This window comes from Chiloscyllium punctatum, chromosome 6 (assembly GCF_047496795.1).
Source record: "Chiloscyllium punctatum isolate Juve2018m chromosome 6, sChiPun1.3, whole genome shotgun sequence".
Classification (NCBI taxonomy): Eukaryota; Metazoa; Chordata; class Chondrichthyes; order Orectolobiformes; family Hemiscylliidae; genus Chiloscyllium; species Chiloscyllium punctatum.
Window position 1 is genome coordinate 47,236,897 of NC_092744.1, and position 72,089 is coordinate 47,308,985.

The 72,089-nt window shown below is 39.1% G+C and overlaps 3 protein-coding genes across 3 annotated transcripts; 1 reads left to right on the plus strand and 2 right to left on the minus strand.

The window, feature by feature from the left end:
- Positions 1-3,052: 3,052 nt before the first annotated feature.
- ndufb5 (NADH:ubiquinone oxidoreductase subunit B5) lies at positions 3,053-17,174 on the minus strand. The gene is made up of 6 exons (XM_072572574.1): positions 16,985-17,174; positions 11,882-11,967; positions 9,704-9,770; positions 8,745-8,806; positions 3,945-4,051; positions 3,053-3,255 (listed from the first exon to the last, which is right to left on the minus strand). The coding sequence occupies exons 1-6, from the start codon at positions 17,157-17,159 to the stop codon at positions 3,135-3,137; spliced, it is 618 nt and encodes a 205-aa protein (XP_072428675.1). The 5' UTR covers positions 17,160-17,174; the 3' UTR covers positions 3,053-3,134.
- A 384-nt stretch (positions 17,175-17,558) lies between these two features.
- On the plus strand, positions 17,559-27,148 carry mrpl47 (mitochondrial ribosomal protein L47). The gene is made up of 7 exons (XM_072572573.1): positions 17,559-17,663; positions 21,655-21,800; positions 22,145-22,205; positions 22,413-22,509; positions 22,797-22,927; positions 25,484-25,579; positions 26,992-27,148. The coding sequence occupies exons 1-7, from the start codon at positions 17,605-17,607 to the stop codon at positions 27,098-27,100; spliced, it is 699 nt and encodes a 232-aa protein (XP_072428674.1). The 5' UTR covers positions 17,559-17,604; the 3' UTR covers positions 27,101-27,148.
- A 77-nt stretch (positions 27,149-27,225) lies between these two features.
- Positions 27,226-49,980, minus strand: actl6a (actin-like 6A). The gene is made up of 14 exons (XM_072572572.1): positions 49,807-49,980; positions 46,428-46,504; positions 45,131-45,305; positions 41,971-42,071; positions 40,859-40,956; positions 38,900-38,994; positions 38,436-38,542; positions 35,045-35,134; positions 33,658-33,719; positions 33,425-33,539; positions 31,206-31,286; positions 29,951-30,046; positions 28,741-28,827; positions 27,226-27,773 (listed from the first exon to the last, which is right to left on the minus strand). Exons 1-14 carry the CDS (start codon positions 49,829-49,831, stop codon positions 27,693-27,695), a joined length of 1,290 nt encoding a protein of 429 aa, XP_072428673.1. The 5' UTR covers positions 49,832-49,980; the 3' UTR covers positions 27,226-27,692.
- Between the last annotated feature and the right edge of the window lie 22,109 nt (positions 49,981-72,089).

The following is a 72,089-nucleotide window of genomic DNA, read 5'->3' on the forward strand; positions in this document are numbered from 1 at the left end:
AGGGTGTGCCATCGTCATTTCTAACATCGCTGTCAATGCAAGGTGCTGCAAATTTTATTCATATTTGACACTATGATATGATACAATTGAGTAACTTGCCAGCCATTTCAGAGGGCATTTGGAGTCACATAAACCAGGCCAGGTAAAGATGGAAAATTCCTTTCCCAAAAGGATATCAGTGGACCAATTATTTTTTCCACAACAACTGGTAGTCTCGTGTTCACCATTTCGGAGAACAACGTTTGTTTCCCAGATTCAGCTATTACTTAAATTTACATTTCTGCATTTGAACTTCTGGATGTAGAGCATTAATTGGAGCATCATGTCCAGTAATATTTCCAGTATGTAAATATGGGCTCTCTTGGGTTGAATGAAGCTATGGATATTATAAATTAATACTCTCAATCTGGCAGTAAAAACTGAAAATTAGAAACAAAACGGATTACACACGGCAACTTTCAAAGAAGCAGTGCAAGATAAGAAGTACAATCATAGAAATAATGGCCACATTCTTAAGTTGTCAAAAAGATCCACTTAAGTTGTCAAAAAGATCCACTTAAGTTGAAAATGGTCAAGTTGATTGGCAGTGATGATCAGGAATGTACAGAAAACCACTATGCCAGCAAAATAGGCTCAATGAAAGACATCAGCTTCTACTTCTGATAACGTACTGGACAGGATGATATGCATTGCCTTGGTAAAGTGAAAAAAAAATCAACAATTTACAGAGATTGTCTTTTAAAGTAAAAATGCTTCAGAGAGGCCAAAATCTAGGATATTTACAGCAATTTATTATTTCTGGGTTTCAAACTTAGATTTCTGATCAAATTGCTGTAGAATTCCTGGTCACATTATGTTTCCAACTGGTCATAAATATAAACTTGTCAAAGGAATAAAAATATCTTATGTATTTGTAGCGTAGCAACTATTACAGTAGGGGGCAGTAAAATACACAATCAACTGCAAAGTAGCAAACATTCATGATGGACATCCTTGTCTCCATTATTCTGAATCTTTTCAAACAAATGTCCAAAGATACATAAAAAATAAATTCAATTTAATTGAAAATTTAATGGATATTGGAGGACAAACAATACATATTGATCAAGTAAAAATACAGCTTTGATAATATACAAAATTATTTTGTAAAGACTTTAGAATTGGAGGTTACATTTATGTAATGATTCCATTATTTGAAAAAATGTTTTTCTTCATGTTTAATCTTATTCGATAGCTAAATTAAAACTAGTCAGTAAAACCCCATTACTAACAATATAATCAAATTTAATTTGACATGTAAGAGCAAAACACTGAATTCTAGAAATCAAATAACAACAGAAAATGCTGGAAGTACTCAGTAGATCTGGCAGCATGTGTGCAGACACACAGAGCTAACTTTTCAGATCATGACCTTTTATCAGAAATGGGAAATGTTAAAAGTATATTAGGTTTTAAGGAAATGAAATGAGGGTGTGTAAGGGAAAAACAAAATGAAAAAGAGAAATATACAGTAGGAGATAGGAGACATTAAACAAGTTAGCAAAATTTGACATTGCCCAGTTTGATCACGTCCACAGAAAACAGGGACAGCTGAATGACAATCATGATTGCAGACCCCAGTAAATTTCTTCTCCAAAATCTGTTGTTAAGTACAGATTGACCCCAGTTGCAATATAATTACCACAAGAACTCAAGAATTCAGCACACCAGCACTGAGCACACAATTTTTCATAAGCTATTTACTAAATTTTCTTCCACATCTTACTGTCCCTTCTCAATTTAGAAGAAAATTCATTCTCTGGATTCAAGGGTAAGTATCAAGACTAGCATTTAATTAAAGCTAAATACTGCTGATGCTGGAAATCCAAAATGAAAGTAGAAAATGCTGGAGAAATGCAGGTAGTCAGGAAGCATTTGTGAAGAGAGAAAGAGTTAATGTTGAATCCAAAGATTCTTCATTGAAAGCAACATTTAATCCATATTTCCAGTCGCCATCATTATTTGTCACAACCAAGTGAGATGTTGGGCTACTTCGAATGGAGTTAAATGTGAAATAATCAGGCATGGAAGTGGAGTTAGATACTAAACCATGATGTAGGAATTTCCCCATTAAAATTACACGAGTATAATCCTTTGAGATTTTACAATTATCCAATAATTTCATGATAATTTTTATTAAAGTCTAGCTTTTATTCCAGATCTTTATAGAACTGCCTTAATACTTACAGCAAATAAATGTTTCATTTGTTCCTACAAGTTCATGCTATATTCAAACCTCCTCGCATACTTCTTCATCTAACTGCATAGAACCTTATTTTCCTATCTTTATGTGATTATCTAGCTTCGCCTTAAATATATCTTTACAAGTGGCATCAACTCCTCCATGAGAGAGCAATTTCCATATTTTAGTCACTCCCTGGATAAAGTACATTTTTCTGAATTCCCTATTTTATCAGGTTGTAAGTTTGCTCTCCGAGCTGGAAGATTTGTTCTGAGATGTTTCACAAATCCCTATTGTATGTTTTAGTGATTATTTAATATTTTATTCCAAATTCTCATTTGTCCATAAGTGGAAACAGTTTTATTACATTCATCCTATGAAACCCTTTGATAATGTCAACATCTATCAAGTCATCCCTTGATTTCTCTTTTCTAACAAGCCCAGCTTGTTAAATCTTTCCAATTAAATTAAGTTCATAGTTCTGATACAACTTCAGCATTTTTTTTCATCTTGTCCAGTGCCAATTATTTTTATAAAGTGGATTCCAGAAATGTTTGCCCCATAAAGACAGGAAATGCTTAAAATGATCATTAAGAGGAGGAAAAAAAAAAGCAAATCTTAGAAAGCATTTTTAATTATCCTATCATTGCAAGACAACACTTCATCATTAAATATATCACTCATGACCTAGCTAAAACCAGGAACTCACTGTGTAGACAATTGCAGGAGAGAATGTCAATGACTTAATAGTCTATGAATTGTACAATTTAAAAAAAGAGAACTTTGATTGAAGTAATATTTCAATTAAAACAAGACACTGTCAAAAGAATATTGACATGATATAATTTATTAAAGAACTTGTTTTCACATACTTTGTGTTAATAATTAGCACTTCCCAGCAATCTTTGTCTTCCTAATAATCTGGGTTTGATTTGTGAGTATTATCGATCAAGTTTTTGTCCAGAGTTTCATATTGATACCAAGCACCATCACCTCGCTCCCTCATCAGACGACGAACCTCAAGTTGTTTCAGCCTATAATTTAGGAAGCAAAACTAAAATTAGCAATGCAAGCAGTTTAAACAATTCTGGAACTAGAAAGTATATCTAAAAATAGTAATCCATTCCTAGTCTGCCAATAATTTTTAATCCCCAATCTTCAGAGTCATATTTTCACCTAGGCTATGAGTAGAATGTTTTCTTTGAGGCCTCTGTCAACATTAATTTTGCTCAACCGGCAACTGATATGCAAGCCTATTTTGGGATAACTTCTACTAGCTGTCTTTTTGGATTACCCAAGAGTTAAAACGATCTGGTATATAACAACTTTTGATGAGCCGGATTTCATAAAACTGCCTCTTGATAATAGCACTTTCTCACTCATGATTTTTCCACACCTAAACTAATATAAAAGATGCAAACTGAAAGACAATGTGCTATGCTAAATAAATCACAGTTGATAAGCATAGGAGATTTAAATGAGACCTCAGCCGTACCAGTTGTTTTCAATTCTACAAACTGTCAGCATTAGTCACTTTTTAAAGTTACATTTGCCCCATCTTTGAAAAGGTCTGTGATTCATAAAGGTGAATACTTAGCAAAGTGACACCAACATCCTTTTACACATGACAATTTCCAGTTCAGTGTACATTTTGAACTACAAAGCTTTTAACAGCATTGTTCGGATTGCTTTATTATATATATTTAAATTTACTACAACGTACCTCAGGTCTGCTTTCTCTTCTTCAATAGAAATAAGGGCCATCATTTTCTCATAACCCTTCTCAGGTGGGTCATAAAGATATCTTGCAATCCACCTTGTTATGGGATGCTGCAAGTAGAAAATAATATAACTGGACATGAGATTACTAACAAAAAAGGTGCCTAGCACTTACAGCTTGCACCTTCCCCAGAGTTTACAAAGCATGAAGGAAGAAATCATTTGGATGTAGGTTTGCTCGCTGAGCTGGAAGGTTTGTTTTCAGACGTTTCTTCACCATACTAGGTAACATCAGTGAGCCTCTGGAGCACACAAGTCATGGTGGCATTTGAATTTTCAACTTCTTAAACTCAGAGACAAAGATGTTACCAGAACTTTACCACAGCTTTAACAAAAACATCCCTAATTCATCAATGAAATTCTACAGAGCTATGACTTCCAAATTAGTTGAGTGATAGTAAACAGGGAGTAATAGTCAATGGATATTTTCAGGCTGGAGGAAGGTTTGTAATGTTCCCCCGGGGTCTGTATTAGAACCCTAAATCATAGAATCCTAAGTGTGGAAAGAGTCCATTCGGCACAGAGTCTGAACCAACCCTCTGAAGAACATCCCATCCAGACCCAGAACCAGAACGATACCCCCCAGCCCTACTCCTGTAACCATGGCTAACCTACCTAATCTGAACATTCCTGGACACTACAGGGCAATTTAGAATGGCCAATTCACCTAAAAGGCACAGCTTTGGGCAGTGAGAGTAAACCAGCAAACCTGGAGGAAACTCATGCAGACACAGGGAGAACATGCAAACTCCACACAGAGCCACCTGTGGTTGGAATCGAACCTAGAACCTTGGCGCTGTGAGGCAGCAGTGCTAACCACTGAGCCATCATGCTAGTCGTACAAGGGGCAATATAAAAGTTCACAGATGATACAAAACTTGGAAGAATCATAAACTGTGAGGGAGATAGTATAGAACTCCAGAGACAGATAGGTTCGTGGAGTGAGCACACTGGTGGCACATGTTTCAATAGAGTGTGATGTGATGCATTTTAAGAGGAAGAGCAATGAAAAACAATATAAAATCGGGTGTACAATTCTAAAGGAGGAGGGGGGCTGTTGCAGGAGCCAGGGACCTGGGTATGAACGTGTAAAGTGAGACGATTCTATGGTTTTAACAGGTGCATCTTGTCCATTTTTTATTATAATTTATTATACTGTTACGGTTCCCAAGAGTTAAAGCTTCTTTTGTTTGTATATTAACTGTAGGGCAAGAATAAAAGTGTGTCATGCTTAAAACTTAGTAATGTAACCAACTGAATTCCATCTAGAACTCAGTACCTTCCACTTGCCTTTAAATAAGATAAAATTTAGGCTCTCGGCCATTTCCTTGATATATTTGAAGGGGGTGTGGTGCGGTCCATAACAATAAAAGTGACAGGACAGATAGACAGCAGTAAATAAAGCACAAACCAACCTCAACTTTATTAATAGAGGCATAGAGTACAAGAGCAAAGAGGCGACATTTATGATGTTGAACTTGTACAAGACATTTGTTGGACCTCAGCAGGACTATTGAGTACGTTTGTGGGTGCCATATTAAAGGAAGACCGCAAATGCATTGAAGACAGTGTAGAAGAGGTTTACAAGAATGGTTCTAGGGATGAAAAACTTCTGTTATAAGGATAGATTGAAGAGGTTGGGACTGTTCTGAAGTGAAAATCATGAGTCAACTGAATAGAGCAGATGGGGAGAAAATGATCCTGCTCATAAAAAGGAACAGGAACACTGAGGTGCTAATTTCAAATAATCTGCAAAAGAAATAAGAGTGAAGTGAGGAAAACCTTTTCTCAGTGAGTCCTTCAGGTGTGGAATGCACTGCCTAAACGTGTGGTGGAGTCAGGTTCAATTGAGACATTCAAGAGGGCATTGGATGATTATTTTGCTAAAGATAATGTGAAAAGGGTATGGAACAAAAGCAGGAGATTGGCATGCGGTACAGATGCCCATTTAATGAGCTGGTGCAGCACAATCAACTAAATGGCCTCCTTCTGCATCATAATACTTCGGTGATTCTGTTAAATTCCAAATTTTGTTTTCAAATCACAAGTATGCCATTCAGTCATGAATATTTGTTATGAAAATTAATCTTTACTTATTTCTCTCTTTCAGATTAGATTAGATTACATACAAGAAATATCAACTTCCTGATATTTCTTATCGTTTTCATGCAATGTTTTCAGCTCTCAATATCTCAAAGACTTCATTTGCCTTTCTTCTTCAATATTATTTATTTCAGTTAAGACCATTTGTTTCTATTGCAAAAGCTTCTCCTTCTATAGCTGCAAATACAGACTTCCTAACCTCATACCACACTGGTTTAAACACTTTCCCCACCACTTTACTTAACCTCGACTAACTGAGGAAAAAGGATGCATACATAAGGTGACTGAAGACAGATGAAGCCTTGGAAGAATATCAGCAATGTAGGACCGATCTGAAACGAGGAATTAGAGGGCCAAAAGGGGTCATAAGATATCCTTAGTGAGCAGGGTTAAGGAAAACACCAAAGTCTTTTATTCATATGTATTAAGCAAGAGGGTAACTAGGGAAAGGATTCACCCACTCAAGGACAAAGGAGGAAAGATATGCGTAGAGCCAGAGAAAATGATTGAGAGTCTTAATGAGTACTTTATCAGTATTCACTGAGGAGAGGGACGGCAAATGTTGAGGTAAGGGATAAATCTTTAATTATTCTAGGTCAAGTCAGCATAAGGAGAGATCAAGTGTTGTGCATTCTAAAAGGCATTAAAGGTGGACAGGTCCCCAGGTCCGGATGGGATCTATCCTAGGTTACTGAGGGAAGCGAGAGAACAAATAGCTGGGGTTTTAACAGATACCTTTGCAGCATCCTTGAACACGGGGAAGGTCCCAGAGTTCTGGAGAATTGCTAATGTTGCCCCCCTTGTTTAAGAAGGGTAGCAGGGATAATCCAGGTAATTATAGACTTGTGAGCCTGACGTCGGTGGCAAGGAAGCTACTGGAGAAGATACTAAGGGATAGGATATAAGCCCATCTTCTTCCAAATGGGTAGATCAGTGATAGATTAGAGTGGTGCTGGAAAAGCACAGCAGGTCAGGCATCATCTGAGGAGCAGAAAAACCAACGTTTTGGGCAAAAGCCCTTCATCAAGAATGCTCATTCCTGATGAAAGGCTTTTGCCCAAAATGTCGATATTTCTGCTCCTTGGCTGCTGCCCGACCTGCTGTGCTTTTCCAACACCACTCTAATCTTGACTCTAATCTCCAGCATCTGCAGTACGCATGTCCGCCTTATCAGTGATAGGCAGTATGGTTTTATGCAGGGAAGGTCACGTCTTACAAACCGATTAGAATTCTTTGAAGAGGTGACAAAGTTGATTGGTGAGGGAAGGGATGTTGATGTCATACACATGGACTTTAGTAAGGCATTTGATAAAGTTCCCCATGGTAGGCTGATGAAGAAGGTGAAGTTACATGGGGTCCAGGGTGTTCTAGCTAGATGGATAGAGAACTGGTTGGGCAATTGAGGACAAATAGTAGTAGTGGAATGGAGCTTCTCAAAATGGAGACCTGTGACCAATAATGCCCCACAGGGATACATGCTGGGACCACTGTTGTTTGTGATATACATAAATGATTTGGAGGAAGGTGTTGTTTGACTCATTAGTTTGCAGATAACACTAAGATTGGTGGAGTAGCAGATAGTGAAGGGGACTATTAGAGAATACTGCAGAACATAGATTGGAGAGTTGATCAGAGAAGTGGCAGATGGAGCTCAATCTGGACAAATGTGAGGTGATGCATTTTGGAAGATGCAATTTAAGAGCAAATACAGTAAATAGAAAAGTCCTGGGGAAAATTGATGCGCAGAGAGATCTACGTGTTCAGGTCCATTGTTCCCTGAAGGTGTTAGTAGAGTGGTCAAGACGACAAATGGCATGCTTTTCTTCATCAGATGGGGTGTCAAGTACAACAGTTGGCTGGTCATGTTATCGTTGTATAAGACTTTGGTTCGGCCACATTTGGAATACTGCGTACAGTTTGGTCGCCACATTACCAAAAGTATGTGGATGCTTTGGAGAGGGTGCAGAGGAGGTTCACCAGGATGTTGCCTGGTATGGAGGGTGCTAGCTATGAGGATAGGTTGAGTAGATTAGGATCATTTTCATTGGAAAGGAGGTGGTTGAAGGGGGACCTGATTGAGGCCTATAAGATCATGAGAGGCATAGACAGGGTGGATAGCAAAAAACCTTTTCCCAAGAGTAGAGGACTCAATTACTAGGGGTCACAAGTTCAAAGTGAGAGGGGAAAAGTTTAGGGGAGATATGCGGGGAAAGTTCTTCACGCAGTGGGTGGTGGGTCCTGGAATGCGCTGCCAGTGGAGGTGGTATGGGCGGGAATGATAGCATCATTGAAGAGGTTTCTAGACAGATACATGAATGGGCAGGGAGCAAAGGGATACAGATCCTTAGAAAATGGGTGGAAGATTTAGATAGAGGATCTCGATCGGTACAGGCTTGGAGGGCCAAAGGGCCTGTTCCTATGCTGTAAGGTTCTTTGTTCTTTCCAGATGTTATTTTATTTCAGGTACAAATAGTTGCTAGTCCTCTATACACAAGTTAACAAAGAGTTTATCTTTAAAGGAATCCTAATTGCAACTCTCAATGAATTAATCTGTATCTAAAATGGTGCTGAGGAAATATTGCAAATTACAGTTGACACCCAGTGCATTAGTTTAATATGATTACAAAGAGGCTTACTGTACCTTGTGGTATTCCCAATGTTCTGGCACATAATCTTCAGGAATCTCTGCAAGTTCTGCCTCACCTGAGAAATGCAAAACCAGAGATATGTTTTTAGAAAAGCAGTTTATTTTCTTCCAAGAACAATTGATCATTGTTTCCATTCTGTGCAAAATATGTGATTATTTATCTACATTGCATGCCCTGCACTGGTCATCATTGTGTGTTAAATTCCTAGTTTGATAACATTTATACTTGAATTGAGTATAATGCTTTAAGAGCCAGATTTATTGGGGTAAATTGAATTTATCTCACAAAGTAAATGTAATCACAAACTGATCACTTGAATGCAGAGTTAAAATTTACAGAACATGTCTCCTTATTTGTTCATGTTTTGCATGCATTGCGGTCAAGGCCAGCATTTATGGTCTATGCCTAATTCTCCTCAAAATTAGTGAACACCTTGAATTACAGCTTCTAAGATTCAGAAACATCCTCAGGCTGTGACGCAGGGAGTTTTACTCAACACTAGTTAAGAAACTAAGATATATTTCCCAGTTGTATATAGATATTGCCTGAGTCTATTGGACAGCTCTCCCAATTCTAGCATAAGATCCCAGCTATCAGCAAGGACCACTTTGCAGGATTGGCTGGGTTGGGTGTAGCGGATTCCTTTGTCAATGTCAGCTGATATATTTAGTTTTATTCTTAATAGTCATTCTCAGAGAAATTTGACACAGCTGATTAGATTTCTGGTTATTTCAGAGGGCAATTAAGTGTCAATCATGTTGTTTTGGGTCTGGGGTTACACCAGATAGTCAAAGACAGTATATATCTTTCTCTGAAGGACATTAATGAATAAGACAGGTTTTAACTCATAATGCAGTAATTTTAGCTCATTTTATTTTCAATGTCAATTGACTTACACTATTCATTTAAAAATAATCTTAGCATCATTTATAACCACCACTAAAATACTTACCAATAAAAATATTCACAAAAGTGACGAAAACAGCCACTGGTATTCCAGTTAATAAAGTGTAGAATGTCTGCAGGAAGAATTGAAAATTCTTCAAATTTATCAATGCAACTATCAATGTGTGTTTAAAATTGTATACATGTAAAAATTAAGACCATTTGTCTTAAATGCCACTGAAGTAAATCAATAGGTGAAAAGGTATGTGGAATGACAATGATGCAAAGTAAATTCAAGGATGGTTTTCATTTGAACAGCATACTTCAGACAAATGAAGTTGATGAGCTGAATGCCATTTTGAATTCTCAACAGTTATTTCCCTATTCGAGCAGCAAAAGGGAAGATCTCCACTGAATCATATTTCACATTTGTCATTCTCTGGCAAAACATAATATAACAATTTGCAGATGGCAAAGTAATTAAAGAAGCAATGACTGTGGCTAATGACTTTATTCAAAGACATTTAAAACAAAGAATAGTAACAGAAATCCAAAGCACGTCACTTAATGCTTCCATGCTAGCATGGCAAATTTCAACAACTGCAGCACGACCTGAAGGACTATGTATGCTTTTCATTGCATTTAGACGAAGCCAATAAATATGACTGACACAGCCCAACTGATTACACTTGTGTTCACAAACATTTTAAGGACATAGCAATTAAAGAGGAATGTCCCACATTTTTGCCTCAGAGAGAAGTAAAAGGGAGGATATCTGCAAAAATTTCAAAAGATATATACGAGAAAAAAAACATTCCAATCAAGATGCTGGTTTCCTCCACAACTGATCTTGTACTAGCCATGCTTGGTTCAAATGCTGGTTTTGTTGCATTTGCAGATATTATCTTGATTTTGCTTTTTTTGTTAATTACCACTGAAATAAAGCAAGCATTAACAAACAAAGTTATGGATTTCTCTCACATAATAGAAATTAAGTTTGTAAACTCAATTTGAGCAGAGCCCCACGACAAACTGATCATGCTAATGTGAGATGGAAGTTCAGGGAAAGTCCCGCAAAGATTGTTTGATCTGATGCCCGAAACCGTCACTTTCCTGAAATCAAGGAACAAAGTGTGCCATGAACTCACTGATGAAATGGTGGCTGTCTATAAAGGAGCCCGAAGTCAAGCAATGTCAAAACTGAACAAGCTGAACTGTTAACTGCAGGGAAACGACAGACACTTTTCATGTAAGTGCTGTACGTGTATTCAAATTGAAACTGGGTCTACGGTCCTCCCACTTAAAGAATAAAACGTAGCAACATCTTGAATCTTAAAATTCTAGAAAAATAAATAAAAAATATAAAGAAAAATGGTTTACCCATAAAATATTTGTGCATATCTAAAGAAGTTGGCAGAGGAATTCAAGAGGTGATTTTAGGAATTCGCAACAAATTTGTGATGCAACAAATCATCAAGTTTGTCTCAATTCCATCCCCTTAAATAGATATTGGTGTCTTGACTACCAAATTCCATGAGGTGTTTCCATTTATACAGCAGTGGAATTGATATGAAGATATTTACTATGCAAATGATGTTGAGCTGAAAGTTAGTTCAAGGGAAAGTGATTTTTGCAGACTTGATAAAGAGAGAAAAATACCCATTCTTATGATCCTGTGCTTTTAAAATTAAGGCTTACCTTTACTCCACATAGCTCTGAGAGACAGTGGTCTCTCAAATTATGAGAACCAAGCCTAAATATTGCACTCGACTGTATATGACTAGCAGTACCAAACTACAACTCAGACTTCAAGGCACTTGCAGATAATATGCCATCACAGGTGACACACAGATGTAGTGAGTAGAGAACAAATGAATAATTATATATATTGGGTTTCAGGTTTATATAGCACTAAAAATAAACTGTATGCTCTATATTTTTTCTTTGGGGTTGAAAGGTCAATAATGCTTTTTCATTAAATATTTCTAAAGCTTTACATCAAAGACAACAAATTTTCTCAATACATATGTTCTTCTTTGCACAGTATAATTGGGCATACACTATGTCCACACATTCCAATCGAATAGATAACCAGAATTAAGAAGTTATAATTTATCAATGCTGATTACTAACCAATGGCTTTATATTTGAATTACATAATTTATTCCATTCAATCTCAGGCAGAATATCTTTTCTATGTTTGTGGATTCATTCACCTGACTTTGGATGCAACTTTGATACATACCAAAAGACGCAGAAAGCGAGTATCATAATATTGACTGGACTTGACAACAAAGATCTGTTTTCCATGACTACCATGACGAACTGCAACTAGAATAAAACAAAACCACAAAAACTTTGTCAGTTAATAGAAAATAAATAAATGTACATTAGGTTCAACACCACTACCTTTCTTCATGACTCCTTTGTTGATAAATTATCAGAATGCGCTTCTGACATGCAATACTGGATGAGCAGGAATTTGTTCAAAATTAAATATTGGGAAAACTGAAGTCACTGCTATTGGATTCTTCTCCAAACTCAATTCCTCAACTACTGACTCCATTCCTCTCCTTGGCAATAAGCCCAAGATTAAGCCAGTTTGTTTGTAACCTTGGTGTTACATCGGACCCTGAGATGAGCTTCTAACCGCATTTTAATGCCACCACAAAGACCAGCTGTTAGCTAGCATCATTACATTACATGTCAAACTCAGGTCTTCTGCTACTTAAGCTTCAAAAATCCCTGGCATCACTTTTTCTATGCTCAAGCATTCCATGCATCCTGGTTTGTTTCCCATATTCCATAACTTTAAATCATCCAAGCCTTGGCAGCCTGCTTGCTAACTTGCAGCAAATCCTGATCCACTATCATTCCTGTGTTCGCTACATTGGCTCCCAAATAAGGGACATCTTGATTTTAAAGTTTTTAAGTAACTTTCAAATTCCTGTATGAATTCACCCTTCCCAAATCTGTAACCTCATCCAGCCCTTTCACCCTCTGAAATATATTTACTTCTGAAATTTGGCCTTTTGTACACACGCCCAACTTTAATTACTCCACCACTAGTGGCCATGCTCCACACTCTGGAATACTTATCAACATCTCTCTACTTTACTATCCTCCTTTAAAATCCTATTTCTGACCCAAGCTTCTGATCAGACCTCTTATGGTAGTAACTTGCTGGCGAGACAGTCATTATGCCAGCATTGATAGGAGATGTGCAGGGGATCCTGAAGAACCTCCATCATAGCAGACTTAGAAGGAATTGCCCAGCAATTTAAATATTCCTTTGAGCAAATCCTCTTTGCCTGGCACCCTTGGAAAGTCTCTGTAAAAATTGGAGACTGAACAGTTCTGGAAAAGTTAGACAAATAAATACATCTAACTCTAGAGAGTAACTATTAAACTGAGCTGGGAATTTGTGTTGCAGACGTTTCATCCCCTGTCTAGGTGACATCCTCAGTGCTTGGGAGCCTCCTGTGAAGCGCTTCTGTGATCTTTCCTCCGGCATTTGTAGTGGTTTGAATCTGTCGCTTCCGGTTGTCAGTTCCAGCTGTCCGCTGCAGTGGCTGGTATATTGGGTCCAGATCGATGTGCTTATTGATTGAATCTGTGGATGAGTGCCATGCCTCTAGGAATTCCCTGGCTGTTCTCTATTTGGCTTGTCCTATAATAGTAGTGTTGTCCCAGTTGAATTCATGTTGCTTGTCATCTGCATGTGTGGCTACTAAGGATAGCTGGTCGTGTCGTTTCGTGGCTAGTTGGTGTTCATGGATGCAGATCGTTAGCTGTCTTCCTGTTTGTCCTATGGCACTCATCCACAGATTCAATCAATAAGCACATCGATCTGGACCCAATATACTGGCCACTGCAACGGACAGCTGGAACTGACAACCGGAAGCGACAGAGACAAACCACTACAAATGCCGGAGGAAAGATCACAGAAGCGCTTCACAGGAGGCTCCCAAGCACTGAAGATGTCACCTAGACAGGGGATGAAACGTCTGCAACACAAATTCCCAGCTCGGCGAACAGAACCACAACAAGGAGCACCCGAGCTACAAATCTTCTTGTAAACTATTAAACTGACCCATATCTATTTCACACACCCTTAACTACACCACCTCCAGACCACCTACACTCCCAGACCTTGTCCTCATACCCACAGAGACTGGACAACCACCCACCACTCTCTGGGATCAGATGCTCAGGGATCTGCCAATCCAACCCAACCCACACCATGAGCCAACCCACTCCCTCTGCCAAACTCGGAATCTCTTATAAATACAGACGTCCCTGCTTTCCTACAGGAGAAAGTGTGAGATGCCAAATCCGTCTCAGTATCTCAAGAATTACAATGCTCCTGTTAAGCATCTTGGGACATTTCATTATGTGAGAAACACTATATAATTAAAGTTGGTGCTGCAGATATAAACTGTATAATTTAACATTAAATGCTTAAGAAGAGAGAACTTTAAATATATCTTAACTTCAATAAACAATATTGCTACTCAGATTTTATCAGATTCATTTTCCAATGCAAATTATATTTTCCCATGTAACTGTGCGATATCAAAATTGTTGTCCAAATCTGGACTATTGTATGATTTGGGAGTCAAGCTGAATGTAAAATAATGTATTTTTGTTTAAAACAATAGAAACCACAATTACAAAACTACACATCTAGCATAAAGCTTTTTGACTTGACTATTACCTATTTTATGGACTTTCAATTAAAACAACTTTGAAGAGGTTATAAAAGGAAATGGGGCAGATTTTCTAATATGATTCCAGTTTATATTCCAATGAGTCAAAACAAGACTGTGTTAAGGGCACTACCTACACTCAATGACAGATTTATCATAATTCCACAACAGATTTATCATAATTACACAGATTTTCAATTTAATAGTGTACTAATGTCGACATCTATTTTATTCAGATAAGATTATGAAACAGTGGGAGACAGGCTAATGTGCCATGACTGCTATAACATGTATTAGCCTAATTTAAAAACAAGACCCATCAAAAAAAAATGAAGGTGCATTGCAAATAACACCAAAATAAAAGGGTTAAATATAAATGTGGATAAAAATCCTGCACAATACGCCTCTTCCCAATTTTCCAATCAGGTTCCCTCAAATGAGGCTAGAGGATGTGGAGGAGGCTGGTATAATTGCATCATTTAAAAGACATCTGGATGAATATATAAATAGAAAGGGTTTACAGGGACATGGGCCAAGTGCTGGCAAACGGGACTAGATTAGTTTGGGATATCTGGTCAGCATGGACGAGTTGGACCGAAGGGTCTGTTTCCGTGCTGTACATCTCTATGACTCTGTAACTTGTGGATTAATTCTTAACAGCTCAGAAAAGTACACTTCCACAATGTCTGCTACACAAGTTAAAACAAAGTTGGCTTTCATCTGGTGTTAGAGGCATTCTGGAGACGTACACATGGGCAGAACTCAGGGATTGACCATGGAGAGAATCATGCAGTTCTAAATATCGTAGGTTCATAGAACATAGATTCTCTACAGTGTGGCAGCAAGACATTGGGCCCATACTCCACACTGACCATCTGTCCATCCAATAACACTGCATTCCCAATGGCTAATCCACCTAACCTACACATCCGTGGACACCATGAGCACCCAAAGGAATCCCACGCAGACACAGGAAGAGTGTGCAAACTCCACACAGACATCCACCTGAGGGTGGAATCAAACCCAGGTCTCTGGCGCTGTGAAGCAGGAGTGCTGACTACTGACCCACTGTGCTGCCTTAAATTAAGAAATAGCAAGACAGCTTTTACAAAAAAAAGTCAGAATGGACAGCAAGGAAAAGTATTTAAAACACAGACTCTTAGCAAAAACAGAATTTATTTAAACAGTCATGCAAAAACCAAAGTTCTCCCTTATCACAAAGTGCCATGTAATGCCCCTGCATATATGAGAAAAAAAGGGTCCTTTTGGTACACTGGTAATGTCCTACCTCTGAGCTAGAAGACCTGAGCTCAAATCCAACCCACTCCATACTGTATGATAACAAACCTGAACAGGTTGATTTTTCTAAAAAAAATGGAGTTCGAGGTTCAAGTTCCAGCTGCGCCCAAGGTATGTCATAACTCATCTGAACAAATGATTAAACATATCTACATGCAAAAATCTTTAGAAATATACATTCTTAATAAAAGTGAGCTGCTCCCTTTGCACATGTCCATGATTTATTAAATACTCTTTCTTATTTTGCTCCACAGGACTTAACTGCTGTCACCATGCAAACACTTAAGTTTAAACTTTCCCTGAGTTTTGCTCAAAATTTTTTTTCCAGAGCTTTGATTGTCAGCTCATTTTATTCTGATCATTCATGAGATAATATTGCATTTGTTGCTTGATTGAACACAATCAAGCAGGGCTTTCCTGAAGAAGGGCTCATGCCCAAAACGTCGATTCTCCTGCTCCTTGGATGCTGCCTGACCTGCCACGCTTCTCCAGCAACACATTTTCAGCTGTGTTCAGCTATTCTCAATTACTGCTATTTCTTCTTTAATAATAGACTCTAGCAGTTTTCTAATGACAGGTATTAGGCTAACTAGCATATACATCCTCCATCCTTTTCAACAGGGGCATCACATCAGTTATTTTCCAATCTGTTGGAACCCTCACAAGTTACAAGTGCTGACTGTTCAGTTCTGAAGAAGGGTCACTAAAGTTGAAACATTAATCCCATTTGTGTCTCCACAAATGCTGCCAGACCTACTAAGTTTCTCCAACAACATCTGAATGTATTGACTGTTACTTGTCTGGTCAGCCTCACACACACCCTGTGAACTTCAGTCAAGTAAAAACTCTTCTGCTTCTGTCTCAACTCACTCCAGACCTTATTCACCATCACCAATTACATTCATACACTTAAGACAACTTCCAATTACATCTCAATTTTAAAATCCATCCAATGACATCTTCCAATCCCAGAACCTTCTGAGATGTCTGTATTCCTCTAACTCTAGCCTCTTGAGTTATTCCTTCTACATTCATGGCTGTACTTTTAAATGCTCATGTCCTGAAATCTGAGAGGTCCATCTTACCTCCATTTTCGTACATCGCTCCTTCTCCACCTTAGAGACACTGATTAAAACAAACTCTGAATACAGCTTCTGGCCACTTGCACTAAAGCAGTACCCACTAATGGACTGAGCGTCAAAGTTGGCCTTAATGAACCATTTGTTCGCCAAGTAAATGCAAGTTTTTTTTTGTTGTGACCTGCTGCACTTTACAAGGTCAATCGATTCCCTGACGCAGACAGCCAAACTGAACCAAGAGTCGGTTAGGGCCAGCCGTACCTTTAGAAGCTGCAGGAAAAGCCTTGAGTAAGGAATTTCCAGCCAGATGCTGCAGTTTGTGAGAAGGTCGCCGCGCCACAAGAGCAGCCGCAGCTCTCAGCACACTTAACACCACCATCTTTGATACTCCTCGGTGACTCCAGTGGTCACAGGGACGGAAATCGGCAGGCGCCATGTTTGATACTCTCCAGGTCGCCTGAGCAATTCCATGAAGTGTAAACCAACAGGCGCCATATTTGACCATGGCAAGGATTCAGAGTCATTTCTCACTGCAACGCATTGTGCAAAGAAAAGCCAACAAATTTTCAAATTAGATTATCTATCATTTTTCTGTAAATATGCTCTAGCGCTTTGTGAAAGGGTAAAATGAATGTTGATGCAAATAGCATATTTTCTGTTTCAATTTTTTAGATTGAAACATCCGCACAGTGTATTATTGTTTTACTGACTTTGAGAGATTGCTGCCCTGGTTGTATAAAGGAGATTATTTACTTCAGATAGTATTATTTTTAATGTAGACTTTTTCCCTAATGGGAGCACATTGGGTGAATATTGGCCAATGAGATGCTCTGGCGGCCGGTTGCCGGGAGACTGGTGACGTAGTGCATTCTGGGAGTAAGATGGCGGCGCGGGTCGTGAGCTGGTGTCTACAGCTGAGCAGGAGTTTCAGGATCTGCCCGTGAGTAACAGAGAGAGAGAGGGCCCCGGCCCACTAAAGAGGAATATATTGATTAGGGATAGTCAACATGGTTTTGTGATGGGTAGTTCGTGCTTCACAAACCTTATTGAGTTCTTTGAGAAGGTGACCAAACAGGTGGATGAGGGTAAAGTGGTTGATGTGGTGTATATGGATTTCAGTAACATCCCCCACGGTAGGCTGTTGCACAAAACACAGAATCGTGGGACTGAGGGTGATATAGTGGTTTGGATCAGTAACTGAAAGAAAACAGAGGGTCATGGTTGATGGGAAATGTTCATCCTGGAATTCAGTTACTAGTGGAGTACCGCAAGGATCTGTTTTGGGGCCACTGCTGTTTGTCATTTTTATAAATGACCTGGATGAGAGCATAGAAGGGTGGGTTAGTAAATTTGCAGGTGAAGCTCAGGTCGGTGGAGTTATGGATAGCACAGGAGGATGTTGCAGACTACAGAGGGACATAGATAAGTTGCAGAGCTGGGCTGCGAGGTGGTACATGGAGTTTAATGTGGAAATGTGTGAGGTGATTTACTTCAGAAGGAGCAACAGGAATAAAGAGTACTGGGTTAATGGTAAGATTCTTGGTAGTGTAGATGAGCAGAGAGAACTTGGTATCCATGTACATCAACCTCTGAAAGTTGCCACCCAGGTCTTTTCCACCTATCCACTCCACCCTCTCCTCCTTGACCTATCACCTTCATCCCCTCCCCGACTCACCCATTGTACTCTATGCTGCTTTCTCCCCACCCCCACCCTCCTCTAGCTTATCTCTCCACACTTCAGGCTCACTGCCTTTATTCCTGATGAAGGGCTTTTGCCCGAAACGTCAATTTCGAAGCTACTTGGATGCTGCTGTGTTCTTCCAGCACCACTAATCCAGAATCTGGTATCCAGAATCTGGTTTCCAGCATCTGCAGTCATTGTTTTTACCAGAGTTGTTAAGAAGGCATGCAGCTTTTATTGGTAGAGGGATTGAGTTTCAGAACCACGAGGTCAAGCTGCAGCTTTACAAAACTCTGGTGCGGCTGCACTTGGAGTATTGCGTACAGTTCTGGTCACCGCATTTTAGGGAGGCTGTGAAAGTTTTGGAAAGGGTTCAGAAGAGATTTACTAGGATGTTGCCTGGTATGGAGGGAAGGTCTTATGAGGAAAGGCTGAGGGAATTGAGGTTGTTTTCGTGAGAGAGAAGGTTGAGAAGTGACTTAATTGAGACATTAGATAACCAGAGGGTTAGATAGTGTGGACAGTGAGAGCTTTTTCTCAGGTGGTGATGGCTAGCACGAGGGGACATAGCTTTAAATTGAGGGGTGATCGATATAGGACAGATGTCAGAGGGAGTTTCTTTACTCAGAGTAGTAGGTTGCATGGAACGCCCTTCTTGCAACAGTAATAGACTTGCCAAGTTTAAGGGCATTTAAATGGTCATTGAATAGGAATGAGGATGAGAATGGAATAGTGTAGGTTAGATGGGCTTCAGATTGGTTCTCCAGTTGGTGCAACATCGAGGGCTGAAGGACCTGTGCTGCACTGTTGTTCTATTCTGAGGGGGTATCTAATTGAAACATACAGAATACTGAATGGCCTGGACAGAGTGGCTGTTGGGAAAATTTTTGTTCTGGAAAGATTAGGCCCAAAGGACACACCCTTACAGTAAAAGGAAGAATAGGGTGAAGGAGAAACATCTTCAGCCAGAGAGTGGTGAATCTATGGAATTGATTGCCGCAGAAGGCTGTGGAGCCCAAATTACTGAGTGTGTTTATGACTGTGAGTGTGTTCTTGAGTGTGAAGGAGATCAAGGCTTACGAGGAGAAAGTGGGAGAATGGGGTTGAGAAATTTATCAGCCATGACTGAATGGCCTAATTTTCTGTTCCTACATCTTATGGTCTTAAGATCATCATAGCAACAATCAACACTGGTAGCAATGTGCAAGGGACATATACATGCCAAAAAACCAAGTAAAGGTTAACCATCGCAAGACCCAGAAAGATTGTCAAACCACCTACACGTTATACAGACTCTTAGACGCATAAATAGAAACAAGAATTGTAAAACTTAACTACTTTTGAAACAATGTAATGCACCCAGTGTATGGAATTTTAGCTTGGACTTTGGGATGATGGGAATGTTGTGTTTCAGCTCAGTATAGTAATGGGCCAAGGACAGCTTGACCACATGACCAGCCATGAGGACTCCAGGCAGCAGCATGCTAGACTAAGGATGCCTACATATGTTGCTTAACTGCAATTAGATTTTCTGCTATGTAACCCTGTGAGATTGTAATCAGAACCTGTGTTTCTTACCAATCCAAGAGTGGTAATTCTGTATTAAGAAACACATCAGAATATTAGATATACTTGAAGAAGAAACAAGTTGAAGTACTATAGCATAAAACGGGGACATGGGACTAATTTAATTTTTTCATATCCTGTTTATGTATATGTCGAAACGTTACTTATTTTTATGGTTTAGCGATCCTGTAAAGGGTGAGTTTTGAGAAGATTTGTAGCTCAGTCTGAGGTTTGGATGTAGGTTTGCTTGCTGAGCTGGAAGATTCAATTTCAGATGTACATCATTAATTTTACATCAACTAGCCACAAAGACACATGACCCTCTCTCACTAGCATCCTTACATACAGATGAGGAAGGATACCGCTTCGACTGGGACAACACATGCATCTTAGGACAAGCCAAACAGAGACACGCATGAGAATTCCTAGAAGTATAGCATCAACAAACACATTGGCTTGGATCCCATTTACAAACCCCTGAGAAAAAGAACAGGAAATAATGTCACCACCAGAAATGGGATCACCAATCCAAGGAAACCTAAACACATAAATAGAAAGTGTGCCATGCCTCCAGTGCTTCTTCTGGAGGCTCACTGAAGATGTTGCTTAGTTTGGTGATGAAACGTCTGAAAAACAAACCTTCCAGCTCAGCGAGCAGACCTACATCCAGATCCTGTAAATCATTTGGTTGCAGATGTTCTAGAAATAAATACTCAGATTTCTTGAGATTTCAGGAACAATAAAAAGTTGTATTTACAATTTTGTGCTTTGTAAGGCATCTATGAAGGGATTCTTTCTGTTAAAACTGCTATGTAACTATAACTTGTCTATTATTTACACCTGTAATTAGTCAAGTTCCCCTTGATATTGATGCATTGCAAGGTTTGCACTTCACATTTGTAATGTCATTACATACATTGTATCATGATGTCATTGTTGTGACATACCCACACCCCAGACCTTGACAATCGAGTAAATCTTAGATGGGAGGTTAAGTTCTTTGAGAAAGTTTAAATAATTATGTATGGCAACCATAACTGACCTATAAGACCTGAAAAAAAGAGGCAAGTGTGAGCAAATTTAATAACCTTAAAATAAACCATCTTTAATTTGCATAATCCATTAAAATGTAAAGTTTCAAGATAAACGAAGTAAGCATTCATGACTTACAGTGGAGTAAAATCCAGAAAGAAATGAAACTATTCATTAAGACACATGTCCATTAGAAGCTTTCATAATCTGGAATGATAGCCACTTTAGAAGGTGGTAGTGAACCACCTTTTTGAATTGTGAATCCTTAGGGTGCAAGTACACCTACGGTGCTGTTGGAATGGAGTTCTGGGATTTTTACCTCATGACTGTATACAGCTTAGGAGCTGTACTCACCCAGGCAAGTAGAGGTTATTGTCAAGAGTGTGGTGCTGGAAAAGCACAGCAGATCAAGCAGCATCTGAGGAGGATAATCAACATTTCAGACATAAGCCTTTCATCAGGAATTCATGATGAAACATCGATTCTCATGCTCCTTGGATGCTGTCCTGCTGTGCTTTTCCAGCACCACACTCTTGACTCTGATCTCCAGTCCTCACTTTCTCCAAGTAGTGATTATTCCATTCTTATGAAACTTATGTGGCAAAGTGAAGCGGGCTTTCCATAACTTGTCAAAATGTTCCTGCTATTAAAGGAAAAACTTGGACAAGTTTCAGAAGATTAAACTAGGATCAAGCCTGACTGCACAGCATAGATCTCTGCATACTTCTGCTTCCTGTCAAGGGTTGAATGAGTTCTTTGATGACTCTAAGAATTGGGGAGAACCGACAGTAAAATCCGGTGAGTTGCCTTTTGCAAATTCCTGAAATGACACTTTCCAGCACTTTTGTGATCTTTTAACTATTTTCCTACTGCAGATAGTTTTCTTTCAAATGAAACATTAAATAAAGACAAACAGTGCACTTCTTAGCAGCTGGATGGGGTTCTATCAATAAGAAGGGTTAGAAAGATGTGGACCAAATGGAACTATGTCAAATTGAGATGTCTGATTGTCTTGGATGAGTTGGATCGAGAGGTCTGTATTCATGCTGTACAACTCTATGACCCCACTTTTTCTCCTATCCAAAATCTGATAGTTTGACCTTGATTAAAGTGTAAATAATGATTTTGAATTTGCTTTTTAGGTGCACCTTGGACAGCAAAACAACTACGATTAAAAAGCAATGAAGATTTACACAAGCTCTGGTATCATTTTCAGACTTCAGTTGCATGCTTTAATCTGATATTTAAAATAATTTTCTTGTGGAAACTGATTTGCTGACCAAATAGCTTCCTCCTGTACTCTAACTGTTCAAGAATACTGCAGTTATGCTCTACATTTGTGAGAAAAACTTTCTTGACCCCGAACTTTCACTTTTTTGTATTTCATAAGATTAACTGTTGCTTTTGCAGGTACATCCTTCTCAAAGAAAAGAACATGCTTTTGACTTTGGAACAAGAAGCAAAGCGACAACGATTACCAATGCCAAGTCCAGAGCGCTTAAAGAAAGTAAGGAATAAACTGCAAGCCTGTTCTGGTCCTAACATTTTCTGTGTGATTCGTGTTGATAATGTGAAAAATGTACTTTCTGATCAAGAATTCAAGAGCAGTAGCATAAATTTAGTTTAGATATCGTTCTTTGCTGTCCGACCATCTTATTTTGATCAGTTTGAATAATTACAGTAAGTAATAGCATCTTCAGTAAGCATCCCAGTTGATTAGTATTGTGCACATAGTAACAGATGTACACTACACACTTCAAATAGAGAAACCAGTATCTGAATTTTTCATAACAGATGGAACGATCTATGGCTAGACTTGACTCCGTTGTTCAAGAACGTGAAGATGCTCTGAGGTTGCTGCAGACTGGGCAAGAGAAAGGCCGACCTGGTGCTTGGAGGAAGGACATCTTTGGGCGAAACTTTTGGTAAGAAAGATTTGTTTATGACGATGAAATACATTCTAACAGATATAAATCTTTCATAAAAGTTGGTTCGTAATGCTTGGTATTTTTTTTCCGATTTGGAGTTCTTTATCATAGTTTGTGTTAGAAATGAACTATTTTCTTCTGTTGTACTGTTATTTCATCAACCTATGTATTGTTTTAAGTTAGAAATGACATTTCTTTCTTTAATTCAGAAGCAAAATCTCTTTAGATCTGGTGCATATGTAATTAATACATAAATAAACAAGTGTTATGGTCGATTCATGTAAGAATTATAAAAACAAATAGACTTCCTGACATTGTTCAAAGAGTTCTGGAGTGAGGCCAAAACCCACAACCTTCTGGTCTAGAGTACTACAACTAAGGCAAATGCAGAATAAAATGGTGTTAAGGTAGTGTCATTCAATGAATCAAATATTGGTGTAATATTAAATAATATTACGCAGGGTGCTAATTCTTCACTATTAAAAAAGTGATAGTAAGTCTTCTATTGATAGTTGAAGTATCTAAAATTATATAATTCCACAAAATTAAGTTTGTGTAATGATATTCTGGTTTTGATGAAATTTTAGTTGTGTCTTAACCCTCAAAGCCTCAGTGGCTTGGATTTGATATTTCATTTGCAGCTGTGGTTTGTACACTATAATCTGCCTAACTGCCACTAAAACAAAGTGAGAACTGCAGGTGCTGGAGAACAGAGTCAAGAGTGTGGTGCTGGAAGAGCACAGCACATCAGGCAGCATCCAAGGAGCAGGACAATTAATGTTTCAGGTATTTCTCCACTTCCTTAGATACTGCCTGACCTGCTGTGCTTTTCCAGAACTACACTCTTGACTAAGTGCCATTAGACCCAATTTTCCCAAGTGCATTTTATAATTGTGTACTTTTCTTTAGCTTAGTGTACATGAAATTAATATATACATAAACAGTTTGAAGTTAATATCTAAATACAAGTTGGGCAGTCATTTATTATTACAATGCATTATGCACAACTATCCATTTAATGCACAATGTTTGATTGCAGAAAATCCCCTTTTGTTCAGATCACTTAGGCCTCAGCAGATCTTTAAGTCAGATTGTTTTCAGTCAATCAGGAGTTAGGGAAAGAACCAAGAAACTGTCATTCTTTTGGGTATGTTTGGGATCAGGCTAAAAGCATGAATGTAAAGGAGCACTGGGGAGTTCAACACCCAGCAACAAGTAATGACTAATGTTGGAGGAAAGCCTCAAAGCCATTTAAACAGAGTAAGAGTAGAGTAGAAAGACCAGTGTAGTTTGGATATTGTGTTAAGCCAACTGAGAACCAAGTGGTGCAAGTAAAAATGGTAGAAGGGAAGGTGAGACCTGGGAGGTTAAAACAAAGAATCAGTTGGCCAAATGTGATCAGCAGACAAAAACGATGGCTGAAGACTAGACACTGCAGGAGGATAAGATATGAAACTAAGCAATTTAAAATTAAATTACTGTCATTCTTTTGGGTATGTTTGGGATCAGGCTAAAAGCATGAATGTAAAGGAGCACTGGGGAGGAAATTGGGTGACTTGTGACACTAATATAGGGTAGACAAAAGTAGCTTTCAGATGTTGCACTAACTTCTCGAAAGCATGATAATTAGAATTTAAGCTGCAATACAATGAGGAATTCAACATGCTGCCAAACAAAAACCCTCAGTGAAATTCGAAGGCTGTAAATCCATGTAAACCAAACAGTTTTTAAAATGAGTTCTAGTGTCACAAGCTGATTGAAAGCCATATGAAAAGTATTAACATGTAAAGTTTGCCAGTTGCAACTTGGGTTCTCATCACAGCATCTCAACAGTTTACTGTTCAGCTGAATTTTGCATTGTTTGATATATTACTGTCTATCCATCTAACCAACTAAGCTACCTACCCTGATATTCACAACCATGCTTGAGGAATATTTGCACACTATTGTTATTCTAGAATGGAGACAATTAAATATTGCACTTCATTTCCAAACCAATGAATGAAAACTTAACGATAAAGGATAAAAGCTATTGCAACTATAAAGGTAGATACTTCATTGTTATAACACCAGGATTTGCATTTGGCAGTCATTATATTGAGAAGTTGAGGTGAACTTGCCATGTTGGAGGAAGACATGAAAAGATTGAGAAATTTTATTTCTAGTTACATTAAAATACCAGAGTTTGATAAAAAGTCTCCTATCCAAAAATATGATTAGGAATAGAAGATAATTTTAATGCCTACATGTGTTTTTGATTTCTAATAGAAAATAATTGATATTTGTCAAATCATTGACAAAATGTGGAACAGTTTGAAATGGAGAGTTTAACTTGACACTATATAATTTCTCTATCCAAAATTATACTCTGCCACACACATTTTCCAATTATTTAAATACAAGTGAATTCACTCATGCAAGTCATACTTATGTAATCCAGTGCATTGCAGTTTATTCAAGGTAGCATTCCAATAAATATTGTCTGATTTTATGATGCTATAAAAGTTTACTAAATCAGGGTTAAGCCTTCTACTTCAGATTTTTCTTTTCTAGGTACAAATTTAAGGAATGGCCTATTCCTTGGTACCTAAACAAGATATACAGAAGAAAACGATTTTACACGCCACCATTTGTGGATATTTTTGTTAGGTAAGGAATCATTATCTCAACACTTTACTGTTCAGCTGAATTTATAATGTTTGCAGTTATATCATCCATTATTTTCTTCAACCTTTTATTTATGGTATTTTATTAGTGTTGGTTCAAGTATTTTCTATATTGAATGATTGTAACACTATGTTAAACTGCTGAAATATTGAAGTATTGTCTTTAATGCATGTGAGGACATCTTAATTGCAGCAAGAGTCACTATTTGCATGCTTTTAGCGGAGGTGATGGCCTACTGCTATTATTGCTAGACTATTGATCGAGACCCTGGTAATGTTCTAGGGACCCCCGTTTGAATCCTGCCATGGTAGATGGTGGAACTAGGAGTCACATGATGACCCTGAAACGATTGTAGATGGTTAGAAAAAGCCATTGGTGCCCTTTTTAGGGAAAGAAAATCACCTGGTTTGGCTTACATAGAAAGCTACACTCCGTACTATAGGTGACATTTAACTGCCCTCTGGGGATTTCGGGATGGATAAGTGCTGGTGTGGATAGTGACAACCCACATCCTATGAATGAATTTATTTTTAAAGCATGCTTTCTTTTGTAGGATTGGAAAAGTTTGGTTCTTGGTTTATAGCCATCTTTTGCTCCAGCTTCATTTTCTGTAAAATTTGTTTAAAAACTATTGCTGAGTTAGCATCTATTACTGTATTGGTAAAGGTTGTTAAGTCTTATATAAAAACAAAAAAGGAAAACCAAGAAACTGATGTTCTTAGTTGGGAATAAGAAATGTTATTTGTGTGGCCTGTGCTGTTTTACACTGCCTAAAGTATTTTATTGAAGGCTTAAAAAATTTAAAAAGAATGAATAGTCATTAAAGGTATAAAATCTGAATCTCCACTAATGCAGACTTGTTTAAATCTTGTTAGTTAGGCTGGTTAGAAGGTTCTATCCTTGTATAGCCGGTGCAAATAAACAATCATACTACTTGCCCATCAACACTCATTATCACCAGTTGAAATGGAAGAAGAACTGGTTTAGACTCTGCACTTATTTCATACAGCTAACTAGCTCATTAATCAACAATGAAGCTTGAGCATAAAGGAAGGAAGTTAGATATCCAACACTATAGAATTTTATGCCAAGCACATGGCAATGTTAATGCAAGTGAAGAAAAAAAAAACTTGGTTAGAGGTAGATTTTAAAGGAGCACTTTTGAGGGATGAAAGATTTAGTCATGGAGAAATTGATGCGCAATGTTAGCATTGAAGACCTTGACAACAATGAAGTTGAAAACAATTTAAGAGGCTGTGTTAACTTGGAGACAATGTAGGACAGCACATAAATGGTTAAATATGTTTGGGTGCAAGGATGGACACTGGCAGAGTTTGACAGAATCAGGTGAAGCTGAGTATGAATTAACTGCCAATTTTTTTGATTTCTGCTAGGCGACGTATTGAGAAGCACCTACGTAAAATCAACAATGCAAGAAAGGCAAAAATGGAAGAAGAGAAAGTACTAAAGGAAAAATTCCAACATCGGTCTGCATCAAGTTAATCTTGCACTGAAAAAAACTTGTAAATAAAAAATTAAATTGTTACACAACTGACTCAATTTAAATATTAAGTCCATATGAGTATGATGTGAAGTGCACAGGGAATTGAAAAATCTTTAAACAGCAGTTAGGGGTAATTAAGGACTATCACAAGTATGTTTATTCTGCCATACCTCCAGATTTGCTTTCAGCTGACATGTAAACAACTGCTATCATTTAAAGGCACAAGATAAACAGTTCATTTATACTGTGTAAAAAACATAACCAACTACAAAAATATCACTAGCGTAATAATATTTGGTGTTACCTGAACATGGTGTAATCTGAATCTAATACAAATAATAACTTGGAAGTTTGTAAACAGGTCTTTGGGGGTCTGGTTGGTCAGTAAAATTGGCTGAACAATTTTTAAAAACATTTATAAAATATACATTATCTAGCCGCTATACAAAGAAGCCCATGGAGGGGGTAGAAGAAAAGTGTTTGTACAAGAGGTTCAGCACTGTTCCTGAGAACCCGAGTTAGGGTGACAAAAAAAAGGTAAAGACTGGTGTAAAATCTTCACAGGTGATATTTCCATAATATTGGTTCATTTTAAGGACATTTTCTTTCAACACATTGCTTTCCTCCTTCTTCATATTCCTGCTTAGAGATCCACATTTGTTGGAATGTACCCTTCAAAACAAAAGTGTAGCTGTTAGTGAAATATTGTAATTTACAATTATTTCACACATCTTAGCAATAAAAATCTTCAGATCCAGAAAGTATACAGGGGTGCACAACTTTCTTGCACTGCAACCTCATTTTTGTTAATAAAAATCTAGACATGGCAGAATTTAAATGACAGGTTTGTTATGCAAAGATAGACTGTTGAGGATATGGACAAACCAATGTCAGAGATAATAGTTGTCGTCAATTGAGGGAAAGTGTGAAGTAGAACATTTAGGGCTAATTGGGAGCAGAAACAAATTATTCAAAAAAGGAGCAGATACAAACAATGCCAAAATCCATAATCTTCAAAGGTTAGGTATGCAGGTAGAAAATATCACAATGGAATTCCAGTTATGCATGACAGTGGTGGAGACTTTGCTGATAAAGCCACCATGAATTTTCCATCCACTGGTGCCCTCAAAAGTATGGCAGAAGGAGCAGTAAGTCTCCAACTGGAAAAGCTTTGTTTTAACCAGAAAAACCAATAAAAATCTTTCATAAGGTTAGTCACAGAGGATGTACTTATAAACCATATAGCCAATGGAGAATGGTAGTCTCTTCCAAAGTAAGTTGCACCAAACAAAGTCCAATAAGCAGCTCAGATAAATAATGTTGACTGAGGGCTGCCATATCCATGCAGCAGTCAAAATACATCTGTGTAGACACCGCTTAAGAAATGCACCTCTATACATGGGAGACGAAGAGAGGAGCGGTTGCTCCAAGCACAGGCTGTTTGTCCTTGCTTCTGTTAGGCTCATGAGAAACCTATCATCAGCAAGCATACAGGATAAACACCAAGCAATTGGGAAGGGAAATGGCAGTATTAAAAGACAGACAAGCTGTCTAGTGGTTTGGAAGGTGAAAAAAAAAAGTATTTCACATATTTTTAAAAACTATTTAAGACAAGCAAGAGCCAACAATCTTTACTCACCAAAGAAGCTAGAATAGACCCACCAATCCAGGAGCTAAATCTTCGTTCCACTGTGGTGTTATTGGCCATTAACTTCAGCCGCATGCTCTGAAAAAGTAAAATTAATGTCTCAAATTTTAGGTTTAAAAAAAAAAGTGACAGATTACCAACAGTCACCATTAAGTGAAAATCATCCAGCAACTTAGTGATCATATGAGAAAATTAGATTAGATTCCCTAGTGTGGAAACAGGCCCTTTGGCCCAACAAGTCCACACCGACCCTCTGAAAAGTAACTCACCCAGACCTATTTCCCTCTTACTAATGCCCCTAACACTTTGGGCAACTTAGCATGGTCAATTCACCTGACCTGCACATCTTCGTATTGTGGGAAGAAACCAGAGCACTCCGAGGAAACCCACGCAGACGCGGGGAGAACGTGCAAACTCCACACAGGCAGTTGCCGGAGGCTGGAATCGAATCTGGTGCTGTAAGGCAGCAGTGCTAACTGCTGTGCCGCTCATAGTGACATACTGACTTGGAAATTAGTAATTTGCTCATCCAGGAGCTACTCGACACCAATATTTCACCAAGTGATTTAGCACTTAAACATATTTAAGGGACTAAAGGTTGCAATAACTACATATCTTCTAAGTACTCCAAAACAAGTTAGACAGGTCTGAACCATTATCAGTCTCTCCGGCAGTGAAATCTAACTTTGCCAAGTCTGGAAATTAATTCCAACAGAATTCAACTTGTTGGATGTTTCTTAATAATTAAAAAAACTATCCCTATAATTACCCTTAAGTCAATCTTTCATTCTCCACTATTTATTTTCTATAGACAGATTTACGATGAATTTACTTGCCTAACATCCTGGTTCAAACTATACCCTTCACTAAGGATTTTTCAATCTAATTGAAAAAGGCAAGCAAATATATCAGGACCACACACAGATCCTGTTGAGGCTTTTGCACAGAAATTATTTTGTAAATCATAGCATGTACTGTAACAAAAACCTTTAGGAAATTGGAGGAAAATATAAGTGTAATGAATTGCTGGCAACTTAGTTCACTGCTGACTAAGTTCAGACATATTTTTTAAAAATACTACTAGTTTGTATCTCTCAGTCCAGTTGCATCAAGGAAAATCCATACTAATAACTCTTAAATAGAAGTTAGGCAAGAAACTAATAGGTTAACTTTGGAGACTTTCTTTGAAATGGATACTCACAGGTGGAGTTTTCTGGGAGAGCTCCCTGTTCAAGCGGTCTGTGAAGCTCTGTATTAATGTGTTTCCACCTGCTGCAATCACACTGCCATATAAACCCTGAGAAAAACACCCGAAACAGTAATTAGTAACAAGTATTAGGAATAAACCCAAATCCAATATCAGTCGCTGGTTGGTAGAATGTTCTATTATCCACTCAGTTAGAGCTGTTGTCCAATTTGACTGAAGACCTGGGTCTAATGTCTGTCCTGTCCTAGACTTAATCAGTGGAGGTAGATGTCCTTTATTTAGCCTCACTGTTTTGTTTAAAACTTCAACAAAATATCCCCTTACTCTTTAAAATTCCAGGAATACCCTGATCTCGCCAAAAACTTAACCCTTAATATCGAGGAATCAGGCTAGTAAGTCTGAGTTGCATTCAATGCATGGCCAATATATCCTTTGCAAGGGCTGGTGCCCAGAACTGCTCACAATACACAGAGTTCATCTAACCATTGCTTTGCAACATGTATTTTAATCTTCCAGATATAAAAACCAACACTGTATTGACCTTCCTGGATTCTTTTTCCCTGTACCTGTCCATGACACTTTATGATCACTGGGCCTCAAATTAGGTCTCTAATTAATCACTGGGTCTCTTTGGGCCTTTGGTGTTTCTAGCTTTTTGCCATTTAATTGCAAGAATTATAAACTTACTCCTGTTGTAACATTTTAATGATTATTCTAACTATATTCTAGATCAATTCAGGCACAAATTTAATCGTCTAATTATAATTGATAAATGCAAATTAGGTTATATCAAAAGAATAGACGTTTCAAACATAAAGCAGGTCAATCACCATCACTGAGAAAAAGTGAGGACTGCAGATGCTGGAGATCAGAGTCGAAGAGTGTGGTGCTGGAAAAACAGAGCCAGTCAGGCAGCAGAGAAGCAGGAAAATCAACAATTTTGGGAATATTCCCTATGAATGGCTTATGCCCGAAATGTCTATTTTCCTGTTCCTCGGATGCTGCCTGACCAGCTGTGCTTTTCTAGCGCCACATTCTTCGACCCATCACCATCCTTTGAAGGGTAAAAAAAGACATTTGTTTAGAAAACCTAAAAGTTCCTTTTTCCTTTTCAGATGAGAATGAAATTTGTTTTCAGATAGTCTGTTTTAAATTTCTGACACTCTGATTTAGAAGAGACTTTTTCAGAAAGCAAAAAAGACATTTAGACAAGCCCTACAACTTTGTCACTATAGGTTCAAATTCTTACCGGTCTAATATCAATGTCACACATTCCAACACTTGTGGTCACTACGTGGCTGACACCCAGCATTGTGTTTCCAGATAAACCCTAAAAGGACAGGAATACATCAATTATAAGTGAAGAGGAACAGCTGTTCCTAATTCAGTTGGACAGTATCTCACTGATGCCAATTTTGTAGGGTGCCCTCCTGTGGCATGATGGTACCCTTGGGCTGAGAGATCCTGGTTCATGTCCCACCTGCTCCAGAGCTGTGCAATGTCATCCCTGAACAGGTTGGCTAGAAAAACAGGTTATATTTTAATAAAGCAATGCTGTTTAGCAGCTTAAGAAAAACACCAAAAAATTCATGGTGATTTTGTGTTGCAAAAGTCACTCCGTTTACATGATACTTCTGGGTATACATAAAGAAAAATGAAACAATGCTGCAAGGACTCTTGTGGATTAACGGTTGTGTCCCTGACTCTGAATCAGAAAACCTAAATTTAAGTCCCACCTGCTCCAGGGACATATCATAACATCTCTGAACAGGCCAATTACAAAATATATTACAAAGAAAATCCGTGGTGGAGCAGGACATTGGTCTTGGAAGCCGGAATTCGCCTGCTGAATCAACTAGCCATGAAAATGGATGGCGCTGGAGCAACAGGCCTGTACCTGGCTGTTGCTTGTGGCACTGTGGAATCAGTGTTTAGATTGATTGTGAGCATTTGCACACACTTAAGTTATTTGAAAAACCTTTTGTTACATTTTTGAGCCCTACATTCCTGATCTTTGGGCATCTGGTTTGCAAGGGTGTGGGCAGATTGGAGGACCCCCTTGTGCAGCTGCTCCAGGGCCTGGCTAAGCTGGCTACAAACAGATCCAGACAGCGCAATATGGACAGGATCACAACTGCCAACTATCTGTCCCTCTTCTGTAGTAATGTGTGTGTCCAGGTGTCCTTGGAGAGGGAGCACTCAGTACCCATCAATGCCTGTGGAGAGGGGTGGCACTGCACAGGTTACAGTGTTTTATTTCTCCATCTAACTCCATTTTGACTTACTCCCTTCTTGTTCTCCCTACATCTCCCTCACTTTGACAGATTGTGTTGCCATTATGGGCTTTGCATTTAAACTTCTAATTGGCTCTGCATGGATGGTTGGTGGTGGTGGTTAATAGTCAAAAGCAAAGTAAATCACGGTGATTTGGTGATGAGAAAATTGTATACTTGTGTGATAACATTTTCAGATACAAGAGGGAAAAAAAAGCAACACTGCCAGGGCTCTGTGGTAGTAGAGCAGTAGTAATGTCCCTCCGTGAAAAGGTCATTCAAGAGATATTTAGCAGGAGGTCAACATGAGCTACACATTCCAGATGAATAATTTCAGTGAGGTCTTAAAATGTCTTTGGGGATGTGACTGCTCAAAAGGGACCCAAGGTTCAATTCCAGCCTTGGGCGACTGTGTGGAGTTTGCACATTCTCTCAGTGTCTGTGTGGGTTTCCTCCAGATGCTCCGGTTTCCTCCCACAATCCAGAGATGTGTCGGGAGAATGAACTGGCCATGCTAAATTGCTCATAGTGTTCAGGGGTGTGTAGGTTAGGTGCATTGATCAGGGGTAAATCTAGAGTAATAGCGTGGGGGAATGGGTCAGAGGGGTTAATCTTCAGACGGTCAGTGTGGATTGGTTGGGCCAACTAGCCCGTTTCCACACTATAGGGATTCTGATATATCTATGGTTTCAAAGACTCAGTATGTAAAGAGTGGTGCTCACAGTCCTTTGTCTATATCAAACTGCTTAGAGAAATGCTGATAATGGACCCTTGAAACTAACTCAAATTGTCACCATCATGGGCCAACAGCCAGATTGGACACTTAGACCTCTTGCCCCTACTTGCTTTCTGAATACAAACCTGTGACTTTTGCTACAAGGAGACATGCAGAAACTAGTTACAATTGCAGTATTTGGTTAGAATTATAGGTTTGACTGAGAATAAGTGTAACTAATTAAAAAGAGAAAGACACAATTAAAAAGAGAAGTATTTATGGAGTTTGCAATTGAAGATTGCATCATGGCTAACAGGCAAGGCCAGTTCCTTACCCACAACCGATTTTAAAACATTCAATTCTAGAATCAAACTAATCCACTAAAAGTATATTTTAAATTACTGTGGTTTTGTCTAATCAAATTAAATCCACTGAAGCTCTTCACAAAAGGTTTCTTTCTCTTTCCACTCAGTTCAGTACCTTGACATTGGAAGGATCAAACAAGCCTTCTGGAATTCTTAGTCGTTCAGCACCAAAATCACAGTTATAGCCATTAGGAAATTCATAATGAACGCTGGGCATTTGGGCAGCCACTCTGTGGAGACAAAAAAAAAGGGAGAGAATACCATACTTTCACCACACAAAAGAAACCCAAATTACAGTACTGAAATCCTGAAGGAATTGACTTAATTGTTTAGCTTTCTGCCACTTACTGTTCATCATATGAAGAATCAGACACCTGAAGCACTGAAGCTTGGAAATCCTGAATCACTTCCTGCAAATTTATAATCCCATAAATAATTATGCAAAACTATTTAAAAAGTTACAGGAACTGAAAAAAAATTTACACATTTACTGTCATGACTAGCCTTACCTTTTCAATTTCATTCCTCAATTCTAATGTGGGAATTGGTTGCCAACCTTCGATTGGCAACATTATTCTCCGTCTTCAAATCCTTCTTAGGATGGGTCTCTAACCTGATGTGGAATGCTCCCCATCCCTTTCCCACAACGGCTACGTCCTGCCAGTGGGTAACTGGGCCCAAATGCAACTTTCAGGCACCTTAATCAGAACCCATACCCACTGCCAAAAGCCTCAACTTGAGCATTTGCAGGATGTATTGGAAGACTTTCCTCCGCATTGATTTGGGAGAAATTGGAGAGAGGTATCACTGCCACTGCATCCAAGAGTGTTATCAATGGTGCACTTACATTTGTAAGACTCTACGGATCATTGCTAGGAAATCACTCAAGAATTATCACATTCCTCTCCACTACCAGAGCCAAACTCAACCCTCTGGTCGTGAGTCAAAGACCTTGCACCATTGTTGATGTCTGAAGGAAATCCATTCTTTAGTATATGATAATCCTGAACTCATTTTCATTCCTTCAACCCAAGTGATTCCCACCCTCTTCACTCTTTTATCCAAAGACAATGGTTAGGATAAATAGACAAAGCCTTTTCCCTGGGGTGAGGGAGTCCAGAACGAGAGGGCATAGGTTTAGGGTGAGGGGGAAAGATATAACAGATCCAAGGGGCAATGTATTCACGCAGAGGGTGGTACATGTATGGAATGAGCTGCTGGAGGAAATGGTGGAGGCTAGTACAATTACAACATTTAAGGGGCATCTGGAAGGGTATATGAATAGGAAGGGTTTGGAGGGATGTGGGCTGGCTGCTGGCAGGTGGGACTAGATTGCGTTGGAATATCTGGCCGGCATATAGGTTGGACTGAAGGGTCTGTTTCCATGCTGTACATCTCTATGACTCGATGACAAGCTTCCAAAAATGCAGAAATACCCTCAGGATTATCAATCACAAGGTCACTCAACTTCAACTACTGGTGCTCGCAAGTCTAACACCAACCTACAAATTTTTCTACTCTTATTTTGGACATTAATATCACAAAAATAAATGTTATTCATGAAACTAAATGGATGTTTCATACAAGACAGCAGGTAGTCCAACTCATTGAGTGAACATGACAGGATGATTGCTTATATTTAAATCAATTGAATTCAAAATTCAATACTTTGGAGATAACTTAAGAAAATGTTTCTCATTTGCTACATTCTATGGACATGGTTGTTATTACTTACATTGCACATGTAGTTGTGCCAGGATCGTGTGACCTGAGGTAGTTTCTCTTTCTTCTTCCAATTAGGAGGTGATCCCTCACGCACTGATTCCTAAGAGAACAGTAATAGAAAATTAAATATTACTTATTTCTATTTTTCACTGCAGTTTCAATTTTAGATGCATAATAAAAATAAAAGAAAATCTCAAGCCAATAAGATGATCACTGATGATTTCTTTTTAAAATACACACTGCTTACATTTGGGAGAATGCATGCATTCGTCACATAACTAGAAATGTGTAGTAATACTCCAATGCTTGTTCAGGAAAAAGCTTTCCCTAGTTTAATACAAGTTTATGACTGAGAAAATACAACATTTCATTTCCTTGCTGCACTGTTCTCAATTGATGCAGCAATTTAGTGACTGGAGTACACTTCAGTAACATAGACAAAGATACTTAAAGTCATCCAGGATTCCCACTCTTGGTGTCATTTACTGATCTTTGCTGCAAGTTGTACATTTAGGACTAGACCATGGACCAGCTATCATTTGTTAACATTATCTTCAGAAAATAAAAAGGAGAAAATTGGAAAACAGTGATCTATGGAGTTACAAAGTGGTGCACAAATCAGATATGCTGCAGGAAATATACATAATACACACAATTTCACCACAAAGATGACCTTACTTCTTAATTAATTTAGTTCTGCATACCACATAAAACCAGTATAGGTCTATGGACAAATAATTTCATTCTGCCATGGTTTTGAGAACCAAAGTATTGACTCAAAATGTAGGAATACTAATTTTATATTTACTAAGGCACAAATTTTTAAAAACAAATCACTAATAATATAGCTAATTAAAGTTGACCAAATAAAATCTAGTGTGGGCATGTTCAATTTTCCATATTGCTGTTTTGAGGAATAAAGTAAGTATCTGAATTGGAATTGCATACAAACTTCTGACTGCTGTAGTGGAAGATCAATTTTGAAACCATAGAACAAAAATAGCTTGTTCATTTATAATCAAGTAAAAAGGCAAGACTCCTTATGCAAAATCTGTAATTGATCTTTTTTTAGATAACAGAAGAAATAAGATACCTTTAGGAAGTTCCTTTAAGCAGGTGAAAAGCAGAATTAGGTACTATATGTCATTTACATTAAGGCATTTAAAATGCTTTGGCAAAAAGGAAATCTATGCTCAGCCTGTAAAATGTCTGTATTTGTTCTCTACCCCACGAGAAGTCCATTAAAAAGCTTCAAACATTGCTAATAACCTTTAATTTATTCTAGACATGGATATCTTGAGGTCATATTACTCAATCACTTGGCCACAAAAACAGCAAAACAAAAGACTTTTGGCAGGTCAGCATTGTGAAGAGGTGCATTAGTAGACTATTTTGCCCCTCGAGATTGCTTGGTCATTCGCTTAGAACAAAGCTGACCTTCCAGCGTTATGTTCCTGTACTTTCACTACATTCCTCAATTTTGTGACATGAAAGGATATGGGAATAGAACAGGAAAATGACGCTGAAGTAGAAGATCAACAATGGGCTCGCTGAGTGATGGAGATTAATGAATTAATAAGTCTACAGTTGATTCAGACTGTACAAAAGAAAAAATTAAGAATAATTTCTCTGTAGTAAAGCTTCTGATTCTAACCTTCAATGAAAAAAAATGAAAGACATTAGTTTTTAATACAACCAACAGAGGCAGTTTCAGCCACAGGAAAGACAGACAACAGAAAACACTGTCAATCAACCAACAAGGAAAGGGCTTCAGACCAGGAAGAATGTAATAATGAAAGAGGAATTGGGGAAAACAGGCTTAAGGGGATGTGTAACTAAAAGGTGTGCCTCCATTGGACACAAGGAAACCCAAAATTACTTGCCCCACTCCCTGCCCAATAGCAGCCCATGTGGTGCAAGCTGTCCACCTTCCTGCCTACCCCAACCACACAGCAGAGACAAAAAGAGAATAAGTGGCATTTAATCATACAATCAGGAACCTCAAGTCCAAAGGTGGGCAGGTTGCAAAGAACCATACCCCTCCATCATAATATAGGAGACTGATCACAGATGGGCAAGATGGGGGCAGGCTAGCCATCCATTAAGCTCTGAGCTCCCTGCTTTCAGACATGCGGTAAAATTCAGTCTAATGTCTTTTTATTGCTTGCTGAACTTTTTCTTCCCCCCCCAATCAATGCCCTCCTAACAAAGTTTGCTTTTATCAAAAATAGATTTTAAAGCCAATAAGGACTAATATGTGCCTACATGAAAAATTAGCTGTTCATCCAGCTTGCAGTGTTGCCAGAACACTACAACAGACAGACTTTTTCCAACATGTAGAGGATTTGCACATTTCGCCACATGTCCACTCCCACTAGTCCTACTCAAAACAGAGTTCCAGGCCCCCTCCCACAGCACTTCCATCAGTAGATTAATAATTTCAATGGCGCAGCTTCCTACTCTCACCCAGAATTGGAAAAATTCACCTTGAATTTACTTCCAATTTCCACTTTGTTCTCACTTTTATGTGGTTCATCTCAATACCAACTCAATTTCTGGACACAAGCTCTCCATTAATATCCATTTCAAGCCTACCTACTGACTCCTATAACTGCCTTGACTTCCTCACATCCTGCTTCCGACAAGGACCCCATTCCATTATCCCAATTTCTCAGTCGTCATTGTAACTGTTCTGGTGATGCTTATTTTCCCCCCAAAATGCCTTGGACTCATTTCTTGGCCTCAACCAAGGCCCTCCATCTTGGTCAATACTGCCCTCAACAGTATCAAAAATTACTTCCCGCACTTTTGTTCTCTCTCCCAGAACGGCAGGCTTCCCTTTGTCCTCACCTCCCACCCCACCAATCTTTGCACTCAAAAAATCATACTCTACCATTTCCACCAGCTCCAGTAAAATATGACTCACCAAGCACATCATTCCCCTCTCTCGAGAAGTTAACATTTCACATGGACCATTCCACCTGTCACACCCTGGCCCACTCCTCCATCAGTCCAAACAATAGGTTCCAGTCGTGGTCATTAAGGGTCCAATGGAGTTTTGAATTTTGTTAATTGCACACTGACAAATCACACTTGTTTAGTGTGAATAAAAAGACCTGCATCTTGGGTGAAGTATTAAACTCACGTGCTTGCACTAGTTGTAGAAAGCAGCAGGATCTTCACTAAGTAAAAGGATGTTGGGTATTTATGCTAAATCATAATTTGAAACGAGCATACAGGATTTTCACAAACTGAAAAATAAAACACGTGTATTTCTAATTTATTTTCATCTGGCACTCCAAATAGACAAAGAGGATAATTTTTTCAAACATTAATGTGTTCCAACTATAAGCTCCACTGGTTATAAACTTTTTTTTAAAAATCTTTTGGTTTTTCCTTACCTTTGATGCAATCATATAAGGTGGGATTATTTCCACATTTAATTCCTGAAATAGTTCCCTGCACTGCATGGAGATGAAGTCTCCTGCAAGTGGTGACTTAACAATGCCTAAAATGTCAGAGAACAAAAATACTTTGATTAGATATAAAGAGAAAGTCAACATTTGTTTTCCATAGAATATCATGCACATAAAAGCACGCATTAAGATTGTTTTTAAACAGTCTTATGATTTAAGGTTTCAGATAAAGCAGCAAAGAGGAACAAAACCAAACTGAGCAAATAGAATTGTACAAGGGATAAGTAATCTGATAACTCAGAGCACGCAAGAGAATATGTAGGAGCAAAAGAGAACAGGTTTTTAAAAAGTTATTTTAAAATCTGCTTCTTGCCAAAAAGTTTCTTGAAATTAGTCAATTAACAACCGTTCAGCTGGATTTCAATTTCAGGGTGTACATTTTTTCTTACTTTGTTGAAGAACATATCCATCATGTACTGGAATAGCCGTGGTGTGCGTGGCTCCACTATCTAACACTAAGCCTGTGGAGCGGCCATTTGCAAATCTTACACAAAATGTGAAGGGAAATTATGTAACTGATGTGTAAAGTCAAACCATCCTGCAAACTTAAAATAGCTTGTATTTTCATTAAAAATCTAAACAATATTATCAAATCGAATACAAGCAGCAATTCTCATGCGTTAGTGATTAACTGCATGCCACGGGGAGATACTGAAACATTTAAATCCAGTACAGCTCCACATTTGATCACTGATCTGGTGTAAGCCAACTTATCTCAACCGAAACAACAGTCAAGTTCCATAACTGGTTTGGTCTCCTGACATTAATTTGGGGAGGGAGGAATATAAAGGAACATTCACCATTGATCAAGTTAAACATCAGTTTACCATCAATCTTCATTCAAATTGCTTGAAACTTTCCACATTCAATGAGATATCGGCACTTCAATGAGACACCAGATGTCAGTCACTTTTGCAAAATACTACTCCAACAAAAGATGTGAAGACAAAACCATTTTGATTATAAATTAAATGTTGCTAATTCCTAGATAATACACCTACCTATTACTGATCCTTCCATTTGAAAAGATATTAAGTAGGAAACAAAATGAAATTTCATTGTAATTTCATTGAAATTTCATTATTATCCACAGTTACCCCTTGTCATCAATTGATTTTCTGCCCACAGATCTATGTACTTACAAGACCCATCTTTATCATCCCTGTTGTCTTTAGTAAACTGAAGATGGCACAAAGGTCCTTCAGGACATAAAGGAGAGGTACGGAGGAGTGGTATCCACATTTTTATTATTTATGGTGACAGTTATCAGTGGCAGATAGTTTTCTTTTTAAGAAAACGCAAACAAGCATTTTCATTATCCTGGTAGTCATCACTTTAAGGTTTCATTTTGAGAAATTTACTTTCTGTAAGATTCCACAGGTTTTGCTTCAAGATTAACTTAGTTAATCCAGCATCTATGAGGTTTGTGGACAACAGCTGAGTTGCATTCTACCACAATCTATAAGTTCAAATCCAGCAAACATTCCACACATTTTTAACATTGATTTAAGAGATCAACCTGGGTTTAATGAAGTATACAGGAAAACATGCCAGGTAGAGCATCAGACATACCTAAAAATGAGCCATGAACTAGTGAAGCTATAAATACAAGATTACGGATCATACCCAAGCTCTGTGGTCCTGCTACATTCAGTTGTGAATGGTGGTTGACAATTATACAGCTCACTGGAAGTGAAGGCAATCCCATAAGTAGCCCCATCCTCTACAAATTGCACCCATTATCTTCAGCCAGAAGTGTTGAGTAGGTGATCCATCTCAAACTCTTTCCAATGCCCCATTTGAAGATTTCATCCCTCTTTACTGCAGTAACTGACTCTCTAATTTATAATACACACCAGTCTTTTCCCATACCCTCACCTATCCTCCCTGGAGATTGATATCAAAGAATGTGGAGTGGTTAGTCCTGCCTTTCCCTCAACTATGTCTTTGGGATGGAAACAACATCGCAATTCCATGCATCAATCCATGCCCTTAACTCACCTGTCTTACTTTTAATATAATTATGGATTAATAAACATCATATATCCAGATTGTAACTGTAACAGTCAGTTCATCTAGAGAAGGTTCTCTGGCAGGCAGGTATTAATCTTGGCATTCTAACAAAGTGTTCCAAAGCTGTGCATGGGTACAGGGTGCTTCATCTAAATTATAGTGATGACCTTACATGGAGACTAAAATGTGATATTTAACGGGGTTGTGTTACTTAAAAAGTGACTGAAAACAGCTAACAAAGTTTTCCAACAATGCAGAATTCCAAGCAGAAGGAGCAAACCAAATCGATTTCAGTACCAAGTATGCAGTGGAAAAATGGATTCAGTAAAGGATACGCTGTGAGCACAGCTGTTTTACACAGGAAAAAAGCTGGAATATTATAATGTTCAAACATCAACTCAGTAAGCCGCTCCCTCTTTGCCCTTGTATTCCACTGTGAATGCAACAGAAAAATGTCAAATAATTACTGGCTAAAACATATACACTACAAACAATGCACAGATAAAATGGATAAAGAAACAAAAGATTTTACAAAATAAATAATTTGCCCAAAAATGCCAATTCTGTAAGTTTAGGCAGTGAAAATATTAAAATCTGAAACTGGGTGTGTAAAATTAATTTTTGGAGTGAAGATCATTAAGTCTTGTATTTGCAGTCACTTAGAGGACAAATTCAACAAATGGTGAGATACTAAGAAGAATACACAGAGGCAACTAACTGTTTTAAACAAACTGACAGTACTTTTCCTCTGTCAGGTATTAAGTCTCTCAGGGTAGTAGGCTGACCTCAACTTCAGCCAGCATCACTTGAGCCAACTGCTCAGAGGTACATGGCCACATGAGTAATCCAACATTTTCCTTTCCCTCCCCTAAAGTAAACTTTGCCTTGGTCTTATACACTTGAATTCAAGACAACATGCAAAAAGAAAACGAATAGAATTATATAGAATCCCGACACTGTGGAAACAAGCCATTTGGCTCAACAAGTCCACATCGACCTTCAAGTGTATCACACCCAGACCCATTCCCCTACCCTATTACTCTATATTTCCCATGACTAATGCACCTAACCTACACATCCCTGAATACTATGGGCAATTTAGCATGGCCAATTCACCTAACCTACACATCTTTCAACAGTGGGAGGAAACTGCAGCACCCGGAGGAAACCCATGCAGACACAGGGAGAAATGCAAACTCCACACAAACAAAACAGTCACCTGAAGCTGGAATCAAACCCAGGGCCCTGGTGCTGTGTGCCAATAGTGCTAACCACTGAGCCACCATGCAGGACCTCCATCCTACCACAGAAATGACCATACCAAAATACAAAATCATACAAACTTCAGTGATATTTTTATCCAGAAACATTTGAAATGTTAGATATTATGCTACACAAATCGAAAACACAGAAACAAAAACATTTTGTACAGCAATCAAAAACTCACTGGGGCCTCTGACATCAAAACAGGATGTAGACCAGCTTCAGATTTTATGTGATTCTTGTATGTGTGATCTAGAATTGCTTGAAAACTGTCCCAGTCTTCAACTATAAATATAAAAAGAAGTTAACATGTTTTCAGTTGTATGACAATTTTAAAAATAAATTTACCTTCAAATCAATCTTACAGGTGCAAGCTAAAAATATTATATGAAGTACATAGATTCATAGATCAGATTATGAATACTTTACAAATTAAGTGTGCAGTTGTAAAAATTAACAAAAATGCTTGGAATTTAAAGATTAATAAATTCCAAATAACAGAATGCCCAGAAATAAAATTCTTATAAAGCTATAGACCACAAACGCTAGATTTAGTTTCAGTAACTATATAATGACGGAGAATGTAAATCATGTTTTATCCAGAGTTACATTAATTTAATTAGAAGGAATGGGGAGTCTTGCAATTTGTTGCAGAGGTGGCAGGGTGTTTGCCTATCATGGCATTAACTTTTTTCAAAGTGCTTTCAAGCCTATTAAGTAATTCTGGGGCATCGGTACTGCTAAATTCTCAGCAATGGAACACAATTTGCACATGTTGTTAAGCTTCCACAAACACCAAATTTTGAACTATTTGAGGAGTAAATTATGACTGGGACACCATGCATGACTCCCCTGCTCTTTGAAATAATGTCATGGAATCTTATGTCTGCCTAATAGAGCAGACAGAACCTCAGTCTAAGTCTCATTTGAAAGATGACATCTCCAAAACTGCAGCACTCCATCAGTACTCCAGTAGAGTCAGTCTGGACTATATGCTCAAGCTGCCAAAGTTAAACAACAGGTTTGTGACTGGGACCAATTGAGCTTAACCAACTGAGCCAACAACGAGAAGTTAAGATGAAGGTGAGGAGCAATATGCCATACGTCAGAGGGAAAGGTGGAGACAGTTGTGGTTTGGCAGGGATTGAAATTAATATTTGTGATAGGATGGAAGGCAGAAAAGATTAAGTGACAATAGGCATACAGCAAAAGATAATGAGAATTGGTAGATACAATTAAGGAAAACAAAAAGGATATGTCTTAAAGGCCAACATGAACAGCAGGACAACAAACTGCTGCTGTCCAAAAACAGGAAAAGTCAAGCCAGCATGGGAAAAGCAAACAAAACAGAGAGGTTGCAATGTAACATTTCAACTCAGTGTTGAGTTCACTTTGAGCTGATGCTCATGGAACAATGAAAATTATTATTTTAAAATCACGTTGAAGTGTCTGATGAAACAGATATCTTTTGAAGGAACCATATACGGTGAACGAGGCCAGAGAAGCAGAGCAGGGCAAGGTTTCAACTAAATACCAATTTGATTTGAAGTTGTATTTTTTTGGTCACTGCAGACTTATGTTCAGTGACAGAACTTAACAGCAAGTTCAGATAAATGAGAGGTGCTGCATTTTGGGAAAGCAAATCTTAGCAGGATTTATACACTTAGTGGTAAGGCCCTAGGGAGTGTTGCTGAACAAAGGGACCTTGGAGTGCAGGTTCATAGCTCCTTGAAAGTGGAGTCGCAGGTAGATAGGATAGTGAAGGCGGCGTTTGGTATGCTTTCCTTTATTGGTCAGAGTATGGAGTACAGGAGTTGGGAGGTCATGTTGCAGCTATACAGGATATTGGTTAGGCCACTGTTGGAATATTGCGTGCAGTTCTGGTCTCCTTCCTATTGAAAAGATGTTGCAAAACTTGAAAGGGTTCAGAAAAGATTTACAAGGATGTTGCCAGGGTTGGAGGATTTGAGCTATGGGGGGAGGCTGAACAGGCTGGGGCTGTTTTCCCTGGAGCTTCGGAGGCTGAGGGGTGACCTTGTAAAGGTTTACAAAATTATGAGGAGCATGGATAGAGTAAATAGGCAAAGTCTTTTCCCTGGGGTCGGGGAGTCCAGAACTAGACGGCATAGGTTTAGAGTGAGAGGGGAAGATCTAAAAGAGACCTATGGGGCAACCTTTTCATGCAGAGAGTGTACGTGTATGGAATGAGCTGCCAGAGGAAGGGGTGGAGGCTGGTACAATTGCAACATTAAAGAGGCATTTGGATGGGTATATGAATAGGAAGGATTTGGAGGGATATGGGCCAGGTGCTGGCAGGTGAGACTAGATTGGGTTGGGATATCTGGCCAGCATGGACGGGTTGCACCGAAGTGTCTGCTTCCATGCTGTACATCTCTGACTTTGCAAGAATTATCAACCCAGAAGGTAAAGGAAATGTGGAGAATAGTGGACCAAGCAATAGCAAACATATTGAATGAGTAGTAGTTCTCAATATAACAGATAACAGGCAATATGAGTTTTGCACCTTAACTTCACATGAAATCTTTTGCTAAAACAGAAGACCTTCATACAGAACCTTATTGGCTGAATGGCAGAAATATTAAATCCTTCTACAAATCATTTGCTTCACCAAATAAATGCCATAACGAAACCTTGATACAGAGAAATCTCTTTTGAATCACTTGTCATATTTTAGTCAATACGTGAAACAATATGAAATCATAAATATATTAATTATCTGTAACAAGCAATGAACTTTTATCAAGGTTCGTTGTGCACATAATATCCACATCTGTTAATCACTGTGGGTGTGACTAAATTTGACTCGACACCTACAGAATAAGATTTACAGAGATCAAAATTTACTATTTAAAAATGAGTTCAAGAACCATTATCCTCAAGATTGTTAACATTATGTAAATAATGTTATTAATTTATTGTTCACGGAGTGATGGATATGAACAAATTGCAAAACAGCCCTTTCGATACTTTTATAAATAGTAGTGATCAACCCAGACACGCAATGAATTAGATTAACTCAGTCAGGATGATAGTGTGGCCTTACTAACCTCATTTAGCAGAGGTAGTTAGAGGAAACCCAACCAGGCATTTTGCTCAGCCGTAATTTTCATGGGACATGGTGATGGGAGAATTGGACATGGTAGGATCCTTACTTCTTCCCAGCTTTATCCAACAGCCTGCATGTACTGACTACCATGTATCACACATTAATATGTGGTAACTTAATAAAGAAACCCTATCAACGATGGGAATGATCCACAGAGACGGTCAAAACAGAACAGAAAACTGACAAGGACAAAACAGTAATTAAATAGCTGACATACTCATTCCATTCTTCAAAGGAGAGATAACTTCCATATTTTCCCTTGGAACTCGCAAAGAGTTTGTATCGATAAAATAAGTTGTGCCGCTTGACTTTCCTTTGTCTCCTTCTATTTCCATAGGTGCACTTCCATCATCCCTCTCCAACAGCATCCCAATTGCTGTTGGGAAGTCTGCCTTTAAAAAATGTTGGATTAGGAGTTCAAAATATATTTTCAGCTCAAGTAGTTTATTCAATATTGGAAATAAATTATGTACAAAATTATATTTAATATATTTGTTTACTATACATGAACAGCTTCACATTGAATGCTCACTTTAACAAAATAAGAACTTGCTTGAACAGTGCATCATTTCAAATCAGAATAATCAAAATACATGCAAGAATATGATTTGCTCCCAAACTGTGCAAGCAACCCAGAATCATTGCCATCAACGTTTGAAGATGCACATAATCAGTACAACTGTTTGCAATAAAGAAAATACGAACTAATTTTTACATATCAAAAGCTAGTTTTTATGATGGCTCAGCTAGTTTATCTAGACGAATGATACACCAGAAGATAATTAATTCAATCTCCAGCCTTCAGATTTGAGACTGTTCCTGACCATCATGGGAGAAGATTGAGAGTGGAGGTGGTAGTTGACATATTTTTCATTAACTTGATTGGACATGTTTTGACACCCTTTTGGGGCAGGTGGGATTTGAACCAGTCTCCCAGCTCAGAGGCAGGGATGCTACCACTGTGCCACAAGACCTCCTCGGTGTCTGCTAATTAATGGAAGATTCATCAACCTTGCTCCGATGTACTAGCCAATATTTCCTGCCGGTTATTTTTCTGGAAACACAAAAGGAGAGTATGAACTAGAGGAATTGATACAGTATGTAGGTGTAGTAATTGTGAATGAGTGGCTGCTAGGTACAGAGGATGTAAAGCAAAGGGTACCTAGAGCTTGGGCTGGGTTATGATACATAGGTTATTTACAGTATTAGGTAAAAGGAAGGGTGCCGCCCATAAGAACACAAGAATCAACTGAGATAACAAAAGGGGCTATAAAACTTGTAAAATGAAATACAAAAATTACAGACAATGCTACAAGATCTAGGATATTGTAAAATAGAGTGAGCAAATGTGATCTAAACAAATTTCACCACAAGCTTTTCTGGATGCCATTCAGTCTATAAGGAGGTTTTCTGCCTATGTTTTGTAAACATCAGTTATTCTTCCCTCCAAGCAATTGAAGTAAAAGCCTTGAAACCTCAATTGCTCACATGGAGGTGATGCAGTGTCAAATTACCTTTGGACAATCTTCTCCAGCATAGCCAGCCCTGACTGTGTACGACCCAATGTCAAACACAAGGGCACCAACCTCATCTGTGAGAAATTGAAGTGACAGGAGACAAAATATTTACTTAAAGCACAACAAAACCAACAACATTTGAAGAAATACACAAAGAAGAGATACTTACTGCAGAAAATGAATATTTCAATGTTCTTGCAATGATTGAGATTTACTATTGTTTCTGTATTTTTACATTTTTGCGTAAAACATTTATAAACGCTACATTCAATACAAACTACACATTCACCTGTCATAATGAAATATTAATATAAACTGTAACTGTTTCACTCCCCACAGAGAGACAAAGTTGAGAGAAATTAGATTTCCCAGTGAGCAACGTTAAAGGAATTGCACAAGATTTCAAGTCGAAACTCTTGCTGGAACATTAAAAAAATTGACTAAATATTTAGTTCAGATGGCAACCTATACTCTAAAACAACAAAAAAACTTCCCTAATTCGTGATTTAACACCAAAATTCAATCTCCTTAGTACTGCTTGTTTTGCTTTGTCCCTTACATTGGAGTTTTTCCAGGAGGAAAACATGCCTAAGTATTTCTTAGTTCCCAAGGGCTTGCTTCTCTTCATATCCTTCGGGGCAGCACAGTGGTTAGCACTGCTGCCTCACAGCACCAGAGACCCAGGTTCAATTCCCGCCTCAGGCGACTGACTGTGTGGAGTTTGCATGTTCTCCCAGTGTCTGCGTGGGTTTCCTCCGAGTGCTCCAGTTTCCTCCCACAGTCCAAAGATGCTCAGGTCAGGTGAAATGGCCATGCTAAATTGCCCGTAGTGTTAGGTAAGGGGTAAATGTAGGGGTATGGATGGGTTGCGCTTCGGTGTGGACTTGTTGGGCCAAAGGGCCTGTTTCCACACTGTAATGTAATGTAATGTAATCGAATCTAATCTTTTTGACTCAAATATCTGATTGAATTCTTTTTTACAGCACCAGTAATCTTGAAAATTGCTAACTCCAGTCAAAGTTAGACAAATATTCCAGGGTCATTTAAATCTTCAGGAACTGTCACTTCAAGCAAAAGATGAGCATTCCCTTGTGATAAACCATAGACATGTTATCCCCATCACCTGGCTTCTGGCAGGTGGGCCATGTCTGCAAGGTTCGGCAATTTTACAAGAAAACAAGAAAATTTTACAAGAAAATACAACAGCAGAATTCAGAACAGGTTATATGATCACCCTCATTCCTCCATTTAACTCCAAGACAATTTTATAAAACCTTTTTTTAAAAAACTAATTGCTTACATCAGAAGCCAGAATTTGGTTGCTTAGATTTGCCAAATACTAGGACAATAATATTCTGTTCTATGGAATAGGAGATTCAGGTTCTGTTCAGTTCTTGCTTTGAACTGTACTTAGTAGAGATTCTGAGAGAATAAAGGAAATAAAAAGAAATCACAGATTTATCCTGAACACTATCTCATTCCTTCTAATAAACAGAAGTCTGGAAACAAAGTGCTAACAATCTTGGAAACAGCTATCATATTCAACTAGGCTTAACTCGCAAAGAGTACCAACAATATCAAAAAGCATTGAGAACAAATAAATAGAATCATAGAATTTACAGCACATAAAGAGGCTACTTGTTCCCCTCCCCATGTTTGTGCCAGCCAAAGACAAGGTACACAGTCAAATCTTCCAGCATTTGATCTGTAGGTCCGCAAGTTTTTGTACTTGAAGTGTATATGCAGACATAATTTAAATGAGGTCAGGATTTTTCTTTTATGCCCCATCAAATTCAGACATTTATGATGCTTTCTGTTCCTCTTCAGAGTTGAATGCAGTGGCACAGAATTGAAGAACACAAATGAGCACCTGCAAACTTCTGAAGAATGAGATTTTCAGACAGAGACACATGAAATAACAATTCCTGGGATAGCCTTGAATGATTCCCACAAAACACATTAAAAAACATTAGAAACCAATTGAATGAAAAGTTACTTGCTCATTTTTATGGCAATAAACATTATGACAGAAATTAATTAAAATATGCTATTACACTAAAAAAAACTTTTTAATCAAAAAGGAAAAATTCACTGACTATCAATAATGGAGCTACACAGGGACCCAGGTTTGATTCCAGCCTCGGGTTACTGGCTGCATGAAGTTTGCACATTTTCCCTGTGTTTGTGTGGGTTTCCTCTGGGTACTCAGGTTTCCTCCCACAGTCCATAGGATGGGCAGGTTCAGTGGATTGGCCATGTTAAATTTCCCATAGTGTCTAGGGATGTGCAGGCTAGGTGGATTAGTCATAGAAATGCAGGATTACAGGGATAGGGTAAGGGTAGCATGCTCTTCAGAGGATCACTGCTGACCTGATGGGCCAAATGGCCTGCTTCCACACTGTGGGCATTTTGTGATTCCATGAATAGAATGCATTGAGTGTAACTTCAACAATTCCTGGGAATGGCCGAATTGTCCAATAAAAGAACACCTGCCTTCCCTAAAATTTAGAGGAATAAGGAGCAATTTGTTGAAACTAAAATAAAAAATTCATAAACAGATGAACAGAGTAGATGTTTGCCCTGGCTTTGGGTTCTCAAACCAGAAAATACTGTCTCACTAATCTTTGGAAATTTCTATCCCCAACGTACTTTGAATCAATGATTGTGTAATTTGTCATGGTTACATACCCTATAAAACTTAACTTCCTAGTCGCAATTCAAATGCAAGATTTGTCACCCAGAATATCACAAAGAACCACAGAGAAGAACCTACACCAAGAAATCAATTTCAGCTGGATCCTAAACTTATCTCTCCACACTTCAGGCTCTCTGCCGGTGTTCCTGATGAAGGGCTTTTGCCCGAAACTTTTCCTGCTCCTGAGATGCTGCCTGAACTGCTGTGCTTTTCCAGCACCACACTAATCTAGACTCTTGTTTCCAGCATCTGCAGTCATTGTTTCTACCTGGATCCTAAACTTGCCAAAGCATTTCCCACTTTGAACATATTCCGTTCCTTTCGTGTTCATTAAATCTGCCCATTGTCCTAAACATTTAGTTCTGAGATACAGAAAACACTAAGTTGAGACAGCGTCAGTGGGAAGAGAAACAGCGTTGCCCGTCTGTAACCTAACATCAAAAGTTTTGCTTCTGGGCCTGTTTACATAGAAGTAACGAGAATGTTTTCAGACAAAGCAACTTGAATGAAGGAGTGACTAAAGTGGAGACAAGTCCCTGAGATGAAGCGCCTGGGAATCTCGGGTCTTTGCGCCGAGCCGCCTCCAAACCTCACGCCGCTCTTCCCGCTCCCACATGCACCGCTACCCCACAGGCCGGGCCTACAGCACTGCACTCGGCGTCCCCGCTGTTGCCGACTCACCTCCGCCGTACACACCGCCGCTCATGCTCAGTCCAGGCCGCTGACGGACCGTCGCTCCTACTGCACCTGGTGGTGGTGATGGTGGTGATCCGCGAAGGCCGCTGCCCTCCGAAGTGCCAACTCCAAGACCGAAAACCCGCTCCGGCCTAACAAAGAACAACCAATGGCCGACCCCAACCAATCCAGAGCGGGACCGCGCGGGGACAGACCTGACTGACGGTCCTCTCAGCCAATAGAAATAGGCATCCCGCCCACCCCCTGCGTCAATCAAATGTCAATGGCCAATAATCTGGGGCGGCTCGAGAAGAGAATTGAGCGGTTCTCAGATAGAATCCTTTCAAATGTGGCCAGGGAGGGTGGAAAATATATGTCTGGTGTGAATGTTAAGCTCCATTAGACCAATACGTCCAACTAAAATTGAGACTAAATTGCAGGAAGAAATGTCATTTTAGGGCATTCATTGTAGGCCAAGGAAACCACAGCAGATGTGTTTAAGAAAAGTATCCTCAATTTAACCATCTTTGTTAGGGAGGTAAAAATAGACCACTGATCTCACTCCAGCATCCAATTAGATCACAACTGATCTAAAAATTATCTCTAATAAAGCAAAGAATTGCAGATGCTGAAGATCTGAAGCAACCACAAATTGCTGTAGAAACTCAACAAGTCAGACAACACATATGGAGAGACAACAGAATTAACATTTCAAGTCCAGTGATCCTTCAGGTAATTTAACTTTATCTGCCTACCACTCACTCCATAATCATTGTAGTTCATCACCAAACAATATTTAAAAATAATTTCAGCATTGTAAGCTCCAAATGTCCCAATTTTTTGGTGACAAATCCAAATATCTTTTGAAAAACATACTTCTTAACATCCCTTGAAATTTAGGCCAAGATATTTTTGCTTTCCTGGTAGAGAGAGTAATTGTTTTGCTCCACTCCAACAAATCCAATGTTTTAATCACCTCAAACAGATCACACCTCAATTTTCTTCTCTGTGAAGCCAAGCATATCCAATGTCTTCTAATTTAGCACTCTGTGCCAAGGATCATTCTGGAGAATTTGTGCCACATTACTTTTAAGGTCATTTTTTTTCCTTCTAGAGCAGTGCCCAAAACTAAATGCAGTATCCCAGAAGGGGTATGAAGATCTATATAACTGAGTTACTACCTCTTCTTTGTATTCTGAGCCCCCTTCAATAAAAGGCTAATATTCCATTAGTCTTTTTGACTACCATTTGTCCTTGTCCAATAACTGAATGAATTGTGTTATTAGAAATTTCAAATCCCTTTGCTCCTCTGAAGTATCTATTTTCTTACTGATTGAAAAATACCAACGTAAGTCGTAAGTAGATGCTCTCATTCTTTCCCACATTGATTTTCATTGCTTTTGTATGTTTAGCCAACCAGTCTGTCCCCTTGCAAATTTCTGCGCCGCACCTATATTAACTATCCCTCTTCATAGAGTCCCTGCTGTGTGGAAACAGGCCATTGACCCCACACTGACCCTCTGAAGAGCATCCCACCCAGATCCACCCCTATTCTTGTTAATTTGCATTTTCCATGGTGAGCCCCCACCTAGCCTGCGCATCCCTGGACACTATGGGTAATTTAGTATGGCCAGTCCACCTAGCCTGCACAACTTTAGATTGTGGGAGGGAAACCGGAGAACCCGGAGGAAACCCACAAAAGTACGGGGAGAAAGTGCAAACTCCATACAGACAGTTGCCCAAGGGTGGAATTGACCCCAGGTCTCTGGCACTGTGAGGCAATATTAACCACTGACTCACCATGCCACCTCTTAATTTCGTGTCATCTGAAAAATTGTATAAATGATATGTAGTTTTATGTTTCTTCAGGTAAATCATGAAAAATGTGTTGAAAAGGTAAGGCCCCAGAACACACCATTTTCGTTTAATCAGTTTTATTGGCTAACTTGCATAGAATGCATTGCTATAGGAATGAATCTACAAACCAATTCACACAATACAGTGTCTCCATTTCTTAAGCCCCATTATAAAGTTGAAGATTTGAGATACCATATTTTCATGTCTTGTGGATCTCAGGAGTCTGAAATATTGGTACTTTTTGACACACAGTGGACTTTTTATTGAGTATGTTTTTCATATGTCATTTTGTGTGTGGTGGAATTATGCAATGTCAGATTTATACATCAACTATAGTGTTGCATTATTTCTAGACGAGACTGGCATGTGCTCTTAAAATAGTTACATGACATGCAATATTCTGGTACAAAGGTACCTTGATCTTTCATCACTGTCACTGTGAAATTGTGTAGTTGGTCGATTATGTGTGGATAAAGTATAACAATATCAATAATTGCAGAACTCTAAACATGTGTGTAGGTCTTTGACATTGTGGCCATGTAAATAGCTAGTGTTTTAAGTAAACTTCAAGAAGATCACATATCTCTCTGGTATATGGTTATGCAGATTAACATATAGAAAACCATGATTAAATCATAGAGTGCAGTAGTGAGAAAGGTATGATGGAGGTACATGTGCACAATATGATAATGTAATTACTAAATTATTGGAACAAGATGAATTTTGAACTACACTTCAACCCAGAAAATGTGCATTCATTGCAAAAAAATTAAAAATTCCTAATAATAATTCAAGTTTGTCCTTCTCAGTATAAAATTACAATGAACACAAATGATGCATATCCCTTTAACAGTAGATTACATTTGGTAATTAAGGCAACACATATACCATTTTACCATTGAGATCTTGATCTGAATCCAACCTGAACAAGTCGAGCTTCTGTCTGATTGAGTAAACTAAAGATTCAAAATAAAATTAGCTATCATGTAAAGTAACTGGAAGCCAAATAAATTAGTAGCCAAGTCTACAAAGTTCAACAAAAAAGATGTTCTTTCAAAAAATCTATTTTATTAATAAAATTTGTGGAAATATGGTACAGATCAGTAATGATGCAGTATATTAATTTATTTCAATAGAGCATGTGGCATTATAAGGTAGTTCATTGAATTGACAATTACAAGCTACGTTTAGTATTTGTATTGACATTTTATTTAAATAATTCTCTGTTGAGTACGGCCCAAGGGAATTTGACCAGGTTTCAAGCACTCAATATAATATTACATAATATCCCTACACATTTATATTTCCTATTTGGTTTTGCAGCTGCTGCATCAAGCTTTAATATATCCCTTAGCATGTAGTCCTGGACCTTGGAATAAGATAGTCTGCAACACATAATCATGAACAGTTCCTTTCATTGGAAGACCAACAGGTTTTGAACAGATCAAAGAGTGCCTTTTACCAAGTTAATGGTCTTCCAGCAGAGGTCCATGTTTGGCTTAGTGTAAGTGCCTAGAAACAGCACATTGTGCTGTACAGATCCCAATGTTACAGAACCGATTGGCATGAATCTCGACAAAACCCACCACATTGCTTTCCAGAGGGATTTTGCTAAAACATATTCCAGTAATAGGTGGAAAATGATCTCTGCCTTGAGGTCAGCACATTATTGTGCTGAACCAATCTATACCTTGGAACTTGTTTGAAAGTTCTGTGGAACAGGTAATTTTGTCCATCACTGACACAATCCATTTCTCCTTTTGGGCCTATAATCAAAGGCAACACTTTTCATGAGTAATAGTTTGTAGCAACATCATCCAAATGAATGGAGCATTGTGTGGCAAAATATCATAGAACCCCAAAAGTGTGGAAGCAGATCATTCAGCCCAGTGAGTCCACACCAACTTTCCAAAGAGCATCCCATCCAGACCCACCCCCCTACCCTATCATCCTGCATATCCCATACTAATCAAACTAACTTACACATCTCTGGACACTGCAGACAATTTAGCATGGCCAATCCACCTAACCTGCACATTTTTGGACTATGGACTGGAACACCTGGCGGAAACCCATCCAGATACAGGAAAAATGTGCAAACTCCACATTTTAGGTTGGATAGGTTGCCTGATGCAGGAATCAACCCCAGGTTTCTGGCGCTATGAAACAGCAGTGCTAACCACTGAACTACTATGCCGACCATCTTCGTACCTTCAAATGACAAGAAACAGACAGCACAAGTGTGTGAAAATATACACATAAAACCATAAAACCATAAGAGAGAGGAGTGGAAGTAAGGCCATTCGGTCCATCGAGTCTACTCCCTCATTCAATCATGGCTGATGGGCATTTTAACTCCACTTACCCGTACTCTCCCTGTAGCCCTTAATTCCTAGTGAGTTCAAGAATTTATCAATCTCTGCCTTGAAGACATTTAACACCCTGGCCTCCACTGCACTCCGTGGCAATGAATTCCACATGCCCACCACTCTCTGGCTGAAGAAATGTCTCCTCATTTCAGTTCTAAATTGACCCCCTCTAACTCTAAGGCTGTGCCCACGGGTCCTAGTCTCCCCGCCTAAACGAAAAAAATGTTCCCAGCGTCTACCCTTTCTAAGCCATGCCTTACCTTGTAAGTTTCTATTAGATCTCCCCTCAACCATCTAATCTCTAATGAATACAATCCCAGGATCCTTAGCCGTTCATCGTATGTTAGGCCTACCATTCCAGGGATCATCCGCGTGAATCTCTGCTGGACACACTCCAGTGCCAGTATGTCCTTCCTGAGGTGTGGGGCCCAAAATTGGACACAATATTCTAAATGGGGTCTTAACTAGACCTTTAAAAAGTCCCAGAAGCACATCGCTGCTTTTATATTCCAACCTTCTTGAGATACGGGACAACATTACATTTGATTTCTTAATCACGGACTTAACCTGCAAGTCAACCTTTAGAGAATCCTGGACTAGCACTCCCAGATCCCTTTGTACTTTGGCTTTATGAATTTTCTCAACATTTAGAAAATAGTTCATGCCTGTATTCTTTTTTCCAAGTGCAAGGCCTCGCATTTGCTCATGTTGAATGTCATTAGCCATTTCCTGGACCACTCTCTTAAACTATCTAAATCTTTTTGCAGCCTCCCCACCTCCTCAGTACTATCTGCCTGTCCACCTAACTTCGTATCATCGGTGAACTTCACCAGAATGCCCCAGTCCCTTCATCCAGATCATTAATATATAAAGTAAATAGCTGCGGCCCCCTACACTGAACCCTGAGGGACACCACTTTCACCAGCTGCCAGTCTGAAAAAGAATCTTTTATCCAAACTCTCTGCCTTCTGTCAGACAGCCAATCCTCAATCTATACCAGTATCTCACCTCGAACACCATGGGTCCTCACCTCACTCAGCAGCCTCCCGTGAGGCATCTTATCAAAGGCCTTTTGGGAGTCTAGATAGACAACATCCACTGTCTAATCTACTTGTTACCTCTTCAAAGAATTGTAACAGGTTTGTCAGGCACGTCCTCCCCATACTAAATCTATGCTTATTTAGTTCTAATCAGACCCTGCACCTCCCAAGAACTTAGAAATCTCATCCATAACGATGGATTCTAGAATTTTACCTACAACTGAGGTTAGGCTAATCAGCCTATAATTTCCCATCTTTTGTCTTGATCCTTTCTTGAACAAGGGGGTTACAGCAGTGATTTTCCAATCATCTGTAATTTTCCCTGACTCCAGCGATTTTGAAAGATCACAACCAATGCTTCTGCTATTTCCTCAGCCAACTCCCTCGGAATTCTAGGATGTAACCCATCGGGGCCAGGAGATTTATCAATTTTTAGACCTTTTAACTTTTCTAGCACTTTCACTTTGTAATGGCTACCACACTCTACTCTGCCCCCGACTCTCCTTAATTGTTGGGATATTAGATAGGATAGTGAAGAAGGCATTTGGTATGCTTTCTTCCATTGGTCAGAGTATTGAGTACAGGAGTTTGGAGGTCATGTTGCAGCTGTACAGGACATTGGTTAGGCCACTGTTGGAATATTGCATACAATTCTGGTCTTCTTACTATCGGAAAGATATTGTGAAACTTGAAAGGGTTCAGAAAAGATTTACAAGGATGTTGCCAGGGTTGGAGGATTTGAGCTATCGGGAGAGACTGAACAGGCTGGGGCTGTTTTCCCTGGAGTGTCAGAGGCTGAGAGGTGACCTTATAGAGGTTTTCAAAATTATGAGGGGCACAGATAGGATAAATAGACAAAGTCTTTTCCCTGGGATGGGGGAGTCCAGAACTAGAGGGCATAGGTTTAGGGTGAGAGGGGAAAGATATAAAAAGACCTAAGGGGCAACATTTTCACACACAGGGTGGTACATTTATGGAATGAGCTGCTAGAGGAAGTGGTGGAGGCTGGTGCAATTGCAACATTTAAGAGGCATTTGGATGAGTATATGAATTGGGAGGGTTTGGACAGATATAGGCCGAGTGCTGGCAGGTGGGACTTTATTGGGTTGGGAGAAACGGTCGGCATGGACGGGTTTGACCGAAGGGTCTGTTTCCAATGTGTACATCTCTATGTCTCTATGACTCTATTACTCATGTCTTCCACTGTGAAGACTGACACAAAGTATTTATTAAGTTTTTCAGCTATTTCCTTATCTCCCATCACTCGCCTTTCCGCACCAATTTCTACTTTTGCCTCTCATTTGTTTCTTATGTATTGAAAGAAACTTTTACTATCATTTCTAATATTACTAGCTAGTTTACCTTCATATTTGATCCTCTCCTTCCTTATTTCTCTTTTTGTTATCCTCTGTTAGTTTTTGTAGTCTTCCCAGTCTTCTGATTTCCCACTGCTCTTGGCCACTTTAGCGGCTCTGTCTTTTTTTTGATGCATTTCCTGACTTCCTTTGTCAGCCATGGCTGTCTAATCCAAACCTTGCCGCCCCCCCCCCCCGGATGATCTTTCTTTTCTTTGGGATTAACCTCTGTACTGTGCCCTCAATTACACCCAGAAACTCCTGCCATTGTTGCTCTACAGTCTTCCCCACTAGGCTCTGCTTCCAGTCGATTTTCGTCAATTCCTTTCTCATGCCCTTGTAATTGCCTTTATTTAACTGTAACACTATTACATCTGATTTTGCCTTTCCTCTCTCAAACTGTAGACCGAACTCTACCATATTATGATCACTGCCTCCTAAGTGTTCCCTTACTTTAAGATCTTTTATAACGTCTGGCTCATTACATAGCAGTAAGTCGAGAATAGCCTGCTCCCTTGTGGGCTCCATCACAAGCTGTTCCAAAAAGCCATCCTGTAAGCATTCCATGAATTCCCTTTCTTAGGATCCACTGGCAACATTACTCACCCAGTCTATTTGCTTATTGAAGTCCCCCATGATCACCGTGACCTTGCCTTTCTGACATGCCCTGTCTATTTCTTGGTACATCTTGTGCCCCTGGTCCTGACCACTGCTGGGAGGTCTGTACATAACTCCCATGATGTTTTTCTTTGCCTTTGTGGTTCCTCGACTCCACCCACACAGACTCGACATCACCTGACCCTATGCCATTCAGTGCCATAGATTTAATTTCATTCTTAACTAACCAGGCAACTCCACCCCCTCTGCCCATCTCCCTGTTTTTTTGATAAGTTGTAAATCCTTGGATGTTTCACTGCCAGTCCTGAACCCCCTGCAACCACATCTCTGTGATGCCTACCACATCATAATCATTCACAATGATTTGTGCCGTTAATTCATCTACTTTGTTACGAATACTACAAACATTCAGGTAAAGCACCTTCATGCTAATTTTGTTATCCTCATGATTTCCAACATCTCTAGTAATATGTCCTAAGTTATCCTTCCTTTTTGCTTCATTCCTAGTCTGCCTCGAACTTAAACCCTGTACACATGCTAACCTGCTGCTTATCTTTCTACTTGGCTCCATACTCCCTTTTCCCTTCCTCCCGACTCACAAGTTTAAAGTCCTAGTGACCACCCTATTTATCCTTTTCACCAGTTTGGTTCAGGTGGAGACCACCCCATCGGTACAGATCCCCCCGGTTCCAAAACTGATGCCAATGTCCCATGAAATGGAATCCCTCTTTCCCACACCAATCTCTTAGCCACGTGTTTACTTCCCTAACTTTCCCATCCCTATTCCAATTAGCACGTAGCTTGGGTAGTAATCCAGAGATTATGACTCTTGAGGACCTGTTCTTCTATTTTCCTCCTAGTGCTTGATACTCCCCAAACAGGTTCTCTTTCCTAGTTTTGCCTATGTTGTTAGTACCATTGTGGACCACAACAACTGGATCTTCTCCCTCCTGCTTCAATATCCTTTCAAGCCGGTCAGAGATGTCCTGCACCCTGGCACCGGGCAAGCATCACACCATGCGGGACTCCCGATCCAGCTCGCAAAGGAGACTATCTGTCCCCCTAATTATAGAATCCCCTATAACAACTACTTGTCTTTTTGATTCCCCCTCTTGAATGGCCTGCTGCACCATGGTGTTGTGGTCAGCTGGCTCATCCGGTCCAGAGCCCTTTTCCTCATCCATACAGAGAGTAAAAATTTCATACTTGTTGGACAAGGTCAAGGGCTGAGGCTCCTCCACACCTGAATTCAGAATGCCCCTACCTGCCTCACTTACAGTTATACACTGTTGTTCCTGATCACTAATTGAATTTGAATGACTTAATCTACTGGGTGTGACTGCCTCCTGAAACAAAGCATCTAGGTAACTCTCCCCCTCCTGATGTGCCGTGGTGTATGAAGCTCAGATTCCAGACCATCGATTCTGATCTGGAGTTCTTCCAGCAACCAACACCTGCTGCAGATGCAGTCACTGCCGTTCACAATGGATCAGCCAGCTCCCACATCATACAGCTACAGCACATCACCTGTCCAGCCATCTCTACTTATTTAATTAATTTCTATAAATTAATGAGTTAAATAACTTCAGTACTTCTCTATGGTCTTATCCAACTAACCAACTAATAGTAAACTTTTAATCAATCACATGATACACAAGAAATATCAATTGAAATGCCTTACCTTAGCAACACTCAAGAATCCTTTTATTTTGGTTAGATTGATTCACCTCCACATAAAGATGGTCATCAGGATGAGGAAAATGTTGAGTATGCTTCTCCCCACACCTTTTTATCCAGAATTGTATTTTGTGGCCCCATGGCCATTTAAATCTCCAGAGTGTGGAAGATGGCTCAGGTGACTTAGGATACCTCAGGACTGGAATATGGGCCAGGATTGTGTCATGCACAGCAACTTTGTACCTGATAGACAGTTAGTTATTCACAGTGGAGAGTGGACATTGCTCCCATATGTCCAGTTTATGTTTGATCTTGGCTGCATGCTCCTCCCCAGTTCCTGGCAATATGCCTCCATGCCTCTGAGCACTTATATACAGTCTGATCTGACAGCAAAGGGAGCAAAAAATCTATTAGTCCATTTCTCAAATATGCCTTATTCTTGTTATAAATTTCTTTGACATTCAAGGCCAGTTCTAACTGGTTGTAGATGCTCATTGTCACAAGTACTCTTTAATTATCCCTGAATTAGTTGATTGCAGACTAGATAGAGGGTTCACCAACCTTGGCAGAATCTAAAAGTTCTGGGGAACAGTAACATGATTCCATGGCAAATAAGTGAGGAAGAGGGTGCCTAAACTGGAGATGATCACAATGACTTTTTCAAATTTAAAATAAGAAATCTCCTCAGTGACCTGGTTACCACTGCTAGGAAGGAGCCCTTGCACATGAGGACTGTGGCTGTTGCTGAAGCCAGGTCAATTGGGATGCCCTCTAAACCTGCCAGGTGGGTTGCTTCTCTGCCACCGCCACCACCTATCTATTACTGGGAGGCTTGCTTCAAGTGGCAAAATTGTCCACTGTCATCATTGTTTTAACAGGTCTCAACAAACCTTTAATTACTTTAGTTAATTACTCACCAGATGGGATCAGGGAATTGGCACACCAGCCAGCAATGAGCTATCTAGTACCTGCCTGACTTATTTACTCTAAGTAACTTCCCCAATTTGTTATGGAGTGCAATAACTCTGAGAAAAGAAAGGTGTAATGGAGTTTCCTGTTCACCAGATGGCATGAGAGTCTGTTTTTTTTAACCACATGCTCAGTTGTTACCTTATTGTCGAACAGTAGTAATGTTACCCTCCAGAAACTGATGGGCTGCGGTCCCACGGAATATAAAACTTAAAAATCTCACACTGAATGCTAACTTGCATCCATTCAATCCACAGTTCTGGCATTAAGAGAGAAACACTGGGGACTGAGAAGTTAATTTAAATATTTTGTAGCTAATAAACGCTTAGTTGACCTGCCTTGCAGGTTTAATCCTGCTAACTTGCCTCTGGAAAGGTAAGTGCTAAAGGAAGGTAAGGCCATCTTTGGGGAGACAGAGAGTCAGGAGGAGCAAGATAGCTTTCTGCCAAACTACCTTCTTCACTCCTACCCCATCAATCAATGTCCCTTGGCATCAACCATCTCTGAAAATCCTCTCCAAAGGTTCTCCTTACTCTGGATCAAGGTATGCATCACCCTACCACTCATTATGATCCAGACACACCCACAATCACCCTGTCATAGTAGCACTGCCTTACTCACTCCTGCAATTAAAGCCTCATTGGGAATGCCCAGAGGTTAACAATGAACCACAATGGTCATTTCAGATCATGTGCTTGAGGAATGATTGGTGGTTTTTTGGGGTGCCCTGTTGAGAAATAGGATAACTTTGGAGTTAAAGTTTTGCAGCACACAGGTTTTATTTTCAAAGTTCTATTTCCAAAGTAGGAATTTATAAAGTATTACATGGATTGACTGCCCGCAGATCGTGCACCACACAACAATTGCCAGACAGGGGTGTTCCCCTTCATTCGGGGAAAACTCCAGCAGTTAGGGACATTCAGCCTCAGATCTTCGGGTGACCATCCTCCACGGTGGACTTCGGGACACACAACACAGAGTGGCTTAGCAGAGGCTGATAGCCAAGTTCAGAACCCATGAGGATGGCGTCAACATGGTCCTTGGGTTCATGTCACACTACAGGTGACCCCTACTACACTATACACACTCTCTCTCTCACACATACATACGCACACACACACTCATGCAGACCCTCTCTCACACACACTCTCTCTCATTACACATACATACATCCCCACACTCACACCCAAGCACACACACCTCAAAGGCTTATACTCCATCACACTCGCACACACAAGTTACCAAGCATGCACACACGCAAACACACACTCTCTCGTGTGCATTTACACTCACATGCAGACATTCACATGCATACGCTCATTCTCTCTCTCTCTCATGCACGCACACACATACATAAGTCTGTGGGATGAATTTGCATTTGCAGAATTATATTTGCAGAAACATTCTATTTTGCTCAAAAAGTGCACGATCTGCAGGCAGTCAATGGAGCCAGTCAATCCATGTAATATTCTATAAATTCCTACTTTGGAAATAGAACTAGTCTGACTCAAGATTGGAATGCAGACAGATTCTAACCTCACACCTTTAATGCATTGTCTGAGCTGAGATGTCACTTTTTTAAATCAAAATCTTAAATTTTGAAGGTGACTTCAAAGAAGTTCTGGGATTTACATATTAATGAACTGAAACCTGCAACCCATTCTAAAAGATAAAAGACTTAAAAGCATTCTAGGTTTGTTCAATCTATCATTTCAGTTGCATGACATTGTAATCTTTTGCTATAAATTCTGTGTCTTATGAACCTATTTCACAGCTACCTGAAGAAGGAGCAGTGCACCGAAAGCTAGTGTTTCCAAATAAACCTGTTCGACTATAACCTGGTGTTGCACAATTTTTAAATTATGTGATACCAGTGTCAGGACAGTAGCCAGGACACAGAAATCAAGTAAGCTACATGGAAAGTGCTGTCTGTTGCATCCGCTGTGAGATCGTTCTGCATTCCAAGATTTTTGCAAATCATGCAGTGCAAAAAGACATTGGTGTTGCCTATGCAGGAAATATGATTTCAAAAAGCTATAAGAGGCTATAATAGGAAACAACCAAACATAAAAATAAATATGCATTGCGTACTAACTGCAACATTGCAATGACATTCACATATTTTGTAGCTGGACAAACCAGAGTAAAGATTCTAAGCAAAAGAGCCTTCAACCAGATAGTGAACAAACTTTCCACTTTGTGAATGTGGCACATTGCGTGGCCATAGTCAAACAGTTAGAATCTTTTTAGGCACTACTAACAACATATTCCCAAAGAAAATTAGTAAACATAGGTTCAAGACCAAAACTGGCATGGAGCTGTCTTACTCGTCAGAGTTCTAAAGGCTATGTTACTGGAACATTGGAAGGCAGTGATATAACCCACAATTGCAAAATCTACCACATATAATGAGACATCAATCGTTAGTTGACCACTAAATGCATCTAAAAGAATTCTGCTTGGAAGCTGGTATACATTGCTAAATCCACCCTTGTGTCAGCATGTTATATGTTGCAATTGTGTACCTCAGAATCATTTCAGATACATTGGATAGATTGGCTACCACCAATCCTTCTTCATGGTAGTGGTCTTAATAACAAATACCTGGGGTGGGTGGGGGGGGGGGGGGGGGAGGGGGAGGGGAATGATGCCTATTTGAAGTCTTTGGCAGAAGATTGATCCAATCTTGACAAACAGTAATTTGGATTATTGCATAAAACTGAACAGCTGGTTGCATTCAATCTGAGATGCTCAATAGTCTCTAGTGAAACGTCAGGCTCAACCAATAAGTAAGTACACATTTCTTTTAGCTACATGGACCAAGCACTAGATGGACAACTTAGGGACATCCACAAAACACTGGTTAGCTATTCCCAGGATAAGGCCTTTATATTCTAATGGGCAAAGCTTACCTGATGTTGTCACTTAATCCTTTTAATTCAACAGAAACCAGAAGTACTTTACATGATGGATATGAATAAACCAGCAACAGCAACAGTCCCAGCATGTATGGAACTCAACATTGTGATCATTGATAAAATCACCAAGATCACAGTCAAGAATATAGGACTGACATCAAACATTCTATCATTGAAAACTTCAAAGACGATGCTGTACTGTAACTCAAAGAAGATGCAATTCTGTAAATCAACCCTCCCAGAAAGTGCTGTCTTCACATAGAAAAGAAGCTTAAAAGCAAACTGAACAAAATTGAAAGTATTGGCATAGTTCATCGTGGAAATCAGCATGTATACTGGTGCAGTTCTATCACATGCATGCTAAAAAAGAATGATACATGTAATGACTTCTCAACCTTTCTCTGAAAAGATTGCTATACCAAGTTCTTACATTAGAAGAAGCATCAAAAACTCACAGAAGCTAAATTCCTTTGCAAGTATGAATATTGGTCAGTATACTTTGGAAAGGAATCTCAAGAAATTACCAATTTCAGAACACCATTCTGATGATATTGCTTTGAGAGGTGTATGCTTTATCTGTCAGTCAGGATCCATTCTAGAAATGTGTAGATCAAATTATAGGAAGTATTCCTGAATATGTACATATTGTGAACAATAATGCAGTGATTGGCAACACCAAAGAGCGTGATGACAATTTACATTCACTGAAAGACTCATCTTCAACAAGGGATGACAGAAACTTGTAGGTCAGATCAAACATTTTGCTCTATGTTATCACAGGTATGAGATACATTCCAATGCAGACATAGTCAAATATGTATAGCACATGCCTACACTTCAAGATAAAGAAGACCAGCTATTTATTATTGGATAAGTAGGCTAGATGGATAAGCCATGGTAAATTCAGGATTATGGGAATAGGGTGGGGGCTAGGTCTGGGTGATATGTTCTTTAAAGGATCAGTGTGGACTTAATGGGCCAAATGGCCTTTTTCTGCACAGTAGAGACTCCATGATCAAGATAGCTAATAGTGCAATCAGATATAATTTAAAATATACCTTTTTATGGTTGAAAACTGATTTAATTTCAATAACAGATCCTAAGCTCCTAAATTTGAATGGAATATAGTTTATTTATAAATGATGGACAAGCAAGGGTGAATATCTCACTCTATAATGCCAACCACTTGCTTTCAGTCCCTAGAAGCTGCAGCTTCTAAGTCTGAAAGTCCACCAATTGAGCCTTGCTTCTTGGGGGATTCCAGCAATGAGAAGGTAAGTAGTTTTTATCTTCTTGCCACATAGTTGTGGTCATGGGGAGAGGGGGATAGAGGGCAGAGATAATGATAGGATGCTGGCTTTCAGAAGCCTAGCACTTGTACCTATTTCTGCCTCTGATTTGCTCCAGACTGGGACAATTGGGGCCCATTCGGTCTCCATGGTTACCTGGTCAAACAAATAGTCACCTTTCTTGTCTGTCAGGGAGGCATATGGGAAGTGATTGCTTTAGAACTGCAATTGCTGATGGTTTGAGGAGGTTAATTATGGACCTTCCTGTGCAGAACTCAGTTGTTGAGGTGGCAAGAAAGACTGAGATTTTTTCTACGACCAACTTGCCAATTATTTCCCTTTCACACCACCTCCAGGAATGGGAACATTCCACCCTATGCATTCACATTTACTTTGCCTATCTAGACAAAGTGCCAGAAGATCACTTTCATGAAAGGAAAGAAAGATTATGTGACTCTTAATCTGGTGTAAAAACTGTCAAGTTGATAATAAAATTGGCTTGCGGTCACATTTACAATATCATAGCTATTTATTGAGCAAATTGCTTAGTCACAGAATAAGAGTTGTACAGCACAGAAACAGGCCCTTCAGTCCAATCATCCACGCTGACCAGTTATCCTAAATTAATCTAGGTTAAATTAACCAGTTGCCAGCATTTGGCCCATATCCCTCTAAACCCTATTTATTGATATACCCTCATCCAGATGCCTTTTAAATGGTAAAATTATACTAGCCTTCACCACTTCCTCTGCCGGCTCATTCCATACACGCACCACCCTCTTTGTGAAAATGTTGTGCCTTAGGTCCCTTTTATTAGCTTTCCTCTCTCACCTTAGACAAATGTCTTGATATGCAATGTCATTTTATCTTTGTGTGTAAGAATTACATAACATTTTAGCAATGTTTTCTTGATTCTAAAAATAATTTATAAATAACTCTTCAATAAAATGGTGAGGATTAAATAATTTGAAATTATGATGGTAATCAAATATAATCTGATTATTATACTGGTTTATATGTTGCCAAGTGACATAGTGAAGATGTAAATTGCCGTATTTGATTCAAATTAATCACTTAACATTTGCCAGGAGGGGGCATGTCTGTAATAGAGACAGAATATTGAAAGAGACCCTATGTCCTTTGAATTCATACAGTGATATAATGCTTTTGCAACAGTGCTTTGATTTCATATATTTTTCTCTACTGTGCTGAGGGAAGAATTTGTTTTGAACATGTTGGCTTCCTGTGGTGCATGGTTTCTGCTGCACTGGATGCAAATTGTATGTTAATCCAGCTGCTGCTGTGAACAAACATCAAAGCTGCCATTGTCTGCTGTGCAAAGACTAAGGATTTAAGCAATGTAAAAGGCTAGTTAGTTCACTCAAACAATAAACATTCCATACTTGACAAATGATTTTGGCTTAATAGAGGTAAAAACCCCTTATATAACATACACGAACTCTTTTCATAGTTAAATCTAATAATATTCCATTTACCCTAAGATGAATTCCAATTAGGTTAACATAGTAAAGTGCAAATATGTTCATTTTTTTTTGTAATGAAATCTGTAAAATGAGCAACATGAAATGATAGCCAATTTAGCCAAGATTAAATTTATTAAAATTTGAGAATGCAAATGTTTTTATACCAGTAGTTTTTGTTTTTTAAAGACAGTGTCTTTGGATTGAGGATAACTTGTTTCCATCCTGATTTTAATGTGCTCTGAGACAGCTGATAAGTCCAATGCATAAGTATGTAAGTTAGCTCACTGAGCTTGAAGGTTTGTTTTCAGACGTTTTGTCACCATACTAGGTAACATCATCAGTGAGAGACTCTGGTGAAACGCCGGTGGTATATCCCGCCTCTCTATTTATAGGTCTTGGTTTCCCACTATCACTAGTTTCTATACATACAGACGAAGAAGGACACCACTTTGACTGGGACAACACACACATTCTAGGACAGGCACAACAACGACACTCATGAGTATTCTTAGAGGCATGGCATTCTAACCAGAACTCAATCAATAAACACATCGACTTAGACCCTATCTACCTTCCCTTGAAAAAAAGAACCAGAAATGACATCATCCACCTTAAGAAACTAAGACCTATAAATAAAGAGGCAGGACATACCACTAGTGCTTCACCAGAGACTCTTACTGATGATGTTACCTAGTATGGCGATGAAATATCTGAAAACAAACCTTCAAGTTCAGCGGCTAACTTACACACTTATCATCAACCTAATCTACAGATCTTTTCAAAAATCGCTAGTCCAATGCATGTTCTGTAGTCAAAAACTAACCTACTTAGTATCATTGAGTCACAGAGCTATACAGCATGGAAACAGACTCTTCAGTGCAACTTGTCCATGCCAACTAAATATCCGATATTAATCTTGTCGCATTTGCCAGCATTTGGCCCTTATTCCTCTAAACCCTTCCTATTCATATACCCATCCAGCTGTCTTTTAAATGTTGTAATTGTACCAGCCCCTACCACTTCCTCTGGCAGCTCATTCCATACATGCTTCACCGTCTGCATGAAAAGTTGCCCCTTAGCTCTCTTTTAAACCTTTTCCCTCTCACCTTAAACCTATGCCTCTAGTACTGGATTCCCCTACTCTGGGAAAAAGACCTTCTCTATTCACCCTATCTATGAGGTCATCCTTCAGCTTCCAATGCTGCAGGGAAAATAGCCCCAGCCTATTCAGTGTCTCCTTATAGTTCAAGCCCTGCAAACCTAGCACCAAACCCATTCAGGTTTCACAATATCCTTCCTATAGCAGGGAGATTAGAATTGAATGCAGTATCCCAAAAGTGGCCAAACCAATGTCCTCTACAGTGGCAACATGATCTCCCAACTCCTGTACTCAATACACTGACCAATAAAGATAAGCGTACCAAATGCCTTCTTCACTATCCTGTCTACCTGTGACTCCACTTTCAAGGCACTGAGCAGGTCTCTTTCTTCAGTAATACTCCCCAGGACCTTATCATTAAGTGTATAATTCCTGCCCTGATTTGCCTTTCCAAATGCAGAACCTCAAATTTATCTAAATGAAACTCCATCTGCCACTCCTTGGCCCACTGGCCCATCCGATCAAGATCCTGTTGTACTCTAAGGTAACCTTCTTCGCTGTTCAGTTCACTTCCAATTTTGGGGTCATCTGCAAACTTACTAACCATACTTCCTTATGTTCACATCCAAATCATTTATATAAATAACGAAAAGCAATGGGGATCAGCATCAATCCTTATGGCATACCGCTGGTCACAGGCCTCCATTCTGGAAAGCAACTCTCCATCGCCATCCTCTGTCTTCTACCTTTGAGCCAGTTCTGTATCCAAATGGCTAGTTCTCCCTGCATTCCATGCAATCTAATTTTGCTAACCAGTCTATCTTGTTGAACTTGAGAGTGTGGTGCTGGAAAAGCACAACAGGTCAGGCAGCATCCGAGGAGCAGGAGGATTGATGTTCCGGGCATAAGCCCCTCATCGAATGTCTTACTGAAGTCCATATAAATTACGTCAACCATTCTGCCTTCATCAATCCTCCTCACCACTTCTTCAAAAAACTCAATCAAGTTAGTAAGAAATGATTTCCCAATCATAAAGCCATGTTGACCATCTGTAATCATTTCTTAACAGATCTAAGCTATCTCCTTTCTTCAGGAGAAACTGTTTTACACATCCAGCTTCATCTAGGACTTTTGCAACTTGAAATTAAAATAGCTTTCCAAACAATGTGCTTCTCTTAATCCAAAAAGAAAAACATTCTGGTTCCTTCTAAATGAAATCTGCTGTACTATATTGCTTACTTTTGTGTTTGTAAAACATTCCAATGTAAACAAATTTCCATAAATCTCCAAGAGTTATCTCTCTCCTACTGTTTTATTTTAAATCAACATGACTACAGAACTACTTACAAATTAATCATTAAACCCTTTCATGGACACAGACCAAAATCCAAATGTTACTAGTTCATAATCCAAACTCTCTAAATTAGAGTAAAATAGATGTGGATCACCACCTTACATTATACTTAGTTATTGATGGCAGGTGTAGCAAATTAAATCTTGTTCTAGGAATGTGTTCAATGCTAACCCATTAGGTGAGCAACCTGCTATCGACTGTGAGATTATTCTTTCAAAGAACAGAAACTGTTGAAACCATGCTAAATAGCTCACGGAAATTAATACCTAGCTTCTCACCAAACAATTATTTCTGGAAAGGCCTCCACAATTTGCATATTTCCTTCTGTGGTATTAGGCTTCAATGTGCTGTTTATTAGTGTATTTGACTCCATTCTTTCTCAGAAATATTTCAAAATCTTCTGACATAAATTGTGGATCATTTTCAGACACAAGTGCCCCTGGCAACCCATAAGTTGCAAACTCATTTTTCAAAAAAACTCAATAGAGTTGACATTTGTGGCATTGTGCATAGACTCAACATTTATCCATGTATTTTTGCTATCCATCAAATCTTTTCCACTTTGAAGAAATTGGCATGTGCTCATTCCCACAGTTTTCTTGTGTTTGATCATGGAATGAAAGAAACCTTGTTCGGATTATTTCTCCTTCCGAGACACACTCCACAATTTTTCAGCAACTCTTAAAATATCTTTGGATACCAAAAGTATTTCTTGCTACTGCTTTTATATGGAAAATCTTTGTGTGCACTCCTATTGAAGTTCCTCCATAAATCTCTCTCTCAACTTTGTTGGAATAATTACTTTTAAACGCCATAGGAGACAACCTTAATCTACATTCAGTCCACGTTTACAACTGCAATACTATTATTTCACTCTTTTGGTCAGCCATTTATGACATAGTTGAACAGCTTACTCAACATCACATTCTTGTATGATTTTTCATTAATTTCTGTGCAGATACTGATATGTCATTTGTAAAGTATGTAAATTAATTCACAGATAGCTTAGTAGCTATAAAATGATTCAGTCTTCACAGGGAACCTCAAAAGAATGTCTAGATTAGCACACGTATATTTAACAATTCTAATATCCTATTGATGTATCATCAAAATCTTGTCCATCTCCGAAGCTTTGCTGCTGGTCGAGATGGTATTCTTTTCTTTGAACTAAATGTTATTATGAACGTGTGGTGGACAGTTACCAAAACGAACTTCCTAGTGTACATTGATGGAACTCAGTAATGTGGTATATGGATGCTAATGTCTCACAATTTGTGTGTAATTATGCTCTGACTTTGTTAACATATGTGAAGCTTGGTTTATTTTTGAGATGTTAGCATCACAGGCTTGGCCAATGTTTATTGCCTATCCCTAACTGCCCCAAAGGAGGTGGTAGTGAGTTGCTGTCTTGAACCACTACAATGCATGTGTTTTGGATACTCAAAGTGTTTTGTTTCATTCATTCTTGAAATGTGGGTATCGCTGGATGGGCCAGCATTTACTGCTAATCCCTAATTGTCCCCAAGAAGGTAGTGGTGAGCTGCCTTCTTGAATTGCAGCAGCCTGTGGAGAGATTAGAACGGGGAGGGAATTCTCAGATTTCAAAATATCAACAGCAACTGAGTGAAGGTGAAATATTCCAAGCTAGCATGGTGTGAGAATTGCAGAGAAATTTGCAAATGGTGATGTTCCTATGCATCCGCTGTCTTCGTCCTTCTAGATGTTAGAGGAATTGTTTATAAAATACTGTCAAGGAACCTTGGTGAGATACTTTCATGCATTTTGAAGATAGTACATACTGCAGTCACTGTGTGTCGATGATGCAGGAGGTGAATGTCAAAGATTGTGGATAGGGTGCTAGTCAAATGCGTTGCTTTGTCCTGAATGGTATTTAGCTTCTTGAATACTGTTGGAGCTGCACACTCATCCAAGCTAATGGAAAATTTTCCATCATACTCCTGACTTCTGGCCCTGTCGATACAGGTTTGATTGAACAAGGATGCATGCAGGAAGAATGTTTCTTCTTAGAGGGGAATCTAGAACCAGAAGGAGAACTTTTCCAATCCTTAAGAGGCATGGAAAATGATGAGAAATTTGGAAGAATACAGCAAGAATGAAAAAAAAACCTATTTTGAGAAATAAAAGGTCTGATTTTCCCCTTAAGTTTTCAACTTCTAGACAAGGCTCTCACTTGTAAGTTGGGAGGACCCAGTTAGCATGTTTTAGCATTTCATTATTAATCTTGTCTCATTTTTGAGCAGTTTGTGATTCTTCCAGGTAACAGAAAATTACACAACATCAATTTCTGACTTGGAATTCTGAGCAGTTACCTGGTGGCAGTAGCTCACTGCTGTGTTCTACAGGCCTCTTCATTGGTGATCATTCCCTGACATTTCATGACATGCTCTATTGGCACCAAGTGTTTCCACCTTTCATCACGCAAGTTGGCATTGGCAAAATGCCAACCTCATCACATCATTATGGATGATCTCTGGTTACATCAGAAGGCATTTTAGCAGTTCACTGCTGCACTTTGGAGCCTCACCAACACCTTGTAATACTGCACCTAGGTCACGTTGATTACAGAGACATCTATCTCATTCATTCGCACAGTTTGCATCTTAGGGCTGTTATTTTGCACTCTGAGCTGTCACTCGCCTTGTGCCGATCACTGCATTTTTACCTTGTCGTGCTTTTTAATGCAGATAGAAAATCAGGCTACTCAAGGTTTTACTACCAAAGTGAATAACCTCACATTGATTTGCATTAGATATTTTCTAAATAAACCTGTTCAGAGGTGTCATTACACACCTCTGGATCAGGTGGAATTTGAACCTGGGCCTCCTGCCAGATATATGGACATTGTCACTGCATTTTGAGAGCCACTTTCTGCCACACATTTTTCCACTCACTCAGCGTATCCAAATCACACTCTATCATTCCTGCATCCTCCTCACAGCTCACCTTCCATCCAGCTTTATATCGTCTGCAAACTTAGGTACTAGGTTTAGTTCCCTCATCTCAGTCACCAATATATATTGTGAACAGCTGGGATCCAAGCACTGCTCTGTGCACTACCTCTAGTTACCACATGCCACTTGGAAGTAGACTCTTTTATTCCTACTCATTGTTTCCGGTCTGCCAAGCAGTTCTGTCGATTTGAAATGTAACTGGAAAGTGGCTGGGACAATGTCTATGTGGGCGGAGTCCGTGTCTGTTTGGTGGGTGGAAGTGCAAAATCCATGTCTGCCAGGCATTAGGACATTGAAGCGACAAATACATGAAGGATAAATTGGCAAACTGCAGTTACATTTAATTTGCAATTGTATCATTGCCCATTTGCAGTGTATTGTGAGTAAACATGTTTATGTTACAAATTCAATTAAATACTCACAATACAAATTGACATCTCAATGATGCAGACATTACGGCAATGACTTAAAAAGACATAAATGCTGACCAAAAATCATCCATTATTTGTGAAACCTGCAACGGTGCTGTGGGAGGCAAAAATAATTGATTCATCATCTGTAATATAAGTATTATATTAGACTCTGCTGAATACAATAGGTTTCTCAGTGGGTCTGGGATTGGAAAGAGGTCAGTACACAGCAGGAATTCTCTTTTTACTGTCATATATTGCTCATTCAGCTGGTGCAGCATCTTCACCAAGCCAGTGGACATGTTGAGGCTGAACTGAATGAATGAAACATAGCCCTTGGTATTGGGGTGCTGCTGTTCTCACTATATGGAGGAGTGTGTGCAGTCTCCATCTACAGGATATGCTATGACTGACTCTTCCAAGAGCTAAGAACTTCTCATGTTTCTTATGGTCCCAATGTTGGTCATTTCTAGCGAGAGTCTTGTGGCTTGCCACTGTTGAGATGCTGCTTGTTGTGGCTGCCTTCTTAAGAAGGTGAAAGAGGATAGAGGAAGGCCAGGGCTGACAGCAAACTCAGGAGCAGCAGTAGGCCACCACAAACGCCAAGAAGCACCCAACTCAGGGAGAGGTCACAGCAACAGGGGGCCCTTAGGATGTGTTTGGACGGCCAGAGATGTTTGTCCCTGACTTTCTTTCCTGAGGATGAACTAGGCATAAGGTCAGTGCACTCTTCATACATTCTGGGATACTGTGACAGATGCTAGAACAGGAACTCAAGGCTGCAGGAGTGGGAGGCTTATCTTTCCAGTGGTTGTGAGGGTGACTGCCATTTTAAATTTTTAAGTAGCTAGCTTCTTCCAGGGCATCACGGTGACCCA

What these genes read in the sequence shown, in the direction of transcription:
- ndufb5 (XM_072572574.1), bottom strand. Translation starts at nt 17,159, where the DNA reads ATGGCGCCTGCCGATTTCCGTCCCTGTGACCACTGGAGTCACCGAGGA. An exon ending in TTTTGTGAATATTTTTATTG is followed by an intron (nt 8,807 to 9,703) that starts GTAAGTATTTTA and finishes TGCATTTCTCAG; the next exon opens with GTGAGGCAGAACTTGCAGAG. An exon ending in AACATTGGGAATACCACAAG is followed by an intron (nt 4,052 to 8,744) that starts GTACAGTAAGCC and finishes TTCTACTTGCAG; the next exon opens with CATCCCATAACAAGGTGGAT.
- mrpl47 (XM_072572573.1), top strand. Translation starts at nt 17,605, where the DNA reads ATGGCGGCGCGGGTCGTGAGCTGGTGTCTACAGCTGAGCAGGAGTTTC. An exon ending in AGGAGTTTCAGGATCTGCCC is followed by an intron (nt 17,664 to 21,654) that starts GTGAGTAACAGA and finishes CTGCTATTAAAG; the next exon opens with GAAAAACTTGGACAAGTTTC. An exon ending in AGAACCGACAGTAAAATCCG is followed by an intron (nt 21,801 to 22,144) that starts GTGAGTTGCCTT and finishes TTTGCTTTTTAG; the next exon opens with GTGCACCTTGGACAGCAAAA.
- actl6a (XM_072572572.1), bottom strand. Translation starts at nt 49,831, where the DNA reads ATGAGCGGCGGTGTGTACGGCGGAG. An exon ending in CTGGAGAAGATTGTCCAAAG is followed by an intron (nt 45,306 to 46,427) that starts GTAATTTGACAC and finishes CATTTTTTAAAG; the next exon opens with GCAGACTTCCCAACAGCAAT. An exon ending in TGGATATGTTCTTCAACAAA is followed by an intron (nt 38,543 to 38,899) that starts GTAAGAAAAAAT and finishes CTGACATTTTAG; the next exon opens with GCATTGTTAAGTCACCACTT.